The 71,920-nt window shown below is 45.4% G+C and overlaps 3 protein-coding genes and 1 long non-coding RNA gene across 5 annotated transcripts; 2 read left to right on the forward strand and 2 right to left on the reverse strand.

Annotated features, from left to right (window-relative positions):
• The first annotated feature begins 24,976 nt into the window (after positions 1 to 24,976).
• LOC123444119 lies at positions 24,977 to 31,615 on the forward strand. The gene is made up of 4 exons (XR_006630944.1): positions 24,977 to 25,258; positions 25,400 to 25,589; positions 30,641 to 31,301; positions 31,424 to 31,615. It is a non-coding gene; the product is annotated as an uncharacterized LOC123444119 (long non-coding RNA).
• Positions 25,773 to 30,491, reverse strand: LOC123444091 (putative disease resistance protein RGA3). Its single transcript, XM_045120710.1, has 2 exons — positions 26,881 to 30,491; positions 25,773 to 26,086 (listed from the first exon to the last, which is right to left on the reverse strand). Exon 1 carries the CDS (start codon positions 30,298 to 30,300, stop codon positions 26,908 to 26,910), a length of 3,393 nt encoding a protein of 1,130 aa, XP_044976645.1. The 5' UTR covers positions 30,301 to 30,491; the 3' UTR covers positions 25,773 to 26,086; positions 26,881 to 26,907.
• A 35-nt stretch (positions 31,616 to 31,650) lies between the features above and the next one.
• LOC123444103 (transcription factor HBP-1b(c1)-like) lies at positions 31,651 to 34,253 on the reverse strand. 2 transcript variants are annotated; one of them, XM_045120728.1, is made up of 8 exons: positions 33,882 to 34,250; positions 33,595 to 33,672; positions 33,448 to 33,507; positions 33,282 to 33,359; positions 33,128 to 33,170; positions 32,772 to 33,040; positions 32,399 to 32,650; positions 31,651 to 32,299 (listed from the first exon to the last, which is right to left on the reverse strand). In XM_045120728.1, the coding sequence occupies exons 1-8, from the start codon at positions 33,939 to 33,941 to the stop codon at positions 32,174 to 32,176; spliced, it is 966 nt and encodes a 321-aa protein (XP_044976663.1). In that variant the 5' UTR covers positions 33,942 to 34,250; the 3' UTR covers positions 31,651 to 32,173. The 2 variants fall into 2 exon arrangements, with proteins under 2 accessions (XP_044976663.1, XP_044976655.1); XM_045120720.1 differs by having other exon boundaries at positions 32,206 to 32,299; positions 32,399 to 33,040; positions 33,882 to 34,253.
• Positions 34,254 to 50,085: 15,832 nt separating this feature from the next.
• LOC123444125 (calcium-dependent protein kinase 14) lies at positions 50,086 to 52,536 on the forward strand. Its single transcript, XM_045120746.1, has 6 exons — positions 50,086 to 51,104; positions 51,204 to 51,319; positions 51,419 to 51,586; positions 51,663 to 51,790; positions 51,870 to 51,969; positions 52,079 to 52,536. The coding sequence occupies exons 1-6, from the start codon at positions 50,159 to 50,161 to the stop codon at positions 52,172 to 52,174; spliced, it is 1,554 nt and encodes a 517-aa protein (XP_044976681.1). The 5' UTR covers positions 50,086 to 50,158; the 3' UTR covers positions 52,175 to 52,536.
• The last annotated feature ends 19,384 nt before the right edge of the window (positions 52,537 to 71,920 follow it).

The following is a 71,920-nucleotide window of genomic DNA, read 5'->3' on the forward strand; positions in this document are numbered from 1 at the left end:
AGGTTTGGAAGGAGGAGTCCTTCCCCCTTTTCCCACCTCCTCTTTTTTTTCTCTTTGATTTTCTTCCTATGGCGCATAGGGCCTTCTTGGGCTGTCCCACCAGCCCACTAAGGGCTGGTGCGCCACCCCCAAGGCCTATGGGCTTCCCCGGGGTGGGTTGCCCCCCCCGGTGAACACCCGGAACCCATTCGTCATTCCCGATACATTCCCGGTAACTCCGAAAACCTTCCGGTAATCAAATAAGGTCATCCTATATATCAATCTTCGTTTCCGGACCATTCCGGAAACCCTCGTCACGTCCGTGATCTCAGCCGGGACTCCGAACAACATTCGGTAACCAACCATATAACTCAAATACGCATAAAACAACGTCGAACCTTAAATGTGCAGACCCTGCCGGTTCGAGAACTATGTAGACATGACCCGAGAGACTCCTCGGTCAATATCCAATAGAGGGACCTGGATGCCCATATTGTATCCTACATATTATATGAAGATATTATCGTTTGAACCTCAGTGCCAAGGATTCATATAATCTCGTATGTCATTCCCTTTGTCCTTCGGTATGTTACTTGCCCGAGATTCGATCGTCAGTATCCGCATACCTATTTCAATCTCGTTTACCGGCAAGTCTCTTTACTCGTTCCGTAATACAAGATCCCGCAACTTACACTAAGTCACATTGCTTGCAAGGCTTGTGTGTGATGTTTTATTACCGAGTGGGCCCTGAGATACCTCTCCGTCACACGGAGTGACAAAACCCAGTCTCGATCCATACTAACTCAACGAACACCTTCGGAGATACCTGTAGAGCATCTTTATAGTCACCCAGTTACATTGCGATGTTTGATACACACAAAGCATTCCTCCGGTGTAGTGAGTTATATGATCTCATGGTCATAGGAACAAATACTTGACACGCAGAAAACAGTAGCAACAAAATGACACGATCAACATTCTATGTCTATTAGTTTGGGTCTAGTCCATCACATGATTCTCCTAATGATGTGATCCCGTTATCAAGTGACAACACTTGCCTATGGTCAGGAAACCTTGACCATCTTTGATCAACGAGCTAGTCAACTAGAGGCTTACTAGGGACAGTGTTTTGTCTATGTATCCACACAAGTATTGTGTTTCCAATCAATACAATTACAGCATGGATAATAAACGATTATCATGAACTAAGAAATATAATAATAACTAATTTATTATTGCCTCTAGGGCATATTTCCAACAATAATCATTGCCAAAGATATCGTCACAACTTTGCGCGGTTCTATCAATTGCTCGACAGTAATTTGTTCACCCACCGTCTACTTGCTTTTGTGAGAGAAGCCACTAGTAAACACTACGCCCCCCGGGTCTATTCACATCTATCGTTTCCACTTTCGCTTTTACTTTGCTTTGTTACTTTGTTGCTTTCAATTCTCACTTGGCGAACAATCTATAAGGGATTGACAACCCCTTCATAGCGTTGGGAGCAAGCTTTTTGTGTTTGTGCAGGCTCTTGTGATACTCCTTCACTGGATTGATACCTTGGTTCTCAAACTGAGGGAAATACTTACCACTGTTGTGCTACATCACCCTTTCTGCTTCGAGGGAACACCAACGCAATTCTCCAAGGCCACGGAGGAAATCCTTTGCATATTTGCCTAGGAAGTCCCTTAAGGCGTAGCTGTAGCAGAAGGATTCCTGGTGCCATTGCTGAGGAGTATCAAGCAACACTCCTATTTCTGGCGCCATTGGAAGGTCTTTTGTTGCAGTAGCATCGATCATCACAAGATGATGCACAAAAACCACATCGATCCATGCCAAACAACCGAGCATACACGTGAACAGCAGATAGCTTCGACTCTGGGACGAGCTCTAGAAGAAAATATTCAGAGCTTGCGACGACCAAGATTCCCGCAACCAACCATCCTTCACATGTCATCGTCACCTATGAGGTGTGACACCCCTAGACATATGCACCTTCATTTTCGGGAGCCCATCTAAAAGGAACCTGGAAGTTAAGCTATATTGATTTGGAGAAAATTGAGGATAGGTGACCCATTAGAAAGTTGATCCTCGGAGTGTACGAGTGAGGGCAAAATGACCAGGTGTTTTCGTATATGGTGTTAGGTCTTTTCGCAAAAAAAAGTGAGCACTCTTGATTTTTTTTTCAATACTCTATTTCTAAATAGTTGCAACCCATTATCTATTTTTTTTTCTCTTCATGTAACTATGCCACTGTTGGAATTATGCCCTAGAGGCAATAATAAATATAGTTATTATTATAATTCCTGTATCAAGATAATCGTTTATTATCCATGCTATAATTGTATTGAATAAAGACTTGTATACATGTGTGGATACATAGACAAAACACTGTCCCTAGCAAGCCTCTAGTTGGTTAGCCAGTTGATCAAAGATAGTCAGGGTCTTCTGATTATGAACAAGGTGTTGTTGCTTGATAACTGGATCACGTCATTAGGAGAGTCACGTGATGGGCTAGACCCAAACTAATAGACGTAGCATGTTGATCGTGTCATTTTGTTGCTACTGTTTTCTGCGGGTCAAGTATTTGTTCCTATGACCATGAGATCATATAACTCACTGACACCGGAGGAATGCTTTGTGTGTATCAAACGTCGCAACGTAACTGGGTGACTATAAAGATGCTCTACAGGTATCTCCGAAGGTGTTCGTTGAGTTAGTATGGATCGAGACTGGGATTTGTCACTCCGTGTGACGGAGAGGTATCTCGGGGCCCACTCGGTAATACAACATCACACACAAGCCTTGCAAGCAATGTGACTTAGTGTAAGTTGCGGGATCTTGTATTACGGAACGAGTAAAGAGACTTGCCTGTAAACGAGATTGAAATAGGTATGCGGATACTGACGATCGAATCTCGGGCAAGTAACATACCGAAGGACAAAGGGAATGACATACGGGAATATATGAATCCTTGGCACTGAAGTTCAAACGATAAGATCTTCGTAGAATATGTAGGATCCAACATGGGCATCCAGGTCCCGCTATTGGATATTGACCGAGGAGTCTCTCGGGTCATGTCTACATAGTTCTCGAACCCGCAGGGTCTGCACACTTAAGGTTCGACGTTGTTTTATGCGTATTTGAGTTATATGGTTGGTTACCGAATGTTGTTCGGAGTCCCGGATGAGATCACGGACGTCACGAGGGTTTCCGGAATGGTCCGGAAACGAAGATTGATATATAGGATGACCTCATTTGATTACCGTAAGGTTTTCAGAGTTACCGGGAATGTACCGGGAATGACGAATGGGTTCCGGGTGTTCACCGGGGGGGGGCAACCCACCCCGGGGAAGCCCATAGGCCTTGGGGGTGGCGCACCAGCCCTTAGTGCGCTGGTGGGACAGCCCAAGAAGGCCCTATGCGCCATAGGAATAAAATCAAAGAGAAAAGAAAAAAAAGAGGAGCTGGGAAAAGGGGGAAGGACTCCTCCTTCCAAACCTAGTTGGACTCGGTTTGGAAGGGGAGGGTTGCCCCCCTTGGCTCGGCCAAACCCCTTGGGGGTCCTTGGACCCCAAGGCAAGGCTCCCCCTCTTCCCCATATATATACGGAGGTTTTAGGGCTGATTAGAGATAACTTTTCCACGGCAGCCCGACCACATATCTCCACGGTTTTACCTCTAGATCGTGTTTCTGCGGAGCTCGGGCGGAGCCCTGCCGAGATCAGATCACCACCAACCTCCGGAGCGCCGTCACACTGCCGGGGAACTCATCTAACTCTCCGTCTCTCTTGCTGGATCAAGAAGGCCGAGATCATCGTCGAGTTGTACGTGTCCTGAACGCGGAGGTGCCGTCCGTTCGGCACTAGATCGTGGGACGAATCGCGGGACGGTTCGTGGGACGGTTCGCAGGGCGGATCGAGGGACGTGAGGACGTTCCACTACATCAACCGTGTTCACTAACGCTTCTGCTGTGCGATCTACAAGGGTACGTAGATCAGAAATCCCCTCTCGTAGATGAACATCACCATGATAGGTCTTCATGCGTGTAGGAAAATTTTGTTTCCGATGCGATGTTCCCCAACAGTGGCATCATGAGCTAGGTTCATGCTTAGATGTCTTCTCGAGTAGAACAAAAAAGTTTTTGTGGCGGTGATGTGCGTTTTGCTGCCCTCCTTAGTATTTTCTTGATTCCGCGGTATTGTTGGATTGAAGCGGCTTGGACCGACATTACTCGTACGCTTACGAGAGACTGGTTTCATCGCTACGAGTAACCCCGTTTCTCAAAGATGACTGGCAAGTGTCAGTTTCTCCAACTTTAGTTGAATCCGATTTAACCGAGGAGGTCCTTGGATAAGGTTAAATAGCAATTCATATATCTCCGTTGTGGTGTTTGCGTAAGTAAGATGCGATCCTACTAGATACCCATGGTCACCACGTAAAACATGCAACAACAAAATTAGAGGACGTCTGACTTGTTTTTGCAGGGTATGCTTGTGATGTGATATGGACAATGATGTGATGTGATATATTGGATGTATGAGATGATCATGTTGTAATAGATAATATCGACTTGCACGTCGATGGTACGGCAACCGGCAGGAGCCATAGGGTTGTCTTTAAACTAACGTTTGTGCTTGCAGATGCGTTTACTATTTTGCTAGGATGTAGCTTTAGTAGTAATAGCATGAGTAGCACGACAACCCCGATGGCGACACGTTGATGGAGATCATGGTGTGGCGCCGGTGACAAGAAGATCGTGACGGTGCTTTAGTGATGGAGATCAAGGAGCACGTGAAGATGGCCATATCATGTCACTTATGAATTGCATGTGATGTTAATCCTCTTATGCACCTTATTTTGCTTAGAACGACGGTAGCATTATAAGGTGATCTCTCACTAAAATTTCAAGACGAAATTGTGTTCTCCCCGACAGTGCACCGTTGCTATAGTTCGTCGTTTCGAGACACCACGTGATGATTGGGTGTGATAGACTCAACGTTCACATACAACGGGTGCAAAACAGTTGCACACGCGGAACACTCAGGTTAAGCTTGACGAGCCTAGCAGGTGCAGACATGGCCTCGGAACACATGAGACCGAAAGGTCGATCATGAATCATATAGATGATATGATTAGCATAGGGATGCTTACCACTGAAACTATACTCAACTCACGTGATGATCGGACTTGAGCTAGTGTAAGTGGATCATGAAGCACTCAAATGACCAGAGAGATGTACTTTTTGAGTGGGAGGTTTAGTGAGTAATTTGATTAAGTTAAACTCTAATTATCTTGAACATAGTCTAAGTCCACTTTGAATATATTTGTGTTGTAGATCATGGCTCACGCGACAGTCACCCTGAATTTTAATACGTTCCTAGAGAAAGCTAAGTTGAAAGATGATGGAAGCAACTTTGTAGACTGGGCTCGTAATCTTAAGCTAATCTTACAAGCTGGGAAGAAGGATTATGTCCTTAATGCTGCGCTAGGAGATGAACCACCCGCTACGGCTGACCAGGATGTTAAGAACGCTTGGTTAACACGTAAGGAGGACTACTCAGTAGTTCAATGTGCAGTCTTGTATGGCTTAGAACCGGGACTTCAACGTCGCTTTGAGCGTCATGGAGCATTTGAGATGTTCCAGGAGTTGAAGTTCATCTTTCAGAAGAACGCCCGGATCGAGAGGTATGAGACCTCCGATAAATTCTATGCTTGCAAGATGGAGGAGAACTCGTCTGTCAGTGAACATGTGCTCAAAATGTCTGGGTACTCAAACCGTCTAGCTGAGCTGGGGATTGAACTCCCGCAAGAGGCTATCACTGACAGAATCCTTCAATCACTGCCGCCAAGCTATAAAGGCTTTGTGTTGAACTACAACATGCAAGGGATGAACAAGTCACCCGGCGAGTTGTTTGCGATGCTGAAAGTCGCAGGGTCTGAACTCCGTAAAGAGCATCAAGTGTTGATGGTGAATAAGACCACTAGTTTCAAGAGAAACGGCAAAGGCAAGAAGGGTAATTCAAAGAAGAGCGGCAAGCCTGTTGCCAATCCAACGAAGAAACCCAAAGCTGGACCTAAGCCTGAAACAGAGTGTTACTATTGCAAGGGTATGGGTCACTGGAAGCGCAACTACCCCAAGTATCTGGCTGATAAGAAGGCGGCCAAAGAAAAATCAGGTATATTTGATATACATGTTATTGATGTGTACTTAACCGGCTCTCGTAGTAGTGCCTGGGTATTCGATACCGGTTCTGTTGCTCATATTTGCAACTCGAAACTGGAACTGCGGAATAGACGAAGGCTGGCGAAAGATGAAGTGACGATGCGCGTAGGAAATGGTTCCAAGGATGATGCAATCGCCGTCGGCACAGTTTCACTTCAGTTACCATCAGGATTAGTTATGAACTTGAATCATTGTTATTTAGTGCCTGCGTTGAGCATGAACATTATATCTGGATCTTGTTTATTGCGAGACGGTTACTCTTTTAAGTCAGAGAATAATGGTTGTTCTATTTCTATGAGTAACATCTTTTATGGTCATGCACCCAATGTGGGAGGATTGTTCATACTGAATCTTGATAGTGATACACACATACATAACACTGAGACCAAAAGAGTTAGAGTTAACAATGATAGCGCCATATTTTTATGGCACTGCCGCTTAGGTCATATTGGTGTAAAGCGCATGAAGAAACTCCATGCCGATGGACTTTTGGAGTCACTTGACTTTGATTCACTTGACACGTGCGAACCATGCCTCATGGGCAAGATGACTAAAACTCGGTTCTCCGGAACAATGGAGCGTGCAAGTGACTTGTTGGAAATCATACATACCGATGTGTGCGGTCCGATGAGCGTAGAGGCACGCGGCGGATATCATTATTTTCTCACCTTCACTGACGATTTGAGTAGATATGGTTATGTCTACTTAATGAAGCACAAGTCTGAAACGTTTGAAAAGTTCAAGCAATTTCAGAGTGAAGTTGAAAATCATCGTTACAAGAAGATAAAGTTCCTACGGTCTGATCGTGGGGGTGAATATCTGAGTTTCGAGTTTGGTGCTCACTTAAGACAATGTGGAATTGTTTCACAGTTGACACCGCCTGGAACACCACAGCGTAATGGTGTGTCCGAACGTCGTAATCGTACTTTATTAGAGATGGTGCGATCTATGATGTCTCTTACCGATTTTTCCGTTATCGTTTTGGGGTTATGCATTAGAAACAGCTGCATTCACTTTAAATAGGGCACCATCAAAATCCGTTGAGACGACACCATACGAACTGTGGTATAGCAAAAGGCCAAAGTTGTCGTTTCTTAAAGTTTGGGGATGTGATGCTTATGTCAAAAAGCTTCAGCCTAAAAAGCTGGAACCCAAAGCGGAAAAGTGCATCTTCATAGGTTACCCAAAAGAGACAGTTGGGTACACCTTCTATCTCAAATCCGAGGGCAAAGTGTTTGTTGCTAAAAACGGAGCTTTTCTCGAGAAGGAGTTTCTCCCGAGAGAATTGAGTGGGAGGAAGATAGAACTTGATGAGGTTGTCGAACCTCTCATCCCTCTAGATGGTGGCGCAGGGCAAGGGGAAACCTCTGTCATTGCAACGCCGGTTGAGGAGGAAGTTAATGATGATGATCATGAAACTCCGGTTCAAGTTACTGTGGAACCACGCAGGTCGACGAGACCACGTGCTGCTCCAGAGTGGTACGGTAATCCCGTTTTGTCAATGATATATAGGATGACCTCATTTGATTACCGGAAGGTTTTCAGAGTTACCAGGAATGTACCGGGAATGACGAATGGGTTCCGGGTGTTCACCGGGGGGGGCAACCCACCCCGGGGAAGCCCATAGGCCTTGGGGTGGCGCACCAGCCCTTAGTGGGCTGGTGGGACAGCCCAAGAAGGCCCTATGCGCCATAGGAAGAAAATCAAAGAGAAAAAAAAAGAGGAGGTGGGAAAAGGGGGAAGGACTCCTCCTTCCAAACCTAGTTGGACTCGGTTTGGAAGGGGAGGGTTGCCCCCCTTGGCTCGGCCGAACCCCTTGGGGGTCCTTGGACCCCAAGGCAAGGCTCCCCCTCTTCCCCCTATATATACGGAGGTTTTAGGGCTGATTAGAGACAACTTTGCCACGGCAGCCCGACCACATATCTCCACGGTTTTACCTCTAGATCGCTTTTCTGCGGAGCTCGGGCGGAGCCCTGCCGAGATCAGATCACGACCAACCTCCGGAGCGCCGTCACGCTGCCGGAGAACTCATCTACCTCTCCGTCTCTCTTGCTGGATCAAGAAGGCCGAGATCATCGTCGAGTTGTACGTGTGCTGACCGCGGAGGTGCCGTCCGTTCGGCACTAGATCGTGGGACGGATCGCGGGACGGTTCGTGGGACGGTTCGCGGGGCGGATCGAGGGACGTGAGGACGTTCCACTACATCGACCGCGTTCACTAACGCTTCTGCTGTGTGATCTACAAGGGTACGTAGATCGGAAATCCCCTCTCGTAGATGAACATCACCATGATAGGTCTTCGTGCGCGTAGGAAAATTTTGTTTCCCATACGACGCTACCCAACAGCCACATCATCAAGTCATGCATGTTGTCATAAATTATAATATATGCACTAATTTATTCATGCAACCATTTCACCTCACCAACCATGCATGTTAATTTGTTTCATTAATTTTATGCGAGCATACATGGTAGCATGACAACATATATTTGTATGTTGTACATTTGGAGCGAGCAAACATATATAGGTCATATGTTACACATTTTGGTTGAAAATGGCACCCCGTTTGACTTTAATCCAATAGATCTCGCTTTTGACACAACATTTTATCACATGCTTCATATACTTTATTGTTTTTAAAATATATCCCGAGAGCATTCTTAAATTTGGTTTTGTAATATTTTTACTTTTCTAGCATCTATTTATGCATATGTTTTACCAAGGTTCCGACAGCAACGCGTCGGACATCATTGTGACAGCCCCAATGCAATTCTTCCCCCTTTTGTTATTATTTCCTTGTTTGGCAACATTGTGATGGTAATGAGTTCGTGGTTGATCCCAATTGCATCAACATTTAGTTTGCATCATGGCATCTTGCATCATCTGTTGCGTGTGTGTGTTTTGAGTTGTGAGTGCTTCAAGTGCTCTGAGAGTCTTTAGTGCAATAGGAAACTCTTCTCTCCTCTCCTAATTCTTTTGAGGCAATTCCATTTTCTGTTTTTGCCTAAATAAAATGTTCCTCCTCTTTTAAAAATATGCCTATTATTTTGGGGCAACCCTCTGGTTTTAACTTTATATTTTTCCCTTTTGTTTTATTTAAAACCTGCGCCTAATTTTATTTAGAAGGGTTTTATTTTTATTCTTCAAAAAGAGATCCCAATCTATTTTTTATAAGTTGGAGCATGTTTTAAGGAGCCCAAAAGTATTTTTGTTTTAGTTAAAATTCTTTTTATTTTGGTTGTGGTTTCCTTTTTTTTTAACCGGCTATTTTTATTTTATTTTTGTGCAAGGCATTTTTTTATTAGCGGGAGAGAGAGTAGCCAGCCGGCCCAAGGCCCCTGCGCCCCGCTAGCCCAAGCGCCAGGGAGAGCTTTGCTCGATCCCATCTTCCTCTCCTCCTCCAGCGTCGCTTCCTCCCTCCTCCCACGCATGAGCGTCCCAGCCTCTTCCCCCGATTCCCGCTCGACCCCGCTCCTCCCGAGCTGCTGCTCTGCCCCGCCGTCCATGTCCTCCGCGCCGCCGCTCGCCGCCTCCCCGCGCTCCGGCCAGGATCCGGCCAGCCCCGACCAGGTCCGGCGTCGCGCCGCTGCCCGCCGGCCTCCCATCGCCGTTGGTGGCGCCCCTGAGCCCGAGCCGCCCATTGCCCTCTCCCCGCCGCCGGCTTGCCCAGCGCCGCCCCGTGCCTTCCCCGATGACGTCGGGGCTCCTCTCGGCTCCTTCCGGTGTGCCACCGCCCTTGGCCTCCCACGCTGCCCTGCGCGCCATGGAGCTCCTCCGTTGCCAGTTGTTGTTGCGTTGCTTGCTTCTGCCGCTGATGCCAGTTGCTGTTGCGTTGCTTGTTGCTGCCGCTGATGCCAGTTAATGTTGCTTGCTTGATGTCGCTGCTTGCTTGTTGTCGTTGTTGCTAGCTGTTGTGCTGCCTGATGCTGTCGCTGTGCCTGCTTGCTGTTAGCCGCTGCTGCACCATGCCCGCCGCCATGACTCGCCAGTAGGACCTCGAGCTCGTCGCCTCTGTTGTTTCGGTGGTCCCTGCCCAAGTTCCACCACGACTCGAAAAGAACATCGGACTCATCAAGTTCTTCGCGAACAGTGTACGACTACCGACGCGAAGACATGTGTACCACTACTTCCACGACGACCTATGTTCACCTACACCGCATCAACTCGAACCGCTCTGATACGCACGCTTCGATGGTATACCGTTGGAACGTTGTCGTGAACCGAGTGCATGTGATGTATGAGATGTAACCGTGTGCTTGCGCCATATATGTTTGTTCTTTGCACGTTGTCTCTCTTTTGTCGTACCCCGACACATGGGAACCCAGTAACCGGGATCACCCCATCATTATTTGGCATGACCCGCACGCGCTCCCTATTCGTTGGCATCGGTTTCTCCTCGAGTTTCCGGGATCGGAACGTTGTCGTGGCATCGTTTCCGTTTTGCCGCCATGGTTCCCTTTCGTTCGCCATGGCGACACATGCTTCATGCTCTTCTTGCCAGTGATGTTTTGAACTTGCATGCATGACGCATTCATGGCATAATTTCATGTGTTGCATGTCTCTTGTAACCGCAGCTCCATTCTATGTTCCGTGAGTTAACCGACTAGGATGCCATGTAGAATCACCTGCTACACCTCTTGCCTGTGTAACAACATTTTAATTTTGTCGTGTTCCTGAACGGGATTGAACTAAACAATTAAATGTGGAGTTTCGTTGATATGCATTTCGTTGCATATCGAGCTTCACTTAATGTGTAGTGTTTGTGTGAGGTGAATTGCCATGCCATGCCTTGCATATTTGAACTGGTCATGCATCATATTAGGTTGTGCATCTTGTCGTGCATTTGTCGTGGTGAATATCTGTGTTGATGCTTGTTTCCGGTTTGCTCCGTCTCGATAGAGTTCCGCAAGTGTGTCGGAATGTGAGGACCCGTTCGACTACGTTGGTTAGTCGACTTCACGGAGTTGTTCTTCTTCCAAGCGGGGTCTCAGGCAAGATGACCATTTCCCCATATACCATTACTATCATTGCCATGCTAGCGTTGCTAGTTGCAGGTGCAGTTGCTTCCATGTGATAACATGGGTTTCTTGTTATATCACCCTATTAATTGCTATTTAATTTAATGCACCTATATACTTGATAAAAGGAGGAAGGCTCGGCCTTTCTAGCCTGGTGTTTTGTTCCACCTTTGCCCCCTTAGTTTCGTCTATCGGTGTTATGTTCCATAAATGAGCGCTCCTAACACGATCGGGGTTGTTATGGGGACCCCCTTGATAATTCGTTTTAGATTAAAGCTGGTCTGGCAAGGCCCAACATTGGTTTCACATTTGTCTAATAACCTAATAAAATTGCATAGGGACCCGCCGGCACCCGCGGATATTTAATCAACCCCCGGGCCAGTGCTCCTCATGAGTGTTGGTCCAAAACGGTCTGCCTGCGGGGCCACCACGAGGAAACTTGAGGTTTGGCACTCGTAGCTAGTTCCATCCGTCGTGTCCTGAGAACGAGATACGTGACTACTATCGGGATCGTCGACACGTCGGGCGGCCTTGCTGGATTAGTTTTACCTTTGACAAAATATCTTGTGCATCGGGATTCCGGTGATGCTTTGGGTAATCTCAGAGTTGAGGTTTTCCACTAAGGAGTCCGACGAGATCGCGAGCTTCGTGATCGAGGATTTCTATGCGGCTTGTGGTAATTTGTGATGGACTAGTTGGAGCACCCCTGTAGGGTTAAATCTTTCGGAAAGTCGTGCCCGCGGTTATGTGGCAATGTGGAAACTTTGTTTAACACTGGTTCTAGATAACTTGAAGTTAACTTAACTAAGACATGCCAACTGTGTGCGTAACCGTGAATGTCTCTTTCAAGAGTTCCTTCTCCGATCGAGGACACGGTGGGGTTATGTCTGACGTAGGTAGGTGTTCAGGATCATTCATTTGATCATCAGTAGTCACATCAGTTATGCGTACATCATCCCCCTCTTTATTCTTGTACTCGTAAGTTAGCCACCATATAAATGCTTAGCCGCTTGCTGCAGCCTCACCACTTAACCATGTCTCAACTATTAAGCTTTGCTAGTCTTGATACCTTTGGAAATGAGATTGCTGAGACCCCTGTGGCTCACAGATTACTATAACACCAGTTGCAGGTACATGCAAAAGGTTACTTGACGCGAGCGCGTTGATTGTTCATTTGGAGTTGCTCCTTCTTCTTCTTCATCATCGATCTAGGATGGGTTCCAGGCCGGTAGCCTAGGATAGCAAGGATGGACGTCGTTCTTCTTTTCTCGTTTGTTTTTCGTCCGTAGTCGGACCCTGCTCTTCTTCATGATGTTTATGTATTGACGGGGATACGGCCCTAGGGTAGGGTCATAGGCCTGACCTATATGTCCTACCCAAGGGCACCTCATTATTAGGACTACAAGGGAAATTCTGGCTGGATCGCGACAACATCTAATCCACTCGGTATGGATCCACTCGGACAAGTACACACTATCCACTCGGATGATGGTAAACCACTCGGCCATATGTCTCACTCGGATATGCGAAGACCAATAGGGTAGTCGAAGCATCATACTCATAGTGGAGGTTTCATAGTGGGTTGTCATCATGGCACTAATGCTCCATCTTGTAACATAGGAGGTGAGGGGGTGACGCACTCTATATAAGCCACCCCCACCACATAGCCAAGGGGAGAGTTTCTTCTCCCTCGGCAGGCTCATTCTTTCCCTCGAGCTCTGGCTCTCTCTACACCATGTAACTCATGTCCATGACAGATAAAACAAAGCCTCTCCGGAGCACGATACGTAGGGTTGTTATCTCCACTATGAGAGGCCTGAACTCGCTAAAACCACCATGTCACCCATGTGCATCTTGATAGATCATGCTCTGTTATCCTACCCCCTTTCTATTGTCGGAATCGTTACCACGACATTTGGCGCCCACCGTGGGGCATCGCGTCTATCGAGCCATGATGCAAATGGTATTTTCTTCAATCTTGACTAACCCAAGCTGTTCTAGGATGATCTCCCGGAGATCAAACAATCATCATCGAATATTAGACTATGGGAGTCCCGGCCATCACACAATCTACGGATGAATAAAATGCTAAGTATCAAGGAGTTCCTCTTCTCATCTTGTCTTTTTACATTAAATTATCTAACAATGAGTTGATCTTTACTCATGTAAGAGCATCGGCGTGGTCCGCCCGTCGTCTCCGACTTCTTCTGCAGCGCCGACGCCACACTTCCACGCATCGGCGTTGACGCCGACCGCCTGTGGTCGTCTTCGGTCGCGACGCTGTCGTCAAACCCTCATGCACGACGGCCTCTTCATCCAGTCAGCTGCGTTGCGGCGTCCTTGACGTTGAAGGTGCATATCCGTCGACGCGTACATGCCGAGGGCAGGCTGCAGCCCACGCACACGGCTCCGGTGACCACAACCCGACCGGAATGCCATAGTCAGGTTCATCGTGCTTGGTGACAGCGTTGTGTCCGTCGAAGCGCTGCTCGGTGCTGAGCACACCCTCGAGCTATCCGTTGAGCCCGCCGGTGTCGTCGTGTCTACCGGCATGCTTCTCCGGCGATCGCAGCCCGACCTCGAGCTGTTAGTGGCCGACAGCGTCGTCATGTCCGTCGACGAGCTGCTCCGGCAGCCGAGCACGCCCTCGATCTATCCGTCGAGCCCACCGGTGTCGTCGTGTCCGCCAGCATGCTGCTCCGGCGTCCGCAGCTCGACCTCGAGTTGTTAGTGCACGACGGCGCCATCATGTCCGTCAACACACTGCTCCGGCAGCCGCAGGCCGACCGCGATGTCGACAACGTCCACACCAAGCTCCCGAGTTGTTCTCCGGTGTCTTCGATGGCTCGTCCCCAGCGAGTTCGACGGCCACAAGATTGAGTCCGACAAGACACACGGCGTAGCAATAAACATCATGTAATGAATGCGTCGTGGAAAATGGAAATGCCCGTAGCATGCAAGACCTATCTTAACTCTTGCTTAATTACCGCTAATTCATATCTCTTGCATGCAGATCCTTTGTCAAATGTGAGTAACTCCTCCATCAATGCATAGTAACGTGTTCTCCATCAACCAAGCAGAGTCCTTTAGACTAGCTGGCGACCCGGCACCCCGGAGCAACGAAGCGTAGCAGCTGGCAGCGCTACTCCTTCCATCGGGGTGTATTGCCGAGCATGACGCACTCGACGACTTCTCCCTCCAGACACACAACATCTCTTTTTCCCATCCAACTGCTCGACGGTAGCCTCTGCGACATGCTGGACATGCCCCCACATGCAGTGGCTCTTTCAATAAGCAGCACGATGGCGTTCCCCCATCGGCGACAATTGATGGGCAGATGGAGCGGTTCTTTGGTTCAGCGTCCGATTCAGATGGACTGGGACTTCTACATTCACTCGGACAATTCACATGGCGAATTTTCACTTGGGCCAACTTCGGCATGGAGACACTCAGTTAAAACACACATCTACATCATGTGACATCCACTCGGACAATCCGCAGGCACTCGGTCACCGACACGTCATCTTCACTACTCGTTCGGATGTCCATGACTTCATCAACATGTTCGACTCGGTCGCCCCGCGCCGCCGTTGCTCAGCTATGAGGCACGTCTTGGACACTTGGTTGTCCCGCGCGCCGTCACTCGGCAGTTCCGCACATCGCTACCCGGCGAGACCCGTCTACCTCACTCGGATGCCCCACGCATCGCCACTCCGTGTGGCACCTCTTCATCACTCGGACGCCCCGCGCACCACCGCTCGGCTTAGCTGCGATTCAGTATCGCCTAAGTTAAAACTACTTCGAGTACGGACACGCTCCACACTCGGGAACTTAGCTGCGACTCTGTATCGCCTAAGTTAAAACTACTACGAGTACAGACACGCTCCACACTCGGGAACTTAGCTGTGACTCTGTGTCGCCTAAGTTAAAATTACTCCGAGTACGGACACGCTCCACACTCAGGAACTTAGCTGCGATTCTGTATCGCCTAAGTTAAAACAACTTCGAGTACGGACACGCTCCACACTCAGGAACTTAGCTGCGACTCCGTATCGCCTAAGTTAAAACTACTACGAGTACGGACACGCTCCACACTCGGGAACTTAGCTGTGACTCCGTGTCGCCTAAGTTAAAATTACTCCGAGTACGGACACGCTCCACACTCAGGAACTTAGCTGCGATTCCGTATCACCTAAGTTAAAACAACTCCGAGTACGGACACGCTCCACACTCAGGGGCTTAGCTGCGACTCCGTATCGCCTAAGTTAAAACAACTCCGAGTACGGACACGCTCCACACTCGGGGTCTTAGCTGCGACTCCATATCGCTTAAGTTGAAAACTACTCCAAGTACGGACACGCTCCACACTCGGGGGCTTAGCTACGACTCTGTATCGCCTAAGTGAAAACTACTCCAAGTACGAACACGCTCCATACTCGAGAACTTAGCTGCGAGTCTGTATCGCCTAAGTTAATAACAACTCTGAGTGCGGACATGCTCCACACTCAGAGACTTAGCTGCGACTCTGTATCGCCTAAGTTAAAAACTACTCCGAGTGCGGATATGCTCCACACTCGGGAACTTAGATGCGAGTCTGTATCGCCTAAGCTAATAACAACTCTGAGTGCGGACATGATCCACACTCAGAGACTTAACTGCGACTCTGTATCCCCTAAGTTAAAAACTACTCCGAGTGCGGATATGCTCCACACTCGGGGACTTAGCTACGACTCCGTATCGCCTAAGTTAAAAACTACTTCAGGTACAGATACACTCCACACTAAAGAACTTAGCTGCGACCCCGTATCGCCTAAGTTAAAAAATACACTCGGAGACTTGACTTTGATCCATAAATCATATAATACAGATTCAACAAACATTCAACATGACAAGCACTGGAAATCTTAAACCCTCTGTCAGACTCATCTAGTCTGACAAAGGCTCAGGGACTACACCCAGTGGGTGCACTGAGCGTGCCCCCACAGGAAGAGAAATACAAAAAAAACATCATGCTTGGTCAGGTCCAGCAACAACATTCAAGTTCAACAGATTCAACAGACTCCAACCGACTACCAACAATCAGTTAGAGTCTCAAGATCATGTTGGTCACTCGGATCTACTTCAATTCTCAAGTTCACTCGAACATACTACTCAGCAGAATCGATCAGGGCGAATGATGGATACTTCAATCGACGCACAGTTCTGTAAGGCCCTGAAGCACGTTCAAGTTCGGTCTGCTGCTACAAGATTTACATTGGCACCTTCACCACTCGGACCCTGATCCATTCGGGGGCTAATGACGGGGATACAGCCCTAGGGTAGGGTCATAGGCCTGACCTATATGTCCTACCCAAGGGCACCTCATTATTAGGACTACAAGGGAAATTTTGGCTGGATCGCGACAACATCTAATCCACTCGGTATGGATCCACTCGGACAAGTACACACTATCCACTCGGACGACGGTAAACCACTCGACCATATGTCTCACTCGGATATGCGAAGACCAACAGGGTAGTCGAAGCATCATACTCATAGTGGAGGTTTCATAGTGGGTTGTCATCATGACACTAATGCTCCATCTTGTAACATAGGTGGTGAGGGGGTGACGCACTCTATATAAGCCACCCCCACCACATAGCCAAGGGGAGAGTTTCTTCTCCCTCGGCAGGCTCATTATTTCCCTCGAGCTTTGGCTCTCTCTACACCATGTAACTCATGTCCATGACAGATAAAACAAAGCCTCTCCGGAGCACGAGACGTAGGGTTGTTATCTCCACTATGAGAGGCCCGAACTCGCTAAAACCACCATGTCACCCATGTGCATCTTGATAGATCATGCTCTGTTATCCTACCCCCTTTCTATTGTCGGAATCGTTACCACGACATGTATTGTACTGCTGTGACTCTGATTTAGCTTGTGGCGAGTGTAAGCCAATTTTATGTATCTCATCTTTTCACTACATGTACTTGTAACGATATCCATTCTTGCGAAACGACGAGATGCGCTTCTATCCCTGACGAGGCCCTCGTGCCAAATTGAGGATAGGATCGCATCTTGGGCGTGACAATCATCTAGTAAGTTTAGAGTGGACAGGGCATCAAAATCTTCTACTCTTTCTTTTAGATAAAAGCAATCTTCTACTCTATTTTAAACAACTAGCAAAAAAGTTCTCCGTGCAGCAGGAGCAAATTTATTATGGTGATTCAAAGTAGGAAACTTTTGATTGTGTCAGGACTGAGATATGCCATGTGGAAATAATTCTTTGGGGAATGTAAGGAAATAATGATGTGATTGAGAGTGTGTACGTATAAGTCTTATACGTGAGTTAACTTTGTTGTTTGTTGCAAGCTTGGGATTGGCAATTTATTTGATTTATTTCATCAGAGTTCCAATACTGGTGTTCGCATTTATTTCTAGATTAGCTTCAGGATTTCTGACAATGCACATTCAATAAGAGGTGACGTTTTCGTCGATGACGAGGTGCCTATGATAACTTCGCAAAGTTCAGGATAATATACCGTTACAGTATCTCGGAGGTGTTCATAGGGTTAGGATATACGTGTGTACGTTCATATAGATGAGTATATGAGCGTGTCTATGATCGCTTGCGTGTGTACTATGTTTAAAAATTTTATTTGACTTATGTGGATTACTTTTTAAGGGATTTTCTTTCTATAGAAACGAGGAGGTGAGGTTGATTTGGAAAAAAGTAAAGATTATTGCATGATTATTAAAAATGATGAAATGAGACATGTATACATGCAAGAGGTGGAAGTGATTTGAAAACAAAAAGATGAACAATCTTGTTATTACACCTTTTGTGTTCCTTCGATTTGAAAGTGCGTAAATCAAACCAAATGCGGCAAAAACCAAACACTGTATTTGCCTTGGCAGTTCCTATAAGGTGTGTGGTTCGCTGCCTAGCGACCGCGCACGCACCTTCCTCCCAGCTAGCCGTTTTTGGTTTTGGGATGGTTCCAGAACCTTCACAAACTGTTTTTTTTTACTTTGGTTTTTTTCCATTTCTCTTTTTTTCATTTCTCTTTAATTTCTGTTTTTCTTTTCTTTTTTCATTTTGTTTTCAAATTCAAAAAACAGTTTCTAAAACCTGGGTACGTCTTAGAATAATTGGTGAATATCTTTGAATTTCAAACATCTTTTCCAATCGTTTGGAATTCAAATTTTGTCTATCCAATTCAAAAGTCAGTTCTTCCTTATTCAAAATATATTCATAGAAATAAAAATATGTTCATGGATTTTTCAAAAATGTTCACTGAATTAAAACAATGTTCAATGAATACAAAAAAATAATTCAAATTCAGAAAAGTGCTCAATTAACTTCATTTTTCATAATATATAAAATATGTTCATCCAAATTTGAATTTAGTACATTAAAACACAAAATACTTTCATAAAAATTCAAAATGTTTCGTGTTTTTATAAATTGTGAACATTATGTTGAATTTTCCTTTTTTATAATTTATGAACATTTTTGTTTGACGAATATTTTACTGAAATGCATGAACATAATTTGTAATTAGTGATCATTTTTTGTGGAATTTTTGAAGAAAATATATGAACATTTTTTAATTCAGTTTGTTTTTCAGGTTCATGAGTATTTTTTTTCAATACTCGAACATTTTTCAAAATCATTAACATATATTTTAATATATAAACTATGTAATTTTTAGAAATTTGTGAAATACCAAAATATTTGAAAAATAAAATATATAAATATATAAAATATACGAAATTAAAAAACAGAGGGGCGTCCCAGCCTACTCATGAGAATGGGCGGCCCCATATCTTGCTGTAAGCGAGAACAGGGGCAAGGCTCGCGTCAGTGGGTGCCCAGATCGGCGGGCCCAGCCGTGTGGGAGGGTGCGTACTTTGTTCTTTTCTTTTTTATGTTCTTGTTTCATACTTTATTTTTGTACTTTTCTTATACTTTAAAATATTATACATGTATATACATATTCTACATATATACACAGAAAACACTCTTCCAATATATATATATATTTAAATTGTTGTCATTTTTTTTGAAATTGTTTGACTAAATATTTAAATATATTAAATAAGTATTTAAATGTCATGAACAAGTATTTAATTTTTTTGAATAAGTATTAATGTTTTTGAACGAGTATTTGAAAAATATGGAATAATTATTTTAAAAATGTTGAATAAGTATATAAACAAATAAACAAATACTTGAAAATATTGAATAAGTATTTAAAATATTGAGCAAGTATTTAAAAGTTGTTGAAAAAGTATTTAGAAAATATGGAATAAGTATTTAAAAAATGTTGAATAAACGTTTGGACAATTTTTAACGTGTATAAAAAAAATATTGATCACTTACTAACTTTTGTGGACACATACGAAAATGTAGAGTGAAAACGAAAAATAACATAAAAATGAAAAATGAAGAAGACAAAATAAATCCAAATAAGAATGGAGAAGAAAATGAAAAACTGAAAAAAAGTAAAATATTGCAAAAAAAACAAACATATAAGGAAACAACTGGGGTAGCCTCAAGTAGGAAGCGCCCCTAGTTCTTAGTACTCCCTCCGTCTCAATATTTTTGTCTTAGTTTTGTCTAGAAATGAGTGTATCTAAATACTAAAGTGTGACTAGATACATTCATATCTAAACAAATCTAAGAAAAGAATTTTAGGACGGATGGAGTATGATAAAACGTTGGTGGAGTGGTTAGCACGGTTTGTGTCCTCATTGGAGACCTGGGTTTGATATCTTCTTCTCTCATTTCACTCCATATATTTTTAGGAATGAATGCGCGTAAATGGTTTGGCCCAATACGTTGTGAGGGGGAAAACGCTTCAGCGAATGCTGGTATTTGTATCGCTTAAAGCGATAAATAGCCGCCGCGCATGAGAATGACATCGAATTGACCAAATGCAAACTTGGGCCTTATCTCCCTCGAAGAAAAACTGGGAGAAACCTTGGGCGCTTCCTATTCGCCGCCTTCAACGCTCCTCCTTATGGGCTGGTCCATGTAAAAATGCATTGGTCACTAAAAATTTAAAAAAAGTTCACAGAATTTTATAAAGTTCAGAGTTGCAAAAAAAGTTCAATTATTATAAACATATTTCACCTATTTTTGAAAAATATGTTCATGGATTTTCAACAAGTTCACTGAATTCTAAAAAAAATCATCGATTTTGAAAAAAGTTCATCATTTTTTAAAAACAGTTCACTGATTTTGAGAAAAGTTCATCAATTTTTAAAAACAGTTCACTGATTTTGAAAAAAGTTCATGAATTTTAAATTATGTTCATCGATTCCATGAAATTTTCACGAATTTCCAAAAAAATATCAATTTTCAAAAAAGTTTACCGATTTCAAAAAATGTTCACGGGCTAAAAAAAGTTTATGAAGAATCTCTACATGGGCCGGCCCATTGCAGAGTGCTGCATGCGCCGCTTAGCAAATTTTGCCTTTAACCGGCGCTTGTGGCGCTAAATAGGTTTTCCCGAAACCTTGGGTTGGGCTCCATCTCGAGCTCGTCATCAGTTGAGAGGCGAGAGGGTAGGACGAGCCGCTGGGTCTCCTCAGCCTGGAGCGGTGTATCCGAAATCACTTGGGTAGGGTGGCTGGGGGGTTAGGCAACCATTAATGACGAATGTGGACGGGGTAGGTGTCGCCTGTTGGTCTCCCAAGTCGCCACGCTCGCTCGCGAAATGAGCCATTCCACCTCCGTCTCTGCTGCTGTTCCTGGGTTTGATATCTTCTTCTCTCATTTCGCTCCATATTTTTTAGGAATGAATGCGTAAATAATTCGGCCCAATACGTTGCGAGGGGGAAAACGCTTCAGCGAATGCGGGTATTTGCATCGCTTAAGAGCATCTCTACTAGAGCCCTCAAACCCTCAAACCCTTAAAAATAACCGTTTTTTACAGTTTTCATCGGAAAAACGGCGTAGACTAGAACCCTTAAACCCGTAAAAAAATTAGAGGTCCAACCCTCAAACCCTTTCCCAACCTGTCGAAGTGAGGGTTGGGGGGGAAAACTGCCCCCAACCCGCACTCATTTCCCACCTCACGCGGGAGGCAGTTGGTTCCCCCGCGCGGGAGGAATTCGCCTCGGCCGCCGCCGCCCCGCTACCGCCCCGCGCTCCGGCCATCGCCCCGCCGCCCCTCCGCGCTCCGGCCGCCGCCCCTCCGCGCTCCGGCCGCCGCCCCGCCGCCCTTCCGCGCCCTGGCCGCCGCCCCTTCGCGCCTGCCGCCCTCCGCATCTCGCCCCGCCGCCGCCCCGCGCTCCGGCCGTCGCACCGCCGCCCCTCCGCGCTCTGGTCGCCGCCCCGCCGCCCCTCCGTGCCCCGGCCGCCGCCCCTCCGCGCCCCGCCGCCGCCCACCGCGCCCCGGCCGCCGCCCCTCCGCTCCCCGGCCGCGTCCCCGCCCCGCTCCGGACGCCACCCCCCCCCCCCCCCCCCCCGCGACCCGCCTCGGCCGGCCGTCCCCGCCCCGCCCGGGTGAGATTTTTTTTTACTTTTTAAGTTTTAAATTTTTGCTTCATTGGCACTAATTGTAGCCACTTGGTATGTAGATGGACTTGTTGTCGGATTCGTCGTCATCCGACGATTCGGACATTGACGAGTTGTTGCAAGACGACGACGTCGAGATGATGAGCCTCCTCGTCGACGTGCAAGCATTTGAAGACCGCGTGAAGCTTTTGGATCAGAGGAGAGGGTCGAAGATGGGGCGACTCACCATCTACCGGAACCGCGCTCTCGGACACGAGCATTTGATGCGAGACTACTTCGCGGAGGTACCTACATACCCTCCTCGTCTCTTTCGCAGAAGGTACCGGATGCGTCGTTGTTTGTTTGTGAAGATTGTCACCGATTGTGAGGCCGCCTCCTATTATTTTAAACGTCGTAGATCCGCCGCCGGTATCATGGGGTTTAGTGCATATCAAAAGATATCGGCGGCAATGCGGGTACTCGCTTATGGCATACCCGCGGATTATACCGACGAGTATCTTCGCATTGGGGAAGATACAACCACGGAGTCCGTCCGTAGGTTTGCCAAGTTGGTCATCCGGTTGTATGGTGAGCAGTATCTTCGAGCACCAAACGAGGAAGATACAAAGAGATTAATGGAAATGAATGAAAAAAGGGGATGGCCGGGGATGCTTGGTAGTCTTGATTGCATGCATTGGAGGTGGAAAAATTGCCCAAAGGCATGGCAGGGAATGTATTGCGGTAAAAGCCGTGATGCTACCATTGTTCTTGAGGCCGTAACATCGGAGAACACATGGATTTGGCATGCATTCTTTGGGTTGCCGGGAACACTCAATGATATCAATGTCCTCAATAGATCTCCTTTGTTCAAAAGATTAATTTCTGGGGATGCTCCAGCTTGCAACTACAAAATCATGAACAATGATTACTCAATGGGATACTATCTCACCGATGGCATCTATCCCGAATGGGCAACTCTTGTGAAGTCCATCAAGGAGAAAAATGGGGTGCCCTTAACAAGAAAACAGGCTCATTTCACCAAGGCACAAGAGGCAGCCCGCAAAGATATTGAGAGAGCTTTCAGTGTTTTGCAAGCAAGGTTTGCCATAGTTCGGGGTCCAGCAAGGTTTTGGGACAAAAAAACCTTGATGAACATCATGAAATGTTGTGTGATTCTACACAACATGATCCTAGAGGATGAGAGAGGGTTAAACTTCCCTTGTTTCTATGACAATGTTGGTACCCGTGTGCAACCGGAAAGAAACCCTTCTCGCATACAAGCTTTTCTTGAAGCACATCGTGAGATTGAGGATGGAACCACTCATGATCGGCTCCGGGATGATCTAGTAGAGCACCACTGGCATTTGGATGGGCGACGCATTGGCCCATGATGTATCTTTGTTTTACTTTTCTATGTCCTATTTGATTCGAACAATTGTTGTAATTTGCTCAAACATTGTTGTAATGATTTGAATGATTATTGTTTTATTCGGTGTTGTAATAATAACTAGAATGATTATTGTTTTATGTCAAATGTGATTGAATTTGTGATATGTCATACAATGAAATGTGTGATATATGAAATGACAGTTTTAAGGTTTGGGGTTGGGATAAAGACTAGAACCCTCAAACCCAACCCTTATAAACCCTAAGGGTTGAGAATTGCCCATTTTTGACACTTTTTATGATTGAAAAACAAGGGCAAAGACTAGAACCCTCAAATCCAACCCTTATAACAGAATTCCGTTATAAGTGTTGGGTTTGAGGGTTCTAGTCTTTTCCGTTATAAGTGTTGGGTTTGAGGGTTCTAGTCTTTGCCCCTGTTTTTCAATCCTTAAAAGTGTCAAAAATGGGCAATTCTCAACCCTTAAAACTGGTTTTACATTTAAGGGTTTGAGGGTTCCTCAAAGGCGATAAGAGCAAGTCTAGTAGAACCCTCAAACCCTTAAATTCTGGAAAATAACCACTTTTTTACAGTTTTCGTCGAAAAAAACGACGTAGACTAGAACCCTTAAACCCTTAAACCCGTAAAAAAATTTAGAGGTCGAACCTGTAAACGCCCTCGCAGCCTGTAGAAGTGAGGGTTGGGAGGGCAAACCCAATCCCAACCCGCACTCCTTTTCATCTCGAGCGTGGGAGGGAAACCGCCCGTCCCAGCCGTCGCGCCATGGATCCACCGGCCGCCGCCTCCGCGCCGGCCCCGCCCGCCCCTCGCCGGCCCCGCCCGCCCAGGTCGCCGCCCCTCCGCAGCGCCGCCCCGCCGACGACCCGCCGCAGCGCCGGCCCTCCGCAGCACCGCCCCGTCCCCGCAGCGCCTCCTCAGCCCCGCAGCGCCGCAGCCCCGGCCTCCCCTCCGCCGCCGGCCGGCCGGCCCTCCGCAACGTCGCCCCATCCCGGCCGCAACTACCGCTACCTTGCGGCCCTCGCAGCTACTGCCGATGAATCAAGGTATTTTCTTCCTCTTGCTGACCTTTTTCTGTATATACATTTTTTCTCTGAGATGTGAATTCCAATAGCTACCATTGAAGAAACCGTCTCAGCAGTTGGTTTTCTTGTTCAGGTCAACAGCCGTATCACCGGAGTATTGCTGACATATTCTTTCTTAACTCCTAAAGAATTAACTCTATTTTGCATATTGTTCTTACTTTGCATAGTTTCATGGTATACTTAATTGATAAGAGTATTATGTTTTTTTGGATGCATACTTTTGCATTGGAAAATTTGAATACACGTAGAGTGCCTTAAAAGAGTATGTATGTTTTTTTTCTGAAAGTTAATTTTGATGTACATTATAGTAATTTGTGTTGCTTTGTACTAGCATTACTTTTCTCATAAGTGAGCTGTTCGTCAAGTATGATTCTAACCAACAGTGATTACAAGTTCTACTGTCGGGTATCTTTGTTTTATTCGGTGTTGTAATAATAACTAGAATGATTATTGTTTTATGTCAAATGTGACTGAATTTGTGATATGTCATATGATGAAATGTGATGAAATGTGTGATATATGAAATGACAGTTTTAAGGTTTGGGGTTGGGGCAAAGAGTAGAACCCTCAAACCCAACCCTTATAACGGTTCGTTATAAGGGTTGGGTTTGAGAGTTCTAGTCTTTGCCCCTGTTTTTCAACCCTTAAAAGTGTTAAAAATGGACAATTCTCAACCCTTAAAGCTGATTTTACTTTAAGGGTTTCAGGGAGATGCTCTAAATAGCCGCGGCACATGAGAGTGACATCGAATTGACCAAATGCAAACATGAGCCGCATCTCCCTGGAAGAAAAACTGGGGGAAACCTTGGGTTGGGCTCATCCTCGCCGTTTCTGGAAAAATTGCTGGGCTGGACGCAACCACCCCGGCGCTCACCGGCGGCGCCGCCTCGCGACTAATCAAGCCCCGCGGCCGCCGGCCCCAACGCAGACGGCGCACCTATCGCGTCGCGGGCACGCCGCCGCGCCCCGTCGCGCGGCCCGCCCTGCTGCACCGCCTCAGACCAATGGCTCGGGGATAGGAGAAGAGAGCAAATTTGCAACACGGCCATCGTTTTTGATACTGTAAGTCCATGGATCTCGACGAATTGTTCGGATCGATGCATTTGAACTCCATATGCCTTGGGGCTTTAACCAGTGACACGTAGCAGATGCATGCGGATGCGGCCGTTCTCATAGCTCCATTCACCTTTCGCACCCTTGCAGGCCAGTGACTTGACCCTTGAAAATTGCAGTGACACTTTTGAGCAACTGAGTACCAGGGAACATCCTGTCTCTGGAATGCAAGTATTCATGAGGAAGCGGTGGAGCAGGGAGATGGAATTTGTTGGCCATGCCCGGTAGAGGTACCGGGCTTCGATAATCGATATGATGATGCTCACTGACAGAAGTGAAGGTCAGGTTCCCACCGTTTTAGACTCCCTCACCAAATATATTTCATTCAGGATTTCGCACAGCAAACAAGGCGTGTGCACTCTTGATGGCACCTCATTTGTTACTCTACTCCATTGCAGTACATGGTATTGAAAAAACATCCCATGCTATTGAATGAGTCAGGGTCATATAGAGTAAGGGAAAAAAAATGAAGGTGTCTCAAAATCATATAATGAAATGTGTTTGAGAACACAGTACACAATTACACAAACACAAAAAGCTGCATTTTTCTTTTCTAAAGATGAAAAGGAAGATGTAATAAATACAGTAATGTCTTGGCCACTTCCTGTAACGAAACTACTAGATCTGTGTCTTCAAAATTACTGGTTGAGTTTTTCTGGTCATCTGAGTTTTGCAAATGGACTAGATTGGCCTTCTGATGGAGGTGGAGCGTAAACTGTAAGGTGCTCTTGAAATATCACCGTCTTCCAAAATTATTTCTCGAATCCAGATGATAATCTGAAAATGGATAAAAGGAAGTGCACATGTGATTACATGATCTTCTTTTAGGTTTTGCTTTGAACTGTATTCTATAGACACTATACAGGCAATGCATATGCAACAGAGAACCATGCTAACTGTTAATAACCAAGAATTGGGACATTATTATGTCTATTTTTGTGAAAATTGTCACTGACAGTATAGAGTTGTTGATCTGAAATTTGCTACTTTGAAGCTAATGCAACCGTATTTTGTAAATGTTGGCCAAATAAGCTTGCTACTATGCATGCTGGCTCCGCACATGAACAAACTTGCTCGTATCACAGCTGAAGATTTAGATTTTGTTTTCTGAATGGAGCAGTTATATGATTTGACCATGGTCGATGATCTGGGACCCACTTGTGGATATGTAACATTTTGAATTCATCAAATACCTAGATGTTTCTAGTACATGAGGTAGATAATGAATCTTTTGATGGTTTATTTTTCTTGAATTGTTATTACTCAGTCTCAAATTGGCAATCCCATTAGTTTGACTTTTCTATTAATAATCTGTTCATTTTTGTTTGGATGTGAGGTTTGGCTATACAACCTTGCAGCTGATGTTTACAGTAACTTCCTAATGTATGATTATTGCTTGTGAGTTGGTGTTACAAGAAATTTCAATCTAAGTTATGTGCTAATATGCTAAATAGGTGCAACAATGAATACAAAGTCACCGGTAGAGGATGATTGGTACTACTATGCAGTTTACAATTCATAGACAGAACATGTTTATGCAATACAAGCAGAAAAATATATCTAGCTCATACCATTTTTGTAGCACTGCTGTGAGGCATTCATGATAATCTTCTTCGTATGCTTGTCTTGGATATGTTGGTATCATCATCAATATCAATGATTGGTACATGAGCAATTTTACGCCAATCTCTTCCACTGTTTTCTTGGCAACTCTCTGATAGAAACGGGCATTCTTTGATGTACAATTCTTTCAATGACTTTGTAAGGCGTCCTGGCAAGCATGGTATGAGAGGGCATTGCAAGATGGTTATAGCTGTTAGACACAATGCATCTTCTAGATCGGCAGGCAAGTAGATCAGATTACTGCAATTGAGGATCTCCAGTTTTTGCAGAGTGGCAGGGAGCTTTACTGGAAAAGACTGAAGGCTAGCACAATCAGCTGTGGTGAGATGTGTCAGCGAGGTGAGCTCATTAAGCTCTTGTAGAAGAGGGTTAATAAGATCGGAGCATGAGCTGATGCGCAAGTCTTCAAGCTTGGAGGGCAGCAAGCTAGGTTGTCCTGATGGTGTCAGCCTTGGACAGTCATAGATGTGAAGACTCTTAAGAGCAGTTAGGGCTCTAAATCCGTCAACTGGCAGGTCAATTAGGTTTAAACAGTGAGTAATGGTTAACTGCTGGAGAGCCAATAATTGCTGGCTAAGCAGTCCTTCCTTTAAGGATGTGAGATTTGGGCACTGATGAATCTGTAAGCATTCTAAGGACGATAAAAACTGGGAGTTTGGAATATGGACTTCTGGAAGAATAGCAAACCCCGTTTCAGAAATTTTGAGCTTCACTAGCGTTGATGGGAGGGGTGGGAACTCTGTTATTTTCGGGCAGTCCATCACTGCAAGTTCTGTGAGGGACGGAAGAAATTCACCATCTTGTACAGAAGCCCATCTTGTGAAATTACTCATGTCATCAAATACGAGCTCTTTCAGTGCTGGAAACCCCTTAACTTCATCGGTACCTGAAAAATCTTGGCTGATTTGAATAATGGCTGGAAAACCACCAATATCCAAATACTTGAGTTGAGGTAGCTCCCCCAGTGCTGGTAGAATCGAACATTTCGTGCAATCAGACAGGTGGAGGGTTTGCAAGTAGGAAAGACTACTAAACCACTTTGGGAAGGAGGAGCCTGCAAATGCCTTGACAGTTAGCTCGTTCAGTTCATGATGTGGCCGGAGGACTTCAAGTATCTCTTTGTCTCGATTTGCTTCTTCAGATGTTATGTTCCTGTTATCGGACCAGATAAGATCTAGGATGTTGATGAATGCCTTCTCACCTAGAAAAGCTTCAATTGCTTCCTCTGTGCTAGCAACACACTCGATATTCTTAATACAAATATGCCCTCTGATTTCCTTCATTGCCTTCAATTCACTGATCTTGTATCCTTTGTCTGCACGGATCACAAATTCATTCAACTGTTGAAGACAAGTTAAGTTACCTATTCTGGCTATGCCTGTGACCAACTCTGTTCTTGCTTCTAGCCATCGAAGATTTACAAGATTGGTTATGCTTTGTGGGAGATAATCTAATTCATGGCAGTTTTTCAACTTAAGTATTTGCAAGCTGAAGAGCCTACCAATTGATGAAGGCAACATTGCTATACCAGTGCCCGAGAGATTCAAATATTGAAGCATTTTTAAGCTTCCAATGGAATCTGGCAACTCAGTAATGTCTCGCCGGTTTAAATCGAGCACATGGAGGTACCTTAATTCGAGGAACAGATCACTGGGGATAGACCTTGTCATTGATTTATATCCACTTAGCAGTAGAAGTGTCCGTGCTCTCTTAAATCCAAGAAAGGCTTCAAATGAAGTCTGGCTTCTATTTTCACAAGAGAATGAGAGGTGCCTGGCACTTTTTGCAGAGCTGTTGTTGTTTGGAAGGTCATCCAGTCTGAGGCATTCATGAATTGAGACCGACTGTGCTAGGTCATGCATAGCATCATGCATCACATATCCACCTTTGTGATGTTGGAAGAAGGACCTGCTTAGTAATTCATCAAAATAGCTACTTCCAATCTCTTCCATTCTTCTCCTCCGCTGAGGCTGAATAAACCCAAGGGCCATCCATATCTGAACCAACCTGTCTTTCTCAAACACATAATCTTTGTGAAAGACTGAGCAAAATGCAAAACATCTCTTCAGTATGGCAGGCAAATGATTGTAACTCAATCTCAGAGCTGGCAATATATTGTTCTTATCTGATGGCAGTTCCCATATTTCACTCCTTAATACATTTTTCCAGTCATCCTCGGTATCCTGGGAACACAGTAAGCTGCCTATTGCTTTTGCAGCTAGTGGTAAGCCTTTTAACTTCTTCACAATTTCCTTGCCTATCATTTCCAAATTTGGGTGTGCATCGGAGTTACCATCCACAAATGCATAGCTCCTGAACAAAAACCAGCAATCATTGTCGGATAACTGATTTAGATAGTATGGAGTCATCCCACCCATTAGTTTCCCTACATTTTTGTTCCTTGTGGTTACTACTATTCTGCTTCCCTTTCCTCCAGTAAGTAGAGCACGACGGTATGTGTCCCACTTTTCAGGGTCCTCGTTCCATACATCATCAAGTACTAGAAGAAACCTTTTACCTTTTAGCTTTTTCGAGAGGTCTTCCTGGAGCAAGTTCATGTTGGTTGTGACCGATGAGACCCCACTGATAACTGATTCAAACTCACTGGCAACTGATTCAATGGTCTCCTTGGTAAGCTTCATCTGATCAAAATTTTCAGAAACACACAGCCAGACCCTTAACTGGAAATGCTCTTTTATTCTTGTATCATTGTAGACAAGCTGTGTTAGAGTCGTCTTCCCCAATCCGCCCATACCCACTATGGGAAGAATGGAAAGGTTGGACTGGTTGGAGTTATTCTGATCAAGCAACATCTTCACAATGGTCTCCTTATCTTCTTCTCTTCCAAACACACTTGAGTCATCGATTATTGAGCTGGTCTCAGGCCTCTCCTTTATCTCTTTCCTGTCCGTTGCACTGATCATGTTTGGACCAATAATCTCTCTTTCCTTGACAAGCCTATTGAGCTTCTCCTCAACCTTCTTTATGTCTTGCAGTATCTTGTGGTTGAATAAACAGGTGTTGAACCAAAAGCAGCAGAAACAGCTTCTAACCTTGTCCAAATGGTTGTCGTTGGATGGTCCTTCTAGTTTGGATCGAAGGGCCTCAGCTGCATAATCATCGAGCAAGTCATCCATCTCATATGCGACATCCTTGAGCTTGGCAAGCCAGCTTCGTGCGGCTTTATCCTTCAGCTGCCGCTCCTCAGCATCTTCAACATGAGCTTGAATGGTCGACAGACTGCTGGATAGTTTCTCCAGCTGCTCGGCTACATCTTGAGGTAATTTCAGCTCACCAAAAGCGGTAGCGATCACTTTCTCGAAGAGTGCCTGCATGAAGGCAGACAGAACAGCTTCTCCGATCGGCATGGTTCTTGGCCGTTTACAGTCTCCCAGAGATGCCAACTGGAAATCTAGAACAAGGGGTGAGGAGGTTGGGGTGTGTGTGTGTGTGTGGGTGGGTGGGGGAGGCACACTATTATTGTTCTGCCATTGACTCCAAAGTCGTTTCTCTTGGTACCAGCTGAAGCTGAGGGTGTACTTTTCAGAGAAAATGAGTCGTATTTATTCCTGTCATCCACTAACACAGTACTCAATTTGATCATGGCGCCTAGGCACGACTTGTTTCAGATTAAGAATTATCTACTTGATGTGCAACTTTCTATAACTTGAGTTGTTTATTCCGTTGATCATTTCATATCTTGTGCAGCCAAAACCAACAGATGGAACAAGTTATCCTATTCTTCACCGTTACATGTAACGATAAAGAAATCTTCACCAAAGCAGAGGGATTCGAGCCTGGCAGTTTCCTGGAAAGACTGATGAAGGAAGATGTTGACTCCAGATGGAAAAAGGGAACACGGTTGATTGCTGTGTGTCTGGGTGGGTGACACCATTCTCTTTTTCTTGTCACTAGTCAACAATTTGTGGCCCTTATTGGATGGAAAATTTGGAAGAAAGCCGCCAAGGATGACTGCTTCAACGCATGGCGTGGTTTATTTAGAGCATGGTTAATAGTATAGCCAACTGCTGGCTATAAGCAGTCTTATAGTCCATCTTATAGCTAGCTTGTACAATAGTTAGCTATAAAAGAGTACTATTTTTATCATATATGGCCCACCTTTCATTCTTACAAAGCACCTAGGAGCACGTGCTAGAGCGGGCTTTTCACGAAGAGAGCGCTTCACTTCTCTCTCCTCTTCTCTCTCATCCAACTCAGCAAAAATATAGTATTTTAATCCTTACAGCCTGCTGATTGTACATTATTGTACTTGCTCTTATTGATTGATCGAAGAGACTGAGTTAACAGGTGCATGCACACATGTCCCAGTTCAGTTCCTTGATACGTGTAATTTATGTAATGGATGAAGGTACGTGCACGATTGAGGTTTTTTTTTTTTGTAAAATACACAAAGTTCAGTTCCTTGACACGTGTAGCGTATGTAATGGTGTTAGTTAATTCAGCTTGTTGTTTCCTCTGTCATTATTCCAGGAGAGTGATGGGTTGTTGGGGTGTCAATTGCTGCTATCCAATGCATGAAGTCTTGCAGTCTTAGTTCAGTTCTGTTGAAAGTTTAAGTTCTGGGTTCGATTTGTGCTCGTTTATTTTTTTCTTATGGGAGGAATCATATCATGGTACGGTGTATTTGCATGTAATAAGTATGAAATGGTTACTTATTGTCCAGATGGAGTAAAGTATAGCGGTAAAACACATGAAGATGGAAAAAAAAACTGTATTTTTACATACATTGTACACAAGTACAACAGCACAACACTACATACAACATGCTGTACAAAGGGCGGTATATACATTTCCTGTACACTCTAACAGGCTTAGGCCCGTACCCCCACCTAGTGTGGGGGCAAGGGGACGGGCCGAAGGCCACCTTATAAACTGGCGTATCGTGCGGTAGATTAGGGATGCGGTACAAACTCTAAAAAAAACATGGAATGCTACGGTCGTCAAAATACAAAGGGACTGAAATTATGCTTGCGCTGGCTCGGCCCACTGTATAACTTTTATCATACTTGGGCCTCATCTCGCAGCTTCTCCAAATCTTGCTGGGCCGGACGCAGACTCCGTCGCTCGCGGGCGGTGCTGCCTGCATCGCGACTCCGCTCCTGTTGCCCAGCTCACGCCCGTCGCATTGCATCGCCGCCGCCGCCGCCGTCGCGCTCACCATTTTTTGATGCTGTAAGCTCTCACGGGTTCTCCCGGATGCGCGCCCGCCGGACGTGCAATTCAGAGAGAACTCAGGGCGCGCATCCGGGAGAAGTAGTCGCTGACCACGAGCACCGCTCGTGCGCACTGACGGGTGGTCAGTACCCGCCGCGTTTCCTCAAGAATCCGCAGTCGCAGATCATCGCCCTGCGAAACAGGAGATCACGGGGAAACACTTCAGGGAACCCTGCATCTGAAGCGCACACGACTGTTGAAACTGCACATGCATGGCGGGGACAGGTTTACCTGCCGCAGGAGGCCTTCCAGGGCGCCAAGCTTTGCCACCGCCGCAGCCATTTCGCCCGTGCCATCGTCGGAGTAGGCTGCAGAGCAGCTCAGGAACGACGGTCCTGCCGCCGCGACGGCTTCTGCGACCGACTGTCGCAGTGCTTCCATCTCTGTCGAGAGTGCTCCTTCGGCTTGCAGGGAGGAATGTCGCAGGACGCCGATACTGTCCAGCTGCTTCTCCGTGAGGGGCTCCAGCCGGCTCGCGAGTAGCTGCAGCAATGTCATCGACGCCCGTCAGAAAGAGGCAAGGGGAAGCGTTTGTCCGCTCCCCCCAAAATTGATCGGAAATAGCACAATCCGCTAACAAGTTTCGACGATCGACGATGGGAACCTTGAGAAACTCCGATGGCCGGAAGCCGCCGAGCCAGAGGAAGAACCTCTCGACGGGGGTTGTCCACGCTCCCGACAGGACGTGGAAGGCGTCGGCCTTGGCCGCGGCGCCCTTCAGCGTGAAGATTTCGTCCCAGCGTGCTATGATGGTGTCAACGATGGCCTGGAGGTCGCTGTCATCGGCGTGGGAGCTGACAGCGGCCCTGAGCTCCTCTACCTTCTGGAGTTGGCCTTCCAGCCACCGTCCGTATTCCACGTAGAACGAAGAGGCTGTTGGAGACCAGGAAACAGCAGATTTTTTCAACATAAAGTACAAGAAGAAATAACGAGAAAGTGACGGTGGTTTATAATTAGCACCATTTTCTGAATCAGCCTGGTCTCCCAAGGTAGAAAGAAAACCCTGGATAATAAATAATCAAAACGTATCACCAAGTATGTTCGACAACAACACGCGAATGTAATGAATTCTGTCAGACACGAAAACGGAGAGCTGAACTGAAGATCGGCATACCTGTTGGCGAGCACGACGGAGCTCCTGCTCTAGCTGAGCGAGTTTCAGGCTGCTGCTCTCGAGCTGCTGGACATATGCCTGAGCAGGAGGATGAAAAGGACGAACAAATTAAGGTTCCAAGACAACCCTTGCAGATGTTTATCGACTTGGCACCACATGATTGTACCTTTTTTCTTAGGCGGCTTCTCCTAGCAGCTTCACGGTTTTGGGCAAGACGACGGAGAGTCTGTCAGTCAACGAAGAAAGAGAAGAAATAATCAGCGGCTGAATGGGAGGATGATCGGAAGGTGCGGTGACCGGTTTGTGTCGATACCTTTGGGCCTAGCTTTCCATTTGTTTTGCCACTGGGATCCGAAGGCGCGATCAGAACGGCATGCCCTTGTTCAAACGGCTGGTTAGCACAGACAAGTTCAGTAAACAATGATCATTCATGGTCACGGCACCAATTTGCTGTAATGAAGGAAAATGGAAAATTGCAGCAGTGTTTTTGCACTTGAAAAACAAAAAACAGTTTCCGCACATGTGCGTTGAAATCCAACTATGAAGATTCAACAGCAAGATCAACAAGGAAACTCCACGGTGCTTGTACGTAATCAGTACCTCTTGCTCTTGATTCTTGTCGACGTCTGGATCCGTCGATGCATCTGTCCCGTAATCCATGCTGAAGCTACCAATTCTTCCTCTGGCTAATTAGTGCTGCTACCACTAGTTGATACCACGACTAGACTGAAGAGCAGCACAAGCAAGTGGAAGTATATATAGAGAGGCGCACGGGAAAGTCCTCGAGAGAACTGAACTGAAGTCAGGGGACGAGAAAGATGCAGCAAGCAAGCAACCAAATATCTTCCGGTATCTTTCTTCTTCGAAGTGACGGACGTATCTTGCGGCATCTCACTGCAATCAAGGACGGTGGGCATGATAATGTGTGTGTCTAGCTATCTAGCGGTAGGCCGAACCGCGCGCTGGCTGGAGCTGGAACTGGGCGTCTAGAGATATCTGCTGCCATGATAAAGAGCCAAAGCAAAGATGCCATTGATGCGTGTCAAGTTGAGGCAGAGGATATCATCTCGCATGCGTCAGTTCGCTACATACATGGGTTGGGTGCCAACGTGCTGCACGGGCGGTCCACGGCCAGCATGACGTGGCCCATTCTCTGCCGCGCGCTGGCGTGCAGCTGCAAACTCCGGCGAGGCAACCGGAGGGGATTACCGCAGACCTACGATGTAATTATTCAATGAACTTGTTAGAGTCCAAGTGGCTGTGAGAAGTCGTGATAATAAAGATGCCCCAGGATTCATGGCCTGGAACCAGCCTCCCGCGACAGGGCGACCTAGGGTTTCCGCCCTCCCCCTCCCTCTCCTCCCAGATCCGCCCTCGCCGGCCGCCAGTCAGGCTCCCCATCCCCTGCCCCCGTCGCCCCCCCCCCTCTCCTCCCAGATCCGCCCTTGCTCCGCCTCTCCAGGAGGTGGCCGGGGCGGCACGCGAGCTCATCCCTTACGTGCGTTTTCCTCCATCGTCTCCTACCCGCCGTCGTCGTCCGGCGTCTCCGGCGCTGGCCCGGGTGGTGCCGGCGACGGTGGGCCCTCCTTTCTCCGCGCGCGCGTTTCCCTTTTCCGGGGCAGGGGGCGACGGTGGTGCAGCTCAGCCTGCTGCGGTCCGGTGACCCGACGATGGTGGCCGGAGACGGTGAGGTGGCGGTGCTGTTCCTTGGCGGCAGGGCAGCGTGGTGGTGCGAGCTGTTCGGCGACGCGCCCCGGGCCAGTTTAGGGCCCTGCGGGCCCCATATGGGTCCTAGCGGGCCGGTTCCTGGCGTGGCTGCGGTGTCTTCTGCATGGTGGTGAGGAGGAGCAGCTTGGATAGGGGCGGCATTGCCGACGACATGTCTGTTGGAGCGTGATGGCGGGAGCTTTACCGGGGAGGGGGGGGTCCCGGCCGGTCCTATGGGCCCACAGGCCTGATATGCTCCTGCTATTGCGTTCGGTCGGCTAACGTCGTTGACGGTGGAGGTTGAGCTCTCCCGAGTGCTGACGGTGATGCTCCTCCATGTCCCGGCTCCTCTTCATCGTTGTGCAGGCTTCTCTTTACGGTGTCGTGGTGAGACGGCGCAGGAGCCTCAAGACCATGTTGGTGCAGGGTGTCGGTCGGTTTGGTGGAAGGCTACGGAGCGCCCAGGTGCAGGTTGGGATCGGGGGAAACCCCTGTCGGCCCGGCCGACCCTAACGCGGTGATGCCCTTGGATGTCACCGAACCTTCCTGGAGGGCGTCTGGGCTACCGTTCCTTACGCCTCATCGCGTACCAGGGGAAACCCTTGGCAGCAGTGTCGTTATTGTCGCATTCCTTCTTGTAGATGTTGATGGGTACCGGTGCTTCGGAGTCCTGGAGCTTGGTGGAAGACTCTTGGTGGGCGCAGTGGTCGCTAGTCTTTTGTGTTTTCTACCGATCCGCTGGTGTCGACATTTGTTTCTTTTGTATTTTATTTTCCATTTCTTTTGGGCGTGACTGTGTTATTTTCGTCCCAACAACTATCGTCAGATGTTCTGGTTGGTTGCTTTGTAATACAAGGCGAGGGGAAAACCTTTTTCGTCCAATAAAGATGCCCCATGGTAGAGTCCATGAAACTAAGCAAAATTTATTCCTTATTACGTGCGCTGTTGAGGGAGACCTGATTGCTGATTCTTCTCGAGATAAACAACCTGTACATGATGGCAATGACCCTGATGGTAAAAATGATGACAACATGAATGCCAATGATGAAGATCTCCTAGGTGAGGAGCTTGCAGAAATGCATACCAGCAATCGCCCTAGTCATAATCAGTCCACTATGTCTAAAGGTGCTTCGGGAGGGCTCTTACTTATGTGAACCGGTGATCTTAAAGTTTCTGTTCATAGTACTGCTTTCACTATTTCCTAACTAAAGTAGTGCATTTCGATGGTTAACTTTTGTTTGATTTGTATATATGGTGATCCGTATCATGGGCAGACTAGTGCCATTTGGGAGCAAGTTTCACCTTTTGTGTATGATAATGCCCATGATGTGTATGGGGGATCTTAATGACATCTTGTATGATAAGGATGGTTGCAATGGTAATGTGTTTTTCGAGAGTACGCAAAATGCGTACCATAGCTTTATAGAACAAGAGAGAATTGCAAGTACAAGATGACTCTCACTCGTTACAAACAAGGAGCGTAGCATAACTCCACATCCGGCTTGTCCAAGGACAACCACATTCGACTAGTCCCAGGACAGCCAACCACTACAACACAACTATAACACAAAAGCACCCATCCAAAACCGAGAACTCGCCGCATCCCGATCGACCTCGGTCCTTCGAAGAACATAAGCTCCAGCCAAGCTTCTCTTGTTGACGCACCATCCCCCCTTGATGCCTAAAGGAGGTGGCAAGAGGGTTGCAGGACTCCATCCGACCCGAGGAAGCCACCATCTTGGAATCACCAACGACGACCGTACATAGCGCGAGAGACAAACGACCAGGACAACGGCGAACACCGGAGGAGGGCAACAAAGGAACTCCACGTCGTCCTGTACGATGCTCCCAACGGAGGGACGACGTCAAAGACGTCGCCATCGTACCAATCCATAACAGAATTGAGGCTGTCACCCGGAGACAACTACCAACACCAAGCAAGCGAGGAAAATGGTGGCACACTCGACGACGCCTTCAAAGAGGAAAACGACACACACGTGTGCCATTATCGTCGGTCCGGCCAAAACCGAATAGGACTTTCATCCGTAATGGTGCGCATCTCCACTCCTTCAAGGTTTCGGGTGGCACTGTCCAAGATTCTTCATATCCGTTACCGCAAAAAAAATTCCATCGATGTTGTGTAGTAATGGATCTCCCCCACTTGCACTGCCAAGAGAACGCGACCTAGACCGCCAACAACAACGGGCGAGGAGCAGCCACAAACAACCATGTCGTGCAATAGCCAGATTCACCGCGTCGGACTTCAACCACCAGGGGACTGCCACCACATCGGATGTGACCAGCACATCCGAGCACTCCCCAGCGCCAGCTCTCCCGAGGCAACACCGAGTGCCGCTCGCTCGGAGACAGATGGTTGCTCGATGCCCGCCAGGATCCTTCCTCGCAGGGCCTCCTAGGCGTCGCCGCCTCTATGGCTGGGCTCCGTTGCCGTCATGAGAAGAACCGATGCACCAACCTTGTCCACGACCCTGCAACGCACCTTGCAAAAATCCACCTTCCGCCACGCTCCCCGTTGTACTCTGGCGACGCACAACTTTCCCATGAAACACGACGTCGGCCACCCCACCTCCATGGCTGCGCCATGTGACGTCCCTCTTTGTGCAAAGGGAGACCGTCGAGGGGGCCTAGCCAGCACTGGCCGCCTTCGTCGGTCGGGCGCGACCCCTGCCGCCTGCTCCGATGGCGGCGGTGGCGATTGGGTGAGGGGATCAGAGGACTGCCGGACCTAGGGTTTGGGGCCTCTGGAGCCACATGCGCGTGCGACCCGGGAGGAGGGATAAAAAATCACTTTTTTGGCCCTTGGGAGGAATTGTGGTTTATTTGATGGTAATGTGAAGTACTATCATATGCATGCTGTTCATTCCCTTGGGAAGAATTATGGTTTATTTGATAGAGGATTTTGTGGTCCTGCTTATACTTGGCGTGGTACAAAACACTTTCAGACCTATTTATAGTCGCCTTGATCGTTGCTTGGTTAACTCTGATTGGTGCATGCACTATCCTAATACTAAAGTTCTTAATTTTCCCATCATTCTTAGTGATCATGCTTCCATTTTATTGTATACCTAGGGCCATTTTGTCAAACCTAGACAAACTTTCAAATTTGAAAATTGGTTGTTGATGGAGAAAGATTTTCATAGCTCTGCTAAATCTGCTTGGAGCAAGTGCTCTCTCTCTCTTCTTTTGCAGCAGAGTCTTCTTCTTTGGAAAGTTCTTTAAGAATGTGGTGCAGGAAAAAGAAGCTTCTTCAACATGAGCTTTTGAAACTAGAAGTGCATATCAATCAACTACAACAACTTCCTTTGCAGCAGCAGAATCATAGTTTGGAAAGTTCTCTCACTTCTAGGTATCAATGCACTCTTTCCAAACTTAATCAATTTTATAGACAACGCAATAAGAAAATTTGGGTTGTAGCTGGTGACCGCAACACTAATTTGTTTTCACCAAGCTGTTGTTAAGCGTAGAAAGAGAAACACTATTTGTTCCATTAAAGATGAGAATGATTTGCTCCATTTCAAACCTTAGGCTATCACCAATACCTTTGCATCTATTTTTGTCATATTTTCTCCTCTCCGAATGATAATACTAGTAGACACTATTTTTTTCACTGAATGGCCAAATGATTCTTCGGATCTCACTTACTCTCTTCCTAACAAAAATGAGATTTTTTAGATCGTTAAGGATATGAAACTTAATGCTTCTCCAGGACCACATGGTTTTAAAGTTGAATTTTACTTAGCTACCTGGGACTCGATTGGAGAGGACGTAACTCAACTTGTCATCAACTTTTATCTTACTGCTATTCTTCATCCTCACATTAATAATACCAATATTGGTTTCATTCCGAAGAAACTTGTGCCCCAAGTTCCTATGGACAATCACCCTATTAGCATGTGTATAATGTTGTTTACAAAATCATTACGAAATTCGTGGCCAACAGAATTAAACCTCACCTCCCTTATTATATTGACCCGGCTCAGCAGGCTTTTACCGAGGGTAGAAGAATTAGTGATAGTATTATTATTGCTCAGGAAATAGATCGCTCGTTCTCCCTCAAATCTTGGAAACACAATGCCTTCATGCTTAAAATTTATCATGCTAAAGATTTTGACCGCCTAGAATGGAACTTCATTGTTTCCGCGCTTGCATGTAAAGGGTTGCATGGTCATTTTATTAATTTAATTCATTCATTCATCTCTTTTACCATGTTCTTGTGCTCATTAGTGGGCATCTTTCTCATAAATTCAATAGTTTTCGTGGTATTAGGCAAGGCTGCCCCATGTCGCCTTATTTGTTTGTCATTGCTATTAGTGAGCTTTATATATTGTCCTTAATGAAGCTCTTCAAGCTCACCATTTGCAAGGTATTTCTCTTGGTTTTGCAGATGACTTGTTGGTTTGTGGGCAGGCTACTCTTCAAGAAGCTCAAACTATGGCCAATCTCATTCAGCAATTTTGTGATCTCTATGGTCAAACTCCCAACTGGGCCAAGTCTGCTATCCTTTTTAGCTCTCACGTTCCTTAGGCTACTATGAATAATATTAAGGAAATTTTCCCAGTTTCTAATCTAGATGCTAATTTCACTCATCTTGGTCACCCTCTTATTCTCCCTACTATAAGAACATAGTGACTGCTTACAACTTTGTTTTAGATAATTTTTTAAATAAGATTACAAACCAAACATGCTTTCTCATGCTAGTAGACTTGAACTAATTCGTTCAGTTTTCTCGGGTATACCTATTTACTACATGGCCAGTATCCTATTTTCTAAAAAAATCATCACTAAACTCACGACTGTTATTAGGAATTTTTGGTTGACAGGTGTTCGAGAAATGGATTCAAGAAAAAATCTTTGTCTCAAGGCATGGAAGGATATTTCAAGCACTAAGGAAGAAGGGGGATTAGCCGTCAGGAATTTAAAAGCCATCAATGAAAGTATCATCCTCTCAGCTTCTTGGAGATTAGCCAAATCTCCTTCTTCGTACTTGTACCTTGTTCTTAAGGCGAAATACTTTCTTGGTTCTTCAATTTGGAAAGCCAATGCTACTCCTCCCAAGTCTACCTTTTGGGCTTCTATCTTGAAAATGTTACCTAAACTTAGAGATCATGCTTTTTATCAACTCACTCAAGGTAATATCTCCTTGTGGAGCATGCCTTGGTGTAGTCAGTGGTATTCTATTCATGATTATCTTGTGCCTCAACAAGCTAGTTTTCAACATCCTTCTCTTGTGCAAGATTTTTGGCTTCCTAGTTGCAAAAGTTGGAATCTTCAGCTTATATTCTCTCTTTTTCAGCAACCTTTGGCCTTCTGATTTGCTTTCTTGGGATCTTAGTCTCAATGGTATTTGCTCTTCAAAATATGCTTACAAGATTTCTTTGCAAAAGATTTACAGTAACCTTAGACATGCTCCTCTTGATGTTCCGTTTGAAAGTGCTAATTATCGACTAGAGGGGGTGAATATGCGATTTTTATGAAAAGTTTCGAAACAGTAAATGAATTCAAAGTATGTGGAAGTGATACATGATCAAGTAGGGACAATAATCAATGACCAAAGCATAGCATGGATTACTACGAAGAAATTCAGACGGATAGAGCACAGTCATCATGCAGAATAAGATGTATCAAGGATAAACTTAGGTAGTATGAAGATAAATAACAGTTAAGAATGTCTTTGACGAATGTATACGAGTGGATATGATCAAGTTATGGCTTCACCCTACATCACACAAAGTAAGAGAGTGAAAGATAGAACCAGTTCAAGTTATGAAGACATAAGATTTTTTGGACCTGTTCCAGTTGATGTGTCAACTGTACATCTCGTTGGGGAGGCTGAGATTGAACCGTGAAGACCTCGTCTTCACCTTGTTTCCCTTGAGATGAGGTCACTTAGACCACGCCCAATCACTCAAGTAAGTCTTCAGGGAGACTTCTAAAACCCGTACAAACTTGGTCACCCGACAATCCACAATGACTCTTGTATTGTTCTAGACCAAGGTCACCCGGAAATCCACAATTTGATGAGGACATCGATACCATTTTTACACCTGCTGTACCTACTAGACTAGTTACTAGATCTCGCGCACACCAATTGAATTACCAGGTACTTTCGTTTCTTGGAAATCCTTTCAATGTTCATGAACATACGATGCTGCCTAAATTAGATACTTTTGTTTTGCTTATGAATGAAGGACCTAGCATGGACAAGGAGGATGGCCATTGGAGTGGGATCAAGCATGAAGGGGAAGGTGCACACGCGGGAAAGAACAAGGGAGCTTCGAGTGGTGATTTACGGACTTTGAAGCCACCATAAGGAAAGCATGAAGGCTTGGACGAAATATACAAGATGCCACTTCATAAATTTCATCCATGGGCTATTATAGGTGTTGCGTCACCTTAGTTTTGGGCCAGGCCCATGTAATTTAGAAATACTACCACATAGGCTATTTTTACAGTCCGTATGTGTGGGGAAACCGAGTTTAGGGTCGTTTTCGGACCCTCCTCCAAGGGTCACGAAAACCCCTCTCTATTTCCTCATATATACAACCCTTAGGGCATCGTTTAAACTTGGGTTTTGTTTAGATTACAATCTTTTCGTAGCTGCAACTTCACGTCCTTCGTTTGTGTTCTACGACCAGACCAAGATGTCAAATATCACCACTTTCATCAATAAAGCTTTCCTCTTATATTCGCAATATCCAGATTGCAATTTCAGTTTCTTGCTTGTTCTTCGTTTGTGTGCAGGAAAAAAAATCCTTGTGGTCAGGTTGATCGTGTTTCGGTGGGTCAATAACTTCTCGGAGTTGGTTTAGCGATTGCTAAGGCGCGTCGTCTTCGCATGTTCGTAGTCGGATCATCAAAGTCTACTCCACGAAAAACGATAGCCACCATCTCATCGAAAGACTCGGACAACTTCGTTATGTTTTACTAGTTTTTTGTAGTTTAGACCGCATATGTTCTACATACCTATAGTCCATGCCAAGAAAGCCAAAAAATAGGGTTAGTTCATCCTATCTGACCAATCTGAGCCTTTTGCAATTTTTTGCTCAGTATTTTGCTTTGTTGAACTTGTGGTTGCATTGACGGGTCGAGTTGCTGGTCTTACAATCTAGTCCTTTAGAGTTTCGAGTTCTATTCACAAGTTGTCACGCCGTCGCCGCCCCATCTTCGATCTCGCTGCCACCCACCACTATCATCACCGCTGCCATATAGCATCACCCATTCTTATCATCATCGTTACCATGTATCCCACCACATATCCGCCACCAATCCGAGTCCTTTACATATTTGGTGTCGTTACAAGATTACTTTGTTTTCGGTTTGGCGTTTCCTTGCCTGAGTAGGTTTCGGAAAAAAGAAAAGTCTGGAATAGTTTTTAGAGCAGTCTTTAGGCCAAAATTTCAGCGGGTGATTTTTTTCCTATCCCGTTTTTAGGCTGCCCAAAGCATTTTGAGATACTCGCCATCATAGCGATTTTTTGTCGCAATTTTTGGTCGTTGTAGCCCCGAATCACTCTCGAAAAAAGTAGTCAAAAAAATCGTTCCCATCTTTTTTTAGTCCTTCGGAAGAGTTTTGAGACACTCACCATTATAGTGATTTTATGAAAAAGGGCGCAAAAAAACGCAAAAAAATAAAAATAAAATCAAAGTGGCTCTTCCCTTGATTACGTGTAGCGTCGTGATTTTGTTAGTGTTCTAGGCTGGCATCTCTAGTACGGTCTGGCCTAGGACCACCACGGTATCGTCTTTGAGCATCCTTTCAACTTTGCATCTGTGAACTAATTATTAATTTCGAAATACTACCACATAAGCTATTTTTAGAGTGTGTATGTGTAGGGAAACTGAGTTTAGGGTCGTTTTCGGACCCTCCTCCAAGGGTCAAGAAAATCCCTCTCTATTCCCTCATATATACAACCTTAGAACACCGTTTAGACTTGGGTTTTGTTTAGATTACAAGTTCGCCATAGCTGCAACTTCGCGTCCTTCGTTTGTGTTCTACGACCAGACCAAGACATCACACACCCCACTTTCATCAATAAAGCTTTCCTCTTATATTTGCAATATTCAGATAAAAATTTCAGCTTCTTGCTTGTTCTTCATTTGCGTGCACAAAACAGACCCTCGTGGCCAGGTTGACCATGCTCTGGCATGGTCAATAACCTCTCGGAGTTGGTTTAGCGATTGCTAAGGCGCGACGTCTTCACATGTTCGTAGTCGGATCGTTAAAGTCTACTACATAAAAAATGATAGCCACCATCTCATAGAAAGACATGGACAACTTTGCCTCTATCACAATGACTCTTGGATGCAGTAGACCATGACTCCTAATCGTCTGGAAGATCACAGTCTTCAAGTGTAATAAGTCTTCAGTTCTCTCGGAATAGAATGACTTTTGTGATTCACAAACACTCTGGCTCTTGGTGTTTGGGTTTATCCTCGCAGGATAGTTCTCTCACAATGTCTTCGAGGTGGGTTGCTCCAAAACGACAAGAACCATATCTAACTATGTGTATCCACCAATATATGGTGGAACGGTGGGCTATTTATAACTAACATGCAACCCAACATGATATGACCGAAATGACCCTGGGTCAATGGCCAACCGACACATGTTCCATCGGTCGGATTTCAAAGACACACACGGCAACATCACTTGGGATACAAGCAATGCTAACTCAACCAACTTTGGAAGAGATTTCCTCTCATTGTCTTCGTTCGAGGACATAGGTATTTTGGGTGGAGCATCACGCCAGCGTCTGACTTCGATCACATTGACCCCACTTAACAGTGTGGTGGTTCCTATGACTTGGGAAAGAAGAAATAAAACTACCAAAAGACTTTGTCTTCATGTTTCATTATCTTCAAATGATTATCTTCGCATACCACAAATGGCTTCGGTCATCATCAATGTCTTTTTACATTTTGGGGGTCGTCTTCGATGGTTAAACTGAATCTACTAGGACTTCTATCTATGTTAACCTGTGAACTCTCACAAACACATTAGTCCCTCAACCATGTATGTCTTCAATGTTCCAAACCCAACAAGGGGTGGCACTAGATGCACTTACAATCTCCCTCTTTTTGGTGATTGATGACAAACTGGTTGAAGTTTTCAACAGGTATATATATGAATATAAGGACTTAGAGATTATGCTTGTAGGATATAGAGAGCTCTCCATGAAGATGTGCTTGTGAAGATTTTGCTTTTAATGCAAAGCACATGTCAGGTTTTAACTTGTGGAGATCTCCCCCTATATCTTGGAATCGAACCACTATGCATTTTAGAGATGTTTATGAAGATAATGAAATGCATAATGAAAAATGGGCGTATGTGGAATGACTTCGTATGCATATGATAAGATATGGAATAGCACCAAAGATACGATAAGCGGGAATTGTGCACACGTCCATCAGGACTTAAGTTTTACAACCCAAAGCTGCAAATGTTTAGAACGAGAGTTATAAACTTAACAAAGTAGCAGCAACCAACTCATATGTAGCCCCGTTTAAATACTATCAATCCAATGCTTCTCCCACTTTGTCATCGAATGACCAAAAAGGGCGGAGACATTGGGCACCCCTCGTCCCCAGCTTGAGTTGAAGACGATGGTGCAGCAGGGTCGGTGGAGGTTGGTGCAGAAGGGCCTGGTGCAATGCCGGTGTGATCTGTTGGTCCTGGTGGAGAAGCGACATCTTCAGCTTCATCTAGCAAGATTGACATGAACTTATGGTGCCGAAGAAGAATAGTCATTGTATTCGAGAGATGGCATCTTGCACCATTTCTCCATGCGAGGAAGAGGAGCATAGAATCTGAAATTCTTGTCAAAGCCATCCTCAAGATGATCATCCTCAAAAGCCAGCATCGTTCTAGCCATCTCTTTGAGAGTCTGGTTCTTCCTCTCAAAAACTCCATTTTGTTGAGGCATGTATGTCACCGAGAACTCATGTGAGATACCTTCTTCGTCAAGAAAAGTATCCACAGTCGTGTTCTTGAACTCCGATTCGTTGTCGCTCCAAACTTTCTTGATCTTCACTTCAAACTGATTTTGGACTTTCCTAGTGAAGTTCTTGAAGATCCTTTGTACCTGCGACTTATCATCAGGAAAGAATACCCACGTAAACCTGGAACAATCATCAACAATGACTAAACCATAAGAATTTTCACCGAGGCTCTTGTAAGCATTGGGACCAAAGAGATCCATGTGAAGTAGCTCGAGTGGCCTTCTTGTAGTCATGATGTTCTTCACGGGATGACTTCCACTGACTTGTTTTCCTTCTTGACAAGCACTGCAAGAATATGATCACCTTTAATAAGCATGTCAAGATTACGCATACCAACATGTCCTAGCCTTCTATGCCATAACCAACCTTTGGACGATTTTGCAATAAGACATGTACGGGGTCTGGATTTTTGAGTGAAATCGACAATATATAGATCACCTCTACGAAACCAGTAAAGACCATGTTATGATTGTTTCTAAAAAACACTTGGGAGTCAACTTTCATAAATAACACATTGAAACCAAAGTCTGCTAGTCTAGATACAAAATGAAGATTGTAGCCAAGGGATTCAACAAGCATGACATTTTGAATGGAACTATCATGAGATATGGCCACCTTACCGAGACCAAGTACCTTACACTTGTAATTTTCACAAAAGGTTACATACCTTCATGGTCCATGGTTTGGTGTGATCTCATGAAACATCTCTCTATCTCTGGTCATGTGATCGGTGCATCCACTGTCAAGTATCCACTCCTTTCCTCCGGCCATGTAGTCTCTAAGGTTTGCCATAAGGCTGAGGCTCCTCATGGTCTTCTATACTCGATGTCAATCGCTTTGTCTTCATCGTAGTAGCCATGCTCCACATTGTCATCGTTAGATGGAATGTCCTCGTCATAAGAATCAAGAATTTCATCGGAATTTTGACTATGATAATGTTCCTATTTATGCATGTAATGACTTCAACAATCATATAATTGATGGTAATGACATCTCCTTTAGCACGCATGAGGTCACGAAGCTCAAATATACATTTATCAAAATTAGGATCATTGGGCTTCATTTTGTGAAAGGCAATGTATTTTTGGAAAATGATATCAAGATTTTCAATGAGTAGTCGGGATATCTTTTCTCCAAATATTTCCACAAGGTATAAGCACACTCAAAGTTCTTCATTTGATTAAGCAAATTTCTTGGCAGACCTCTGATGATGAGATTGACAGTTTTAACATTACCAAGCATATTAACTTCATCATCATGAGAAGGATGTAAGGGATCAATGAGAGGTATATGGGGATATTGAACATACTTGTGCAAATGGAATTCATTAAATATATCAAGAATTTCACCTTTCCATTGCCTATAATGCTCCCCATTGGGAACATGCACTCTACACTAAGATTCCCCAAACTAGGCACATCCATCTTCCTCCAATGGTGATTAAACCAAGGCTATGGAGACCAAATCTCTGATACCAATTGTTGGATCGCCAGAAGGGATGTATGGAGGGGGGGGGGGTGAATAGACTACTTGCATAAATTAAAATCCTAGCCTTTTCCCAATTTTAATGGTTGGTAGATTTTAGCAATTCTAACAAGCCTAGTGCACCCAACAGATGCTAGTCAACATATATGGCAGCGTAAAGTCAAGGCATTGCACATGTAAGTAAGGAGTAGAGTTTAGTAAGATCAATCGCAAAGATGGACGTGGTGATTTTTGGCGTGGTTCCGATAGATGGTGCTATCGTACTTCCATGTTAGTGGAGACTTCAACCCACGGAGGGTTACAACTGCGAGAGTCCACGGAGGGCTCCACCGACGAGGGGTCCATGAAGAAGCAGCCTTGTCTACTCCACCATGGCTTACATCCACACAGGACTAGATCTTCACGAAGTAGGCGATCTCCTTGCCTGTTGAAATTTCTAGGTTCAACTCCAAAACACGAAGTAGGAGGCTCCCAAGCGACACCTAACCAATCTAGGAGGCACCACCCTCCAAAAGGTAATTGATGTGGTAGAATGATGAACTACTTGCTCTTGTGCTTCAAAAGATAGTCTCGTCAACACTCAATCACTCTCTCACGAATTTGGCATGGGTAGAAGAGATTTATTGGGTGGAAAGCAACTTGTGGAGGCTAGAGATCAATTTTGAAATGGATGGATTGGAAACTCTTGATCTCAATACATGAGTATGTGTCTCTCTCTCAGACAAATGAATCTGGCAGGTGTATGTGTGTTCTGAGTGCTTCCTGTACGAATGAGAGGTGGTGGAGGGGTATATATAGGCATGTCCCAAAATCCAACCGTTACAACATTATTTCCCAACTCAGCGAGCCCGACAGGAAACTCGGTGGTACCGAGTTGCACTAAATGTGGAAACTTTTGAAATCTCGGTGAGACCAATATGAGAATCTCGGTGGTACTGATATGGTGACCTAGGGCAGTTTCCAAATCTCGGTGAAACCAATTCCAAAACTAGGACATTCTGATTCTTGAAATCAACGGACCAGAAAATTGGTTAGTGACTTTCGATGGCACCGATATGAAAGTTGGTGGTACCGAGAGATTAGGGTTAGGCAAAGGTTGTGTTTGTGGAAAATCGATAGGACCGAAATGGAATTCTTGATGGCACCGATTTTTGATGTATAGGCTTTGGACAAAGATTTCTATGGGAGAATGGCTGAGTATTTTTGGTGGCTATCTTTAAGCACTTGAGCAACCAATTCATCATAGACACCTCATCCTTTTTATAGTATTGGCTTTCCTATGGACTCAAATGTGATTTATCACAAATATAAAATATAGAGTCTTGTAGCTTGAAGATTGGCCAATCCTGTTCTTTTCCTTGGATCAAGGGGCTTCTCCTCACAATCCTTTAGCCAATCATCTCTGTGGACTAAGCCTGATATATACTCCCTCTGTTCCTAAATATAAGTATTTTTAGAGGTTCCATTAGGGAATTACATACGAATGTATATATACATGCTTTAGAGTGTAGATCAACTCATTTTGCTTCGTATGTAGTCACTTAGTGAAATGCATTAAAAGACTTATATTTATGAACGGAGGGAGTACTAGGTAAAAATGTTAGTCCAAGAGACAATGTATGTTGTCATGAATTATCAAAACCACAAAGGGGGCATATGTGCTTTCAAGCTAGGGTTTGTGGGGGAGTGGTTATGGGAGGAACAACATCAGCTTGGGAATGGTATAACCGAGAGCTGACCATAGAAATATGCTATCTCCTCGTCCTCGACGCAAGCATTATGACAAAGCGTATTTCGCCGGTCCGTCTTTTGAGCAAGGACACGCCCACAAATGTATGGGGCAGGGTGGGTCTAGGGAAGGTGGTTGGCGTCATCCTCACAGAAGCAACGTGCGCCAACCCTCGCATGGATATCAATCTTTCATGGCTGCCACCAAAATGTTCGAGAGCTCAACTCCGATCCGGCTGATTTTGATCCAAATCCAAACTACCCAAATTGGAATTACGAAATGGAGGGACAACCCTCGCCGGAGAAGAAAAATCGTCACGACACAAGCCATGTAAGACCTTATGAATCAAAATATTCGAGGATTTGGTAGTTGAAGTTACCCCTCCTCGATCTCCCAAGCATGGTGGCGGCTCCAGATCGCAATATGCCTATTGGCCGTCGCGCGACGTACTCCTGGTTCAGGGGCACAAACCCCTCGCAGAGTACACCCATCGGGTCTTCCATGAATCAGGGATGTGTGGGGGCTGACCCCCGGCGGCAACACGAAGGGAGGGAGATTGGCTGGCCCAACGACCGATGTGCGCTGATGTCGAGGCGCGAAGGATTCCTTGTTTTGTAGCGCCTCCGTTTCGATGCTTGAAATGGATCCGTTGATTCCGCCTCTTGGATGGCCTAGAAGATCATCTGGTAGTCCATCCCTCCGTCGTTGCCGCTGAGTCTTGCTCGTTCCACGAATGTCGAGTTGCGGGTGATACCCACGAATACCGCCGGCCATTTGCTGCGGTCGAGGAACTTCTCCCTCACATCGCGTACGATCTCCGCCTGCGCCACCGGTACATCCGCATCTATCTCCGGCAGCAGTTCTACCAGAATCATCGATTGCGGTATCGGAATCAGCATCGACGCCACCACCGGGGTAGTTGGATGCACCCGTCTAGCCGGAGATCTGCTCGCTCGCCCCGTCATCTAGCATCGCCTGGTGAGCTCTCTCCAAGAGGGAGGCGACGCACGAGTGGTAGGTGAGACTTCTGGTGGACGGGTGGGTGGAGTTGGTAGGGGATAAAGAAAGGTCGTGGTGGCCATTAATGATGGGATGTGGCACGGGTGGAATCGCCTCTCGGTCGCTCGCATCACCTGCGGAACCGGCCATCCTGACCTCTGCACATATCTAACAAAATCTGTTCTCCTTCACTCCAATGTCCATGATCTCTGGAGGGAATTTGGAGTAGCGGAGCGCAATGCAATTTAAAGACCGGGTCGATGGGATACGACGTCGGTCCCATGCTCCGCCTACAAGCTCTTCAGATCAATGCTATAAGGGCATCTCCAACAGTTTATTGATTAGCTTGTTGGTAAAATATGCCATGTCATCAATCAAAACCTCAACATACAACTACTCCAATAGGTTGTATCTAGTTTGCCCAATAAGATGTGAGATAATGAATAAGGTGCTCACTCATTCTACATTGGAGGTTGTGCAAGGGTGTTGGTTAATTTACATACAACCTTGCTCTTTATTTCTTTATTTATTACATGACACATCATAAAAAATCCTATGTGTTAAAATCTATCAACAGCTATCTTACAACCATCGAAGATGCTCTAAATGATTGAAGAAATGACGTGTGATTTTCTTTTCCGTCTCTTTGCAAACGCACGAGCTGGAAATGGAATACCAGTTCGCCCGAAGCTGACATGGGTTGATGCCCAAGTTGTTCGGCACACGGAAGCGTCTATTAGTTTTCTCTCGTGGGCGAAAAGACAAAAACCAAAGCGGACGCACGAGCACGAAGCCGCTGCCTTCCCGCCATTCCCTCCCCGCCTCCCTTTTAGCGGCGACCCCCAAATTCCTCCGCGCACGCGCCCAATGCCTACCTGGGAACCATCCCCAAGTTCCCGGCACGTCTCGCTCGCCGGCGAGCACCCCCTGCGCCGGCAATGGGCATGTGCTGCCGGTGGTTCCGGAAGTCCCACCCCGCGGCCTCTGGCTCATCCCGCCCCTCCGACGGGAGCTCCGGCGCGACCTCCTCGGCGTTGCCCTCCACCGCGCCGCAGCCTGTCAAGCCGCCCGCCCCGATCGGCCCCGTCCTCGGCCGGCCCATGGAGGACGTCAAGAGCATCTACAACGTCGGCAAGGAGCTCGGGCGCGGGCAGTTCGGCGTCACGTCGCTGTGCACGCAGAAGGCGACGGGCCAGAAGCTGGCTTGCAAGACCATCAGCAAGCGGAAGCTGTCCACCAAGGAGGACGTGGAGGACGTCCGGCGGGAGGTGCAGATCATGTACCACCTGGCGGGCCAGCCCGGGGTGGTGGAGCTCAAGGGCGCCTACGAGGACAAGCACGCCGTGCACCTGGTCATGGAGCTCTGCGCCGGCGGCGAGCTCTTCGACCGGATCATCGCCAAGGGCCACTACACGGAGCGTGCCGCCGCCTCGCTCGTCCGCACTATCATGGGGATCATCCACACCTGCCACACCATGGGCGTCATCCACCGCGACCTCAAGCCCGAGAACTTCCTCCTCCTCAGCAAGGACGAGGACGCGCCGCTCAAGGCCACCGACTTCGGCCTCTCCGTCTTCTTCAAGGAAGGGGAGGTGTTCAGGGACATCGTGGGCAGCGCCTACTACATCGCGCCGGAGGTGCTGAAGCGCAACTACGGGCCCCAGGCCGACATCTGGAGCGTCGGCGTCATGCTCTACATCCTGCTCTGCGGCGTCCCGCCCTTCTGGGCGCAGTCGGAGCACGGCATCTTCAACTCCATCCTGAGAGGGCAGGTGGACTTCAACAGCGATCCGTGGCCGCGCATCTCCGGCGGCGCCAAGGACCTCGTCAGGAAGATGCTCACCTCCGACCCCAAGAAGCGGATTTCTGCTCACGACGTCCTCAGTAAGCGTGCCATCGTTTCTGAATTCCGGCCTGCTCTGCTGCATCTGCGGTTGTTGCATCCATACATATTTGCGATTAACTTTCTCTTTTGCTGTTCAGACCACCCGTGGATCAAAGAGGACGGCGAGGCGCCGGACACACTGATCGACAATGCTGTCCTGGGTAGGCTCAAGCAGTTCAGAGCTATGAACCAGTTCAAGAAGGCCGCGCTAAGGGTACATACTTTCTAGTCTGAATTCTGAAACCGGGACAGCATGAACAAGTTGAAGACGAGCTCGTCTGACGTGTCCTCCTCAACAAACCATGCTTGGCAGGTGATCGCCGGATGTTTGTCGGAGGAGGAGATCAGGGGGCTGAAGGAGATGTTCCAGAGCATGGACTCAGACAACAGCGGCACCATCACCGTCGACGAGCTGCGGAAAGGGCTGGCCAAGAAGGGGACCAAGCTCACCGAGGCCGAGGTCCAGCAGCTGATGGAAGCTGTAAGCAGACCGAAATCGATGACTTCCGGCACCTTGCATTTGCATTGCCGGTTGGTTAATTACGCGATGCTCGCAGGCGGACGCTGACGGGAACGGGACCATCGACTACGACGAGTTCATCACGGCGACGATGCACATGAACAGGATGGACAGGGAGGAGCACCTCTACACCGCCTTCCAGTACTTCGACAAGGACAACAGCGGGTACGTATATAGACTGGTATCTGTGATTTCTGACGACGTGCTATAATGTTCAGAATTCTGAACCACTGCTGCGTTGCAGGTACATCACGATCGAGGAGCTGGAGCAGGCCCTGAGGGAGAAAGGGTTGATGGACGGCCGGGACATCAAGGACATCATATCGGAGGTCGACGCCGACCACGTAAGTTCACCCGCGACGCTACTCGCCGCTGCATTTGCTCTCTTCATGCCGTGACGGTGTTGGAAGATGCCTGGCTGATGGGCGGTGACCGTGCTGCGCGTGCGTGCAGGACGGGCGGATCAACTACACGGAGTTCGTGGCGATGATGAGGAAAGGGGCCCCGGAGGCGGCCAACCCCAAGAAGCGGCGCGACGTCGTGCTGTAGCGAGCTACCTCCATCAGGCAGGGAGCACCAAGGATCTCGGGAGCGCGTACAGTACGTCCTTGCAGACAAGGACCGGCCGTTTGGCATGTGCCACTTGAATGTCGTGGTAGGTAGGCACACAACACTGCAGCAGGTGAAACACAAGGATATATACCATACAGGGCATGCTTGGAAAAGGGAAACTCTAGGATGTGCAGATCAGCCAGGGGCACTGAAATAGTATAGTTTTTGAATTAACTAGCACAGTTGCCTTGGGCACCATCGTTAGTGTATTTTATACAAATGTAAAGCATTTACTCTCATCGTATACATAATTTGTTTCCTCGTGTTTACCCCCTTTATTATAAAATACACTACATTTAGACATGTATGTTTTTCGAAAAGAATGAATGCCCCCGGCCTGTATGTAGATAAAGGTATAACTTTTGTTTTATTCTCTATATTTTTTTTCAACTTAGGATGGAATTTATTGGCTCAAAATGAGCAACTACGAGCACATATCATGCCTCTTTGTAGCTAGAATGCACACAATCAAGACTAACACACATATACACACACGCAAACGCCGACAGCTAGCAAAATCATATAAGATCAAAACTATATCACTGCTTTTTATGAAAGGAATAACAAAACATTTTTAACAAGACTTTTCATGATGTATTCTGCTTTTCTCGCTCATATTTATACACTCGGGCATGGAGTTCATAGGGGCACCTATAAAACTAACCCGCAATCAGATCATCCGCTAGATCAATTGTTCTCTATCATTATTATCTTTCCATTTTGTGCATGTTTATGTAAATAATAGCATACACGTGTCCATATCTTTCTCACAACAAGATTACATGATTTCATTGAGATTTTTGGTTCCATATACAATTAGTTTGATGAGTCCATGACTTATAAACAACATGAAAAAATGTACTTTTTAACAAATAAATGACCACCACGCTATTGAGCACTCTAGGAAATAACTATTCAACATATTCCTCTATGATGGTCAACCTACTCCCTAAACAGGAATAAAAAAATGATTAGTCTTTTTTGAAATTGTAGAGGACTTCTTGGGCAGTCAAGAAATGTGGTATGTCAATCTGTCTAGATCATTTAATTAGAAGTACCATTTGGACTTCTTGGGCAGTCAAGAAACTATGAGAAAAGCATTTCCTTGATAGTTTTGAGGAAATTTGAATTTTACTGGAAGTAGGTATCCTCTTTAGGCAAGTCTGGAGGCATCCTTTGTGGTGTTAAGAAGGATTCCTTGGACATTGTCTCCTACCAGACTGGAAGATATGTCATGAAATTTCTGTTGTGGATAAAAGAAAAAAGTATATGAAGTACAATATCCTGGTGGTATATGGTTCTCCTCATGAAGACTATAAAATGGAATTCCTCGCCAAATTAGCTAACTTCTGTAGCAATATTGATTACTCTTCCATTGTGGGAGGTGACTTTAATATCTTGAGACATGTTGGTGAAAAGAGCAAGAAAACCAATCCCAAACACTATTCTGACATCTTTAATTCTATTATTAATATTTCTTGTTTGAGGGAGGTACATCTTTAATTCTATTATTAAAATATATTTTTTGTTTGAGGGAGGTGGATATGATTGTTGGCTGATATACCATGTCTAATAAACAATTTAATCCCACCTTGGAAAAATTAGGCAAGATTCTTATGTTTAGCACGTGGGAAGTTGTGCTTTCATTTACTTTTGTTAGGAAACTGGTAAAATACACCTCTGACCATTGTCCCTTGGTGCCTAATACAGATGATGTTTCCCTGTTCATATTATGCTGCGTTTCGATGTCTCTATTGGGCTCGCTGTAATGGATTTGGTATTGGGTTGCCTCACTTGAGGTGTTTGCATGTACTCTCTAACAGCAGACCGAAACGGTAACGACCACACAAGAGTTTTCGCTAGCACATGCACACTCCTCGTGGCAATTCGGAGGGCTGCAGCCGAATTTTCTCAAGCCCGCAAAAGAGAATGGTTCGGGCCTCTCTTTTGTCCCTTCGTACCCTCACCACGAGACAGAGGTCGGCAGCGCCCACGCAGACGCAGATCGAAGACGACGACGCCCAGGTAGATCAAAGACGGCGATGCCTAGGCAGATCGAACACGGTCGTGCCCTGCAGATGGACGTTGTCATGTTTCCTTTTTTTTTACTCCGCCGCTAATCCCTCCTCTCCCCCTCGCATCCCTTTCTCTTGTCTCCGGCCATGCTCATCGCGGACAGATCCCATCTGACTTGTGATGGTTGTGGCTGCAGTCCCTTCCCTTCATCCGCGTCACTGCAGTGACCCAACACCATAGCCCATCTCCTCTCGGTCAGGCTTCCTCAGCCGAGACATGGCTCCCCTTCTTCCTGGTCCTCCTCTTCCCAGCTAGCTACTGCCGGATACCAAGATAGCTCCCCTTCTTCCTGCATCAATACAGCTCCCCTTCTTCCCTGCATCAACACTTCTGATTTGATGCATATACTAATGTTGCTATGCAATCCCATTGTTTGTCATCCAAACATTATTTTGTATTGAAATATCAGTATGATTCCGTGAGCCAATTCAGCTAGCATCCAAACACCTAAATTCATATTCATGTTCATTACAATTTCCTAGCTAGAATGGAATTGAAACTAATACAATACAGAGGTCTCCAATACACACATCCAAACACAACGTTAGGGAATTTAGGTTTAATCTGAATTGGCTAAAGAATGGTAATTTCCTCCCACTTGTAGCTAAGATGTGGTGTAAACATGTTAGGTTGGTACTTGTGAGATGCATTGGGTTTTTTTTCTAAAGAAGAAGGGTGAATCAATATAGTAGCTATAAGTATTTCCCTCAGTTGAGAATCAAGGTTTATCGAACCAATAAGAGAATCAAGGCAAATTCCCGTCGTCAGCAACTACACACACAAAATCAAACGCTTGCACCCAATGTGGGTAAGAGGGTTGAGGCTTGTCAATCCCCTTGGACTCGTTACTTGCAAGTATCTCTCCTTAATAATAAAGCATCTAATGCTTCTGTCGTCCATCTAGAAAAATACCCTCAAAGTTGCTACAAATTACTAGCCATGCCAGCCGTAAGTCAAGGCAACGGTTCGTTTTTTCAAAGTCGCGTCGTGCTAAGTTCTTTTACATGGCAATACTAATGAAAACCGTAGGTGTATGAGTAGTAGAGTGGCTAACGCCTAGCCCTTTCATCTTGGAGACTAGGGATCGACTGCCGGATGCTACTATTTTTCTCTTCCTTTTTTCCCGCAAACCCCCCCCCCCCTTACCCCACACACATATGTGTTAATGGGCCGGCCAATGTGCGGCGCTTGAATCCTCTATTTTTCATTTGATATTTTTCTTTCCTTTTCTCATTATGTTTTCTTTCCTTCTTTCAACCAATTCAGGATTTTAAATCCTAAAAGTTGCGATTTTTCAAAACCATGTTTAAGAACTCATAAAATGTATATGAATTCAACAAATGTTAAGGAAAATTATAATTTTTTTGTGGATTATAAAAATGTTGATAGTTTTGCAAAATTGTTCACCAATTATAAAAAATATCCAGGAAATAAAAGCATGTTCATGATTTTGAAAAAATGATAGTGTATTCAAAATAAATTAAGGATTCCGAAAACAAATGTCCATGAAATTTTAGAAAATGTTCACATAAATTTAAAAACACAAAATTTTAAAAATACAAAACCTAAAAACAGTGTTTGTCTATTCAAAAAATACAAAATTTAAAAAATACAAAACTGATAAATTCAAAAAAAAATGTTGGTGAGTAATTGTTTTTTCAAGAATTCGAAACAGTTCATGGATTTCAACTATTCGTCATTTTTTAAAGAATACAAAATCTTAAACCAGTGTTTGTCTATTCAAAAAAGCGTTCACCAATTAAAAAAATATGTCTAGGATTTGATTTTGAAAGTCTTTATTTGTCTAGGCATTGGGAGTGATTCATGGTCGATGAGTGCACTGGCCAGCCCATAGCCTTGGGATTTACCATGTCGAGTGCACTATGATCACGTAGACATCACACCATCATCAACGAGCGTGGAAGGGAAAATAAGTGGCAACATGGTGAGCCACTCTGTTAAAATAGAAGATGTTCATACGTAACGATATTGAATTATACTTATTTGACTAACGCATAGTTTATTTGACTCCCGTTGCAACGCACGGGCATATTTTGCTAGTTAATTCTAATAGAGATAGATATATATAAGTAAAAGGAAAATAAAATGTAAATAAAGGTAGCAACTTTCCAGGTTTTTAGCAAATTGATTAAGTAGACCCGGGGGCCATAGTTTTCACTAGAGACTTCTCTCTATCTTTAAACAAAGCATAAAGTGCGTAGAAAAATTAATGTTGGGCAATTGATAAAAAAAACACATAGTTATGATGTTATTCATGACAATGATGTTGGGGAACATTGCATGGGAAACAAAAAAATTCCTACGCTCACCAAGATCAATCTAGGAGATGCACATCTACTAAGGAGAGATTGTATCTACATACCATTGTAGAAAGCTTAGCGGAAGCGTTAAAGAATGCGGTTGATGTAGTGGAACGTCTTCGTGATCCAATCACAATCCGTCCCGCGAACTCCCGATCAAGCGCCGAACGGACGACACCTCCACGTTTAGCACACGTACAACTCGATAACGTCTCCGCCTCCTTGATCCAGGAAGCGAGGGCGGAGTGGTAGATGAGTTCCCCGGAAGCGCGAGGGCGTGACGGTGGTGGTGGTGTAGCTGTCCCGGCAGGGCTTCGCCAAGCAATACCGAAAAATATAGAGGAGGAGATGATCTAGAGGGAGAGGCCGCCATGTAGCTTAGGGTGATGAAGCTCTCCCTCCCTTCACACATATATATAGGACGAGGGGTGGGGGCCGGCGGCCCCTAGGGTTTCCCCTAGAGCTTGGGGCAGTGGCCAAGGTGGCTTGCCCACCAAGGAAAGGTGAGACCACCCTTAGGCCAGCCCTCCACCAGCCTTCGATCGCATGTGCCTTGGTGGGAGGGGCGGCAAGCCCACTAGGGGCTGGTGAGCCTTCTCTCATAGCCCATGGGGCCCTTTGGGGCAGGTGGACCCCTGAAACACTTCTGGCATTCGTGTCACATAATCGGTAAGTTCTGAAACCTTTCCGAACCTCGAATACCAACTTCCTATATATCAATATTTACCTCCAGGCCATTCCGGAGCTCCTCCCGGCATCCGGGATCTCATGTGGGACCCCGAAAAACTTCCGGTTACCATCACACATGTAAGTGCATCTAGCGCCCCTTAGTGATTTTGCTGGTTTGAAGACTTATAGGTTAAGAGACTAATATGTTTGTGAGTGTACACAGGCTCTATAAGTCGCTGAGAAGTTTGAGTTATCCGATGAATATCGACCCCTAAAAAATTATGTCTTCGGGTGAAGACTTTGGTCCTTCCTTGAAGACTTCGATCGTGAAGAAATTGCGAAGAATTTGCGAATAAATTGATATTCCTCATGAAGATATTGAAGATGAGGAATTCGGTGTGTCCTGAAGAAAACACTCTAAAGACTCTGAAGAGTGAAGACTTACCCTTTCTGTTTCATTTACTTTACACCTTAGTCATAGGAACACCGTACTGTTAAAGGGGGTCGAGGTAAAACTACGGAATGATTTTCCACATGATGCTCAACAAAAGCCTAAATCTACCAAAGCCTCAAAGTGAGGAATATGAGAGACATGAGGACTTTCATAGTTGAAAGTTCCGACCGTTGCCACGCCACACGGCACCTTACTAAACTTATCCACCCAACGGTCACATTATTTAAGGGCATTTATGTGAAATCATGTCGGGATGCTCCGAGGCTATAAATAGCTGATAACCCACAAGTATAGGGGATCACAACAATTTTTGAGGGTAGAGTATTCAACCCAAATTTATTGATTCGATTCAAGGGGAAGCGAAAGAATATTCTCAAGTATTAGAAGCTGAGTTGTCAATTCAACCACACCTGAAAGATTAATATCTGCAAGCAAAGTATCAGTAGCAAAGTGGTATGATAGCAACGGTGCCAGAAAAAGGTTTGTTGACGGCAGACTATTCCAGACTTGATGTATCAATGGCGCCAGAAAAGTCTTGCAGCAGGTAACAACAAAGTAACAAGTAACAACAGTAGTGACAACAGCAGCAAGTAACATCAGTAGTGACAGCAGTAGCAAGTAACATCATTAGCAAGTAACAGCAGTAGCAGCAAAGTAACGTAGAAAGGACCAGTAGTAAAAGACTCGTAGGCATTGGATCGGTGATGGATGATTATGCCGGATATGATTCATCATGTAACAGCTATAACACAGAGAGATATGTAACTAGCTCCTGTTCGTCAATCTAATGTAGGCATGTATTCCGTATGTAGTCATACATGCTTAGGGAAAAGAACTTGCATGACATCTATTCTCCATCCCTCCCGTGGCAGCGGGGTCCTATTGGAAACTACGGGATATTAAGGTTCTCCTTTTAATAAAGAACCGGACCAACGCATTAACACTTGGTGAATACATGAACTCCTCATACTATGGTCATCTCCGGGAGTGGTTCCGGCTATTGTCACTCCGGGGTTGCCGGGTCATAACACATAGTAGGTGACTACAACTTGCAAGATAGGATCTAAAACACACATATATTGGCGACAACATAATAGGTTCAGTTTTGAAATCATGGCACTCGGGCCCTAGTGACAAGCATTAAGCATGGCAAGGTAGTAGCAACATCAATCTCAGAACATAGTGGATACTAGGGATCAATCCCCGTCAAAACTAACTCGATTACATGATAGATCTCATCCAACTCATCACCGTCCAACAAGCCTACGAATAGATTACTCACGAACGGTGAAGAGCATCATGGAATTGGCGATGAAGGAAGGTTGATGATGACGATGGCGAAGATTTCCCCTCTCCGGAGCCCAGAACGGACTCCACATCTGCCCTCCAGATGAAGAATTGGAGGTGGCGGCGCCTCCATATCATAAAACGCAATGAATCCTTCTCCTTGATTTTTTTCCGGGCGAGACGGACTAAATAGAGCTGAGTTTGGAGGCGGTGGCGCCACATGGGCCCCACAAGCCTGGTAGGTGCCGCCTGGGGGGTGTCCGCGCCTCCTGGGCTTGTGGCCCACTGGCTCACCTCCTCCGGTGGATCTTTGTGCAGGTATTTTTCATTAATTCCAGAAAAAATCTCCGTAAATTTTCAGGTCATTCCGAGAACATTTACTTCTGCACAAAAACAATACCATGGAAATTCTGCTGAAAACAACGTTAGTCCGGGTTAGTTCCATTCAAATCATGCAAATTAGAGTACAAAACAAGGGCAAAAGAGTTCGGAAAAGTAGATACGACGGAGGCGTATCAATAGCCGCCCCCACAACCACTAGCAGGTTGGGTGCTCCGATAGAAACTAACACTTGTCATTTAGAGCGACCCAATTCCTCAGAGTCTTCAAGAGAAAATCATCAAATGAGGAAATACCCGAAAAACCAAACCCAAACCAAAAACCCAAGTGATTGAGCATCACTGAAGAAGTTGTTCCTGTGTGGAGCCGACGCTTTTTACCTTTGGGTACTGTGCATCCTCCAGACAGTTAGGCGTCATGGTCTAGAGCATCCAATAGTCAATTGTGGATCGTCGGGTGACCGAGTTTGTGAGGGTTTGCAAGTTTGCCGTGAAGACTTACCACGAGTGTTGGACGAGGAATGTGTGTCCTTAGCTCCAGGAGAATACGGTAGGGACTGTGTGTCCTTTTGGTTTCAATATCAAGCCGCTCTGAACCAGACGTACAACTGTCACAGCAGTTGGAACTGGGTCATCAACTACTGTCTTCATCGAGCTAGAGGTTCTATTTCTTCAACTCTTTCATTTCCTCAATTGTATGTTGAAAACTTTCATCTGTGATGTTTGAATAATTTGTCTGAAGACTTTCTCTAAATTTCCTCAACCTCGAATTATTCACTTGAATTAATCTTCACCTGCTTATTGTGTACTTGCGAACTGTGCAAACTGAATGTCTTAAATTTCATCGAGTATGTTGTTGTAGTCGTTTTTTGCACTCCTGATCTTGTGCTAATTCCGCTGCACTAAGTTCCTAACTAAGGACTTTCCTCACAAGGAATTCCTCAGTGATGAATTTCTAAAAATCTCCTACTCACCCCCTTTAGTCGATATAACGCACTTTCAATTGGTATGAGAGCAAGGTACTCCCTTGTTCTGTGTGATTTTGGTTTAACCACCTGGAGTTTTAGTTATGTCGACCGCGGGTATGATCAAGGTTACTTCAGGATGTCGTACCTTCGAAGGAAAGGATTTTCCCTACTAGAAGACCAAGATGCAAATGCATCTTCAAGCTATTGACAATGATTGTATATTGTGGAACATGGTGTTCCCTCCATCACTGCTACTATCTCTGCCGCTAATGTGATGAAGTTCAAGCAACTTGACTCAAAAGCAAAGAATACCATCTATGGCCATCTAAGCAAAGGTCAGTATGGCAGAGTGAGTGCTTTCTTAACTGGGATAGGCTGTCCAAAGTCAATGAGGGAGTCTCAACACAGCGTGACTATCGTGTTGATGTTCTTCGCAATCTCTTCAATCGCTTCAAGAGGCTTGACAATGAAAGCTGCCAAGATACCTTTGATCGCCACACTGACATCTCAAATGAACTGCAAGCACTCGGAGCTAGAGGCATCACTAACCATGAAGTTGTGAAGAAACTGCTAAGATATCTTGATCCATCATTTCACACACTGGTTCTAATGATTCAAGAACGAAGAGACTACAAAATGCTTGATCCTGCTGATATACTCGAGAGACTCAATACCCACGAATTCCAACAAGAAGAAAAGAGAGATATGTATGGACCAAGCTACTCAGGACCTCGTGCGCTAAAGGCTAAGGCTATTTCCTCATCCGAAGAAGAAGACTCAAATTGCAGCATTGGTGACCCTGAAGAACTAGGACAAGAACTTGCTATGCTCGTAAGGAAATTCCAGAAGTTCACAAGGCGTGGCCAGTTCGGTAAATCTTCAAGAAGAGATATGAGGAAATTAGAATCTTCATCTTAGGATTACAAGAAAAGAACCTGCCACAAATGTAAGAAATCTGGTCACTACATTGCTGACTGTCTTCGGTGGGTGAAGGAATCATGGAAGAAGAAATACAAGGATGGAAGTTCTGATGATTCGAAGAAAAATAAGAAATCTTCAAAGTCCTCATCTTCAAAGTCCTCATCGCACAAGAAGACTAGTTTCAGAAAGGCTCGGGCACTCATTGGCTAGGAAATGGATTCTAAAGAAGAAACTGAGGAATGTGATGAAGAGGAAAGCTTTGAAGAGGATTCAGAGTCTGGGTGGCAAGTCTTGCACTGGCTACCACATTCGTCAGTAAGTAAATCTTCAACCTTGAAGAAAATGACAACGCTATCTACACTGATGAAAATGCTGATGACTTTTCTACAACCTATTACTTCATGGCAAAAGGTTCAAAGGTACAAAACCATACTTCCTCCTCTGATTCTAGTGACTATGAACTTGATGATTATCAAAAACCCAATTACAATAAACTTGCCAACATTGCCACTAAGCAACAAAGTGCCATTGAAAAGCTTCAAAAACTGCTAGACAGAAGCGATGATCTGTTGAATGATGAAATGAATCATACTCAATTCCTCACTGAAGATGTGAAAAGTCTTCAGTCTAGATTTGATAGTCTTCAAGATCGTTATGGCACACTCTTGACTGATCATGAGAAACTTTCCTATGAATTTCTTCAAAGGAAGCTTAATCTTGAGAAGTTAAGAATGTCTCATGATGATCTTCGAATGGAACATGATTCATTGCTTGCTCAATAGATCAGTACTGCTCAGGTTGAATTCATTCCACCATGTTTGAAATGCATCGATCGTGAAACTGCTAATTCTTCACCAGAATCATCAAATGCTTCTATCGCTACAAATTCTTCAACTGTCCCTGTGGTATCAAATTCTTCACTTGAAGAAACCACAAATTCTACTGACGAAAATGCAGGATTGAAGGAATTGTATGTGACAGGCATATACAAAAGCCTCAAATGGCATCAAACCCTTTGCGATGTGCTCAAAAAGCAGATTCTGAACATGAACCCGAGGAAAGAAGGAATTGCCTTTGAGAGGAAATTGAATGCTGATGGATCATACTGGAAACCTGAGTAGTACCTCAAAACCTCCTGGGTTGCTGCTAAAGGTCCTCCCGTCGATCCATCCACTCTAACAGGCTTTACATGTGAATTATCCTATTCCTCAGTTGAGTCATTTGACTCCAACTATAAACTGCTCAAAAATCAATATGGTGAAGTATTTGCTCGATTTTTTGGAACTAAATGCAGGAATGGACCATCCCTGAGGAAAATTTGGGTTCCAAAAGTTGTTTGGAAAATCTTCAGGTGAATGTCCTCATGACACCACCTGTGAAGAACCACAAACCCAGATCAATTTCCTCAGGTGGACCAAAGTCTTCACGAGGATCAAATTCCTCAAATGGTCAATATTATGCTCGTACTCGCGCTAATGCTTCTGATATGCAGGGAAACTACAAGGGGCACGAATATGAGCATTATACCTCAAATCATTAGGTTCATAATTCCTCAAAGAATTTCTCTGCCTATTCATTTAAGTACTCTAACCCCCTACTGTGAAAAGAAGTGCTTTAGCTTCAATGCCTCCATTCTCATATGGTGCTAGTAGGATGATGACCTCTTTGCCACCCCTTCAGATGTGAGTGGTGAAGAAATTGAACTAATCACTTCTGCAGGTTAGGTCTCCAGATGAAAGTCATCATTTGAAGAATTTGCTGGAGACCTGAGGGAAATTCGTGATTGGACGCAAGCAAAACTTGATGAAATGATAACATTTCACACGTCCTCAAATTTACTATTTATGATGAATTTCTTATCTGATGAAATTGATACCATATTCTGTAAGTCTGAAGCACATGAGATGGTAAGTGATAACCCATAAATATAGGGGGTCGCAACAGTTTTCGAGGGTAGAGTATTTAACCCAAATTTGTTGATTCGACACAAGGGGAAGACAAAGAATATTCTTGAGTATTAGCAGTTGAGTTGTCAATTCAACCACACCTGAAAGACTTAGTATCTGCAGCAAAGTTTCAGTAGCAAAGTAGTGTGATAGTAACGGTAGCAGCGGTAACAGTAACAGTAGTGACAACAGTAGCGGTAACAGTAACAGTAGTGACAACAGTAGCAGTAACAGTAGCAGCAGTAGCGGTAAAGTAACGTAGCAAGGACCAGTAGGAAAAGCTCATAGGCATTGGATCGGTGATGTATAATTATGTTAGATGACATTCGTCACATAACTGTTATAACATGGGGAGATATGTAACTAGCTCCAGTTCGTCAATGTAATGTAGGCATGTATTCCATATATAGTCATACGTGCTTACGAAAAAGAACTTGCATGACATCTATTGTCCATCCCTCCCGTGGCAGCGGTGTCCTAATGGAAACTAAGGGATATTAAGGTCTCCTTTTAATAGAGAACAGGAACAAAGCATTAGCACTTAGTGAATACATGAACTCCTTATACTATGGTCATCTCCGGGAGTGGTTCCGGCTATTGTCACTCCGGGGTTGCCGGGTCATAACACATAGTAGGTGACTACAACTTGCAAGATAGGATCAAGAACACATATATATTGATGAAAACATAATAGGTTCAAATCTGAAATCATGGCACTCGGGCCCTAGTGACAAGCATTAAGCATAGCAAGGTAGTAGCAACATCAATCTCAGAACATAGTGGATACTAGGGATCAATCCCCATCAAAACTAACTCGATTACATGATAGATCTCATCCAACCCATCACCGTCTAGCAAGCCTACGATGAGATTACTCACGAACGGTGAAGAACATCATGGAATTGGCGATGAAGGATGGTTGGTGATGACGACGGCAAAGATTTCTCCTCTCCGGAGCCCAGAACGGACTCCAGATCTGCCCTCCAGAGGAAGAACAGGTGGTGGTGGCGGCTCCGTATCGTAAAACACGATGAACTCTTCTCCCTGATTTTTTTCCGGGCAAGAGAGAATATATAGATCTGGAATTCGAGGCTGCGGAGCCACGAGGGGCTCACAAGCCTGCCAGGCCCAACTAGGGGGCGGGCCTCCTGGGCTTGTGAGCTCCTCGCTCCGTCCCTCCAGGTAATTCTTGCGCCAGTATTTTTATATATTCCACAAAAAATCCTCGTCAATTTCCAGGTCATTCCGAGAACTTTTGTTTCTGCGCAAAAACAACACCATGGAAATTCTGCTGAAAACAACGTCAGTCCGGGTTAGTTCCATTCAAATCATGCAAATTAGAGTCCAAAACAAGGGCAAAAGAGTTTGGAAAAGTAGATACGATGGAGACGTATCAGTAAGTTGTACTAATTCATCTGCAGGATGACAAACCCAAGAATATAGAACGGGTTCTTGACAGTGGTTGCACAAATCACATGACTGGTGATAAAAGCTTGTTGATGAATATGCCACTGACTCCATCACCACTGAAGCAAATCACTTACGCTGACAAAGGTAAAATCAAGGTATTGGGAGTTGGCAAAGTGGCTATCTCCAAGGACATGCACACAGACAAAGTCATGCTTGTCGAATCCCTTGGGTTTAACCTCATGTCAGTCTCAATGCATTGTGAACTTGATATGATTGCCATCTTTGGAAAATATAGATGCGTAATCATCATGGAATCTGACAAATCCAAAGTCTTCGAAGGCTTTAGGAGAGGAGACTTGTACATTGTTGATTTTTCCACAGGTCCTCAACCAGCCACATGCTTACTAGCAAAAACATCGGAAGGCTGGTTATGGCATCGACGACTGGGTCACGCAGGCATGAGGAATCTGCACACGCTGGCGAAGAAGAACCATGTCATTGGCATCGAATCCGTCAAATTCCTCAATAACCAGATCCAAACACCCCTCGAAGACTATCATGACTACTACTCGTCCATTTGAATTGCTTCACATGGATTGGTTTGGACCTACTCATTATGCTACTCTAACCAATGAAACATCTTTATATGGCTTTGTCATCGTTGATGACTATTCTCGCTATACTTGGGTACATATCATTTTGTACAAAACTGAAGTGCAGGAAGTCTTCAAACGATTTTCCTCAAGGGCCTCGACGAACTTTGGCGTCAAGATCAAACACATCAGGAGTGATAATGGGACAGGATTCAAAAACACCAGTCTTGATGATTATCATGATGAACTTGGTATTACTCACGAATTATCTGCTCCTTATACTCCTGAACAGAATGGCGTCGTTTAACGCAAGAACAGGACTTTAGTTGAAATGGCATGGACTATGCTTGAAGAATATCAAACTCCTTGACGTTTCTGGCCTGAAGCAATTAACACTTCTTTCCACATCATCAACCGGGTATATCTTCACAAATTCCTCAAGAAAACCTCATATGAACACCTAACTGAAAATAAACCCAATGTACGTTATTTCAAAGTCTTCAGTTCAAGATGCTGGATTAGAGATCCTCACCATAGCTCAAAGTTTGCACCTAAAGCACATGAGGGTTTTATGCTTGGTTACAGGAAGAACTCGCACACCTACAGAGTCTTCAACACCTATCAAAACAAGGTTGTTGAAACTGTAGATGTGCGGTTCGATGAAACTAATGGCTCGCAAAGAGAGCAACTGCCTCCTGTGCCAGCTGAATTACCTCCCGAGGATGCCATCAAGCTCAAGGTAACTTAAGATATCATTCCTACTAAGGAACAACCCCTTGTTGAGGAAGTCGTCCCCAATACTGAGGAAATTCAAACTGGTGCACCTGAGGAAAATGCTACAGATCAAATTCCTCAGCCCAACCAAAGTCTTCAATCAGCTCATCCAAGGATTGCAAATGAAGTAGAACTCGATAAAATCCTCGATGACATCAACGCGCCAGGTCCTCTCAGTCGCTCAAAAGCCTCACATTTAGTTAACTTTTGTGGGCATTCCTCGTTTGTGTCTATCACAGAACCCTCAAAAGTCGATGAACCCTTCATGGAACCTGAGTGGATTCAACCCATGCAAGATGATCTTCTTCAGTTCAAGCTAAATGACGTGTGGGAACTCGTCAAAAGACCATATCCTCGCAAGCACAGTATCATCGGCACCAAGTGGATCTATGATGACCCACAAGTATAGGGGATCTATCGTAGTCCTTTCGATAAGTAAGAGTGTCGAACCCAACGAGGAGCAGAAGGATCTGACAAGTGGTTTTCAGCAAGGTAATATCTGCAAGCACTGAAATTATCGGCAACAAGTAGTTGTGTGGTGAGATAATTCGTAGCAAGTAGCAAGTAACAAAAGTAACAACGGTGCAGAAAAGTGGCCCAATCCCTTTTGTAGCAAGGGACAAGCCTGGACAAAGTCTTATAGGAGGTAAAACGCTCCAGAGGAGACATGGGAATTTCTGTCAAGCTAGTTTTCATCATGTTCATATGATTCACATTTGTTACTTTGATAGTTTGATATGTGGGTGGACCGACGCTTGGGTATTGCCCTTACTTGGACAAGCATCCCACTTATGAAGCAACGCATAAACTAGGGTTTAAGCTTCTGTCACTCTAGCAACCCATCATCTACTTACTACTTCCCAATGCCTTCCTCTAGGCCCAAATAATGGTGAAGTGTTATGTAGTCGACGTTCACATAACACCACTAGAGGAAAACAACATACAACACATCAGATTATCGAACGAATACCAAATTCACATGACTACTTATAGCAAGACTTATCCCATGTCCTCAGGAACAAAAGTAACTACTCACAAAGCATAATCATATTCATGACCAGAGAGGTAATGAGTGGCATCAAGGGTCTGAACATATAATCTTCCACCAAGTAATCCAACTAGCATCAACTACAAAGAGTAATTAACACTACTAGCAACCTTACAAGTACTAATCGGAGTCGCGAGACAGAGATTGGTTACAAGAGATGAACTAGGGTTTGGAGATGAAATGGTGCTGATGAAGAGGTTGATGGTGATGAGTCCCCTCTGATGAGAGGAGATTTTTTCGGAACGGAAGAAGATTGGGAAGCTTGAGAGCCAAGGCAGGGGAGCCTCAGGGGCCCCACAAGCCCCCACCCCGCGTCCAGGGGGGAGGCCGCGGCCCACAGGCCTGTGCCCCCCCTGGGCGCCCTCTGCCCTAGGGGTTGCGCCTATAAATTCCCTAAAAATCCCAAAAATATCACGAGATCATCGAAAGTACTTTTCCGCCGCCGCAAGCTTCTGTTTCCGCAAGATCCCATCTGGGGCATGTTCTGGTGCCCTACCGGAGGGGAGATTCGGATACGGAGGGCTTCTTCATCAACACCATGACCTCTCCGATGATGCGTGAGTAGTTCACCATATACCTACGGGTCCATAGCTAGTAACTAGATGGCTTCTTCTCTCTCTTGGATCTTCAATACAAAGTTCTCCATGATCTTCATGGAGATCTATCGGATGTAATCTTATTTTGCGGTGTGTTTGTCGAGATCCGATGAATTGTGGATTTATGATCAGATTATCTATGAATCTTATTTGAGTTTCTTCTGATCTCTCTTATGTATGATTTCATATCCTTGTAATTCTCGTCGAGTTGTGGGTTTTGTCTGGCCAACTAGATCTATGATTCTTGCAATGGGAGAAGTGCTTGGTTTTGGGTTCATACCGTGCGGTGACCTCACCCAGTGATAGAAGGGGTAGCGAGGCACGCATCCTGTTGTTGCCATCAAGGGTAAAAATATAGGGTTTTCATCATTGGTTTGAGATTATCCCTCTACATCATGTCATCTTGCTTAAGGCGTTACTCTGTTCGTCATGAACTCAATACACGATATGCATGCTGGATAGCGGTCGATGTGTGGAGTAATAGTAGTAGATGCAGAAAGTATCGGTCTACTTGTCTCGGACGTGATGCCTATATGTATGATCATTGCCTTAGATATCGTCATGACTTTGCGTGATTCTATCAATTGCTCGATAGTAATTTGTTCACCCACCGTGATATTTGCTATTTTGAGAGAAGCCTCTAGTGAACACTATGGCCCCCAGGGTCAACTCCACACCATATTTTCAGCCTTACACTTTTCACTTCGTTGCACTTTCCGCCTTCAGATCTCGCTTTGCAAACAATCTTGAAGGGATTGACAACCCCTTTGAAGCGTTGGGTGCAAGCTTGTTTGTGTTTGCGCAGGTACTCTGGACTTGACGAGACCCTCCTTCTGGATTGATACCTTGGTTCTCAAACTGAGGGAAATACTTACTTCTCCTGTGCTGCATCACCCTTTCCTCTTCAAGGGAAAAACCAACGCAAGCCAAGTCTCCGTCAACGTGTCAATTTCTGGCGCTGTTGTTTGAGAAGTAGCACACCTCCATAAATTCTCTATAATTGAGAAACAAACAGAGAGGCACCCAAAACACTTTTCCTCTCGCTGCAAGTCTGTGTTCCGCCGTGATCCCATCTCGAGACCTTATCCGGTGCCCTTCCAGAGGGGGAATCGATCATGGAGGTCATTGATACGTCTCCAACGTATCTATAATTTTTGATGGTTCCACGCTATTATCTTGTCAAACTTTGGATGTTTTGTATGCCTTTTATATCTTTTTTGGGACTAAATTATTAACTCAGTGCCAAGTGCCTGTTCTTGTTTTTTCCGTGTTTTTGACCCTTTTCAGAGGAGGATTTTAAATGCTGTCCAAACGGAATAAAACTTCTGAAAAGATTTTTTTCGGAACAGAAGATACGCACAGGACGTGAGAACCAAGGCAGAGGCCACGAGGGGACGCCACAAGCCCCCTAGGCACGGCCAGGGGGCCCACGCCTAGCAGGCTTGTGGGCCCCCTGTGGCTCGTCTGCCCTACCTCTTCCGCCTATAAATTTAGCAAAAATCCAAAACTGAAGCAGAGATCCACGAAAATACTTTTCCGCCGCCGCAAGCTTGTATCTCTGCAAGATCCCATCTGGGGCACGTTCTGGTGCCCTGTCGGAGGGGGGAATTCGGATACGGAGGGCTTCTTCATCAACACCATGGCCTCTCTGATGATGCGTGAGTAGTTCACCATAGACCTTTGGGTCCATAGCTAGTAGCTAGTGTTGGGGAACGTCGCATGGGAAACAAAAATTTTCCTACGCGCACGAAGACCTATCATGGTGATGTCCATCTATGAGAGGGGATGTGTGATCTATGTACCCTTGTAGACCATACAGCAGAAGCGTTAGTGAACGCGGTTGATATAGTGGAACGTCCTCACGTCCCTCGATCCGCCCCGCGAACCGTCCCGCGATCAGTCCCACGATCTAGTGCCGAACGGACGGCACCTCCGCGTTCAGCACACGTACAGCTCGACGATGATCTTGGCCTTCTTGATCCAGCAAGAGAGACAGAGAGGTAGAAGAGTTCTCCGGCAGCGTGACGACGCTCCGGAGGTTGGTGATGATCTTGTCTCAGCAGGGCTCCGCCCGAGCTCCGCAGAAACGCGACCTAGAGGAAAAACCATGGAGGTATGTGGTCGGGCTGCCGTGGAAAAGTCGTCTCAAATCAGCCCTAAAACCTTCGTATATATAGGTGGGAGAGGGGGAGCCTTGCCTTGGGGCTCAAGGAGCCCCAAGGGGGTCGGCCGAGCCAAGGGGGGAAGGTCTCCCCCCCAAACCGAGTCCTACTTGGTTTGGTGGGTGGAGTCCTTCTTTCCTTTCCCACCTCCTCCTTTTTTTTCTCTTTGATTTTCTTCCTATGGCACATAGGGCCTTCTTGAGCTGTCCCACCAGCCCACTAAGGGATGGTGTGCCACCCCCAAGGCCTATGGGCTTCCCCAGGGTGGGTTGCCCCCCCGGTGAACTCCCGGAACCCATTCGTCATTCCCGGTACATTCCCGGCAACTCCGAAAACCTTCCGGTAATCAAATGAGGTCATCCTATATATCAATCTTCATTTCCGGACCATTCCGGAAACCCTCGTGACGTCCGTGATCTCATCCGGGACTCCGAACAACATTCGGTAACCAACCATATAACTCAAATACGCATAAAACAACGTCGAACCTTAAGTGTGCAGACCCTGCGGGTTCGAGAACTATGTAGACATGACCCGAGAGACTCCTCGGTCAATATCCAATAGCGGGACCTGGATGCCCATATTGGATCCTACATATTCTACGAAGATCTTATCATTTGAACCTCAGTGCCAAGGATTCATATAATCCCGTATGTCATTCCCTTTGTCCTTCGGTATGTTACTTGCCCGAGATTCGATCGTCAGTATCCGCATACCTATTTCAATCTCGTTTACCGGCAAGTCTCTTTACTCGTTCCGTAATACAAGATCCCGCAACTTACACTAAGTTACATTGCTTGCAAGGCTTGTGTGTGATGTTGTATTACCGAGTGGGCCCCGAGATACCTCTCCGTCACACGGAGTGACAAATCCCAGTCTTGATCCATACTAACTCAACGAACACCTTCGGAGATACCTGTAGAGCATCTTTATAGTCACCCAGTTACGTTGCGACGTTTGATACACACAAAGTATTCCTCCGGTGTTAGTGAGTTATATGATCTCATGGTCATAGGAACAAATACTTGACACGCAGAAAAACAGTAGCAACAAAATGACACGATCAACATGCTATGTCTATTAGTTTGGGTCTAGTCCATCACATGATTCTCCTAATGATGTGATCCCGTTATCAAGTGACAACACTTGTCTATGGTCAGGAAACCTTGACCATCATTGATCAACGAGCTAGTCAACTAGAGGCTTACTAGGGACAGTGTTTTGTCTATGTATCCACACATGCACTGTGTTTCCAATCAATACAATTATAGCATGGATAATAAACGATTATCATGAACTAAGAAATATAATAATAACTAATTTATTATTGCCTCTAGGGCCTATTTCCAACAGCTAGATGGCTTCTTCTCTCTCTTGGATCTTCACTACAAAGTTCTCCATGATCTCCATGGAGATCTATCCGATGTAATCTTATTTTGCGGCGTGTTTGTCAAGATCCGATGAATTGTGGATTTATGATCAGATTATCTATGAATCTTATTTGAGTTTCTTCTGATCTCTTATATGCATGATTTCATATCCTTCTAATTCTCTTTGAGTTGTGGGTTTGGTTTGGCCAACTTGATCTATGATTCTTGCAATGGGAGAAGTGCTTGGTTTTGGGTTCATACCGTGCGGTGACCCCAGCCAGTGACAGAAGGGGTAGCAAGGCATGATACGTCTCCATCGTATCTACTTTTCCAAACTCTTTTGCCCTTGTTTTGGACTCTAATTTGCATGATTTGATTGGAACTAACCCGGACTGACGATGTTTTCAGCAGAATTGCCATGGTGTTGTTTTTGTGCAGAAATGAAAGTTCTCGGAATGTCCTGAAAATTTACGGAGAATTTCTCTGGAAAATATGAAAAATACCTGCGCAAAGATCCACCGGAGGGGATGGGCCAATGGGCCACAAGCCCTGTTGCCGCGGCCATCCCCTGGTCGCGGCAACCAAGCTTGTGGGGCCCACGTGGCTCTGCCGCCCCCAAACTCAGCTCTATAAATTCACTTTCCCCCAGAAGAAAAATCAGAAGAGAAGATTTCGTTGCGTTTGCGATACGGAGGCGCCGCCACATTCTGTTCTTCATCTGGAGGACAGATCTGGAGTCCGTTTTGAGCT

This window comes from Hordeum vulgare, chromosome 1H, assembly GCF_904849725.1.
Source record: "Hordeum vulgare subsp. vulgare chromosome 1H, MorexV3_pseudomolecules_assembly, whole genome shotgun sequence".
Taxonomy (NCBI): Eukaryota; Viridiplantae; Streptophyta; class Magnoliopsida; order Poales; family Poaceae; genus Hordeum; species Hordeum vulgare.

Coding starts and splice junctions, on each gene's coding strand:
- LOC123444103 (XM_045120720.1), bottom strand. CDS start 33,941: ATGGATTACGGGACAGATGCATCGACGGATCCAGACGTCGACAAGAAT. Junction 33,171..33,281: donor TCCGTCGTGCTCGCCAACAG/GTATGCCGATCT, acceptor TTTATTATCCAG/GGTTTTCTTTCTACCTTGGG. Junction 33,041..33,127: donor CCAGGCTGATTCAGAAAATG/GTGCTAATTATA, acceptor GGTCTCCAACAG/CCTCTTCGTTCTACGTGGAA.
- LOC123444091 (XM_045120710.1), bottom strand. CDS start 30,300: ATGCCGATCGGAGAAGCTGTTCTGTCTGCCTTCATGCAGGCACTCTTC.
- LOC123444125 (XM_045120746.1), top strand. CDS start 50,159: ATGGGCATGTGCTGCCGGTGGTTCCGGAAGTCCCACCCCGCGGCCTCT. Junction 51,320..51,418: donor TCAAGAAGGCCGCGCTAAGG/GTACATACTTTC, acceptor CATGCTTGGCAG/GTGATCGCCGGATGTTTGTC. Junction 51,970..52,078: donor CGGAGGTCGACGCCGACCAC/GTAAGTTCACCC, acceptor GCGTGCGTGCAG/GACGGGCGGATCAACTACAC.